A 72089-nucleotide genomic window follows, 5' to 3' on the forward strand; every position below is an offset into this window, starting at 1 on the left:
CTCAATATGCATCACATCAAGTTTATGACGCAGCTTAAGGTTTTGTGAATACGGAAAATTGAAAAAAAAATGCTTCTTTTAGTCCAATTGTGCTGACTAATTATCATTTTTCGTTTGTTATCAGGTCTTACAGGATTCTTACTGAGCATAGAAAAATTATTGAATTCAATTGATTTATAATATCTTGTCCAGATAATATATTCGGAGTTGCTCGCATTTCTTATTTTCCATCATGTTGCTTATTTTTACGCCATGTATGTGTTAAAGATAGATACCGACGATGTCACATATAACAAATTTTGCTCTTTAGTCCCATTGAGCTTGTATCAACATTGCAAATTGGACATGCTTTATAACATTTTGTCCTCTAACTAGATAAATCACCATAAGTTGGAAAATCATTGATTGTCCACAATAGTGTAGCATGAAGTTGGAAGAAATAAGCATTGACTATCATATGTTCAAACACCATTAACCCACAACTCATTAACTTATCTACCAGTGGTTGTAGGTAAATATCAATTTCTTTACCAGGAGACATTGGACCAGGGATGAGTAGAGATAAAAACATAAATGGTGCTTTCATACACTTCCAATGGGGCACATTGTATGGAATGAGCATAACTGGCCACTGAAAGAACCCCTGTGAAGGAGACCGCAGTAGAGGCGGATTATCCCAATTCCCAAATGTTTTTGAAAAAGGAAAATAATTTTTACAGCATATGCATTTAGAAAAAATAAATCATACAACAAGCCTCGGAAATTATAAATAAAAAAAGTTTAGGAAAACTTACCCTTGAAGATGTTCTTCAATCGAATCCCTCGTACACTACCACGAAGGTGTCCTCAGTAATCTCTGGTGAGAATTAGGAGGTGTGTGTCGTGGTTGATACCTTAAATCTCGTAGGGTCCTATAGTTTGTAAACCTTATATGATAAAAAATATATGTGATTAATAATATTTGATATTTTATTCACTTTGTCTATGAAATATATGATATTTTAGTTGCATTAACCACAAACCAATAAATTAACATCCAAGGTTATCGTTGTAACTTAAATATGTATGTGGAGACATACATGTGGATCATGTTTAATTGATAACCTAAATAGTCTATAGTATATGGATAACGCTGGGTACCTTATCCTGGTGATATTACGAGTATGACCCTCTTTTTAGATGTTACAAATGTTGTAAAATGCTACAAATGTTCTGATCCTGATCATTCATGTATTAGATATGCAAGCAGAGATATTCTATACAAAGGAGTTTGTACAAGACAGGACCACGAAATGCTTAGTTTCACTATATAACGTCGTTCATAATAGAGACTTTCATTTCACTAGGATGACCATAGGTAATATTACCTTAATCCTGAGTGAGTTTTGAACTACTACCTATGAGGACGGTTCTTTGATTTATATGGGTGAGAGTGGCCAGATCGCTGACTTAACAAGCCTACCATTTTGGGGATTCGTCTGATTGAGGAACTGGGTACTCAGCTACACAAGATGGAATTCATTCATTCCCTGAAGTAGGGGTAAGTAGATAAATTGCTCTATTAAGGGTTAATTCTGGTTTTTGAACAATATGGCGCCACACTCTCTCGTAGCCTGAGAGAGGTTTAGTCATAGTAAGACTATGATCTATTGTTCGTTAGAGGAATTAGTGGTACTTAAGGAGTTAGATGTAACTACAAGGGCAAAACGATAATTTGACCCAACTGTACTTACGAGCAATTTGTGAAGGATCATCGTATTGTTGATTGATTATATCCAATAGATACAGAAATATATCTATAGTGCGAAGAGTGCAGTTGCCGGTCTTTAGTGGAGTGCTCGACAGTTAACAGATGGTGGATAATGTAATTAAAGAGTTTAATTAATTATTCACGTACCGTTGAAGCTTAAAGCTATAGGTCTATAAGATCCCATTGGTAGCACAAAAAAATTTAGTTGAGAATCAGTTTTTGGTTTAGTTTGAATTGTTCAAATTAATAAGAGAGAATTTAAGTATATATGATATAATTAAATAGATTCAATTATAGATGATATAATTGACATAATGTATTTGATACATTATAGTTTAATTGGAGGAATAAATATTTGAATGTGATTTAAATATATTTTCTATGAATGGGATTCATAGTTGTTAAATTTAATATAAATATGATTTATATTAAATGCCATAAAATAGAGAAAAAGAACTATAGTTTATATTATATATGATGCAATATTAAAACTATATGTTATAAATATAATATGATAAGTTGGTTATCATATTTATTTATATTATTAATTATTTAGATAATTATTCCATTTTTCTCTCTAACCATCTTAGTGGGAAGTTAAGTGGTTTTGTGGCAGATTGGGATAAGTAAAATAAGATTTTATTTTTCCATTGAGAGATTCATGACAAACAAAAAATTCTATACAATAGATTGTCAGAGTTTATACGATAGACTTGGTTCCTCTACACGATTAAAGAATTTCCTTTGCGATAGAGAGTTTCTTCCTCGATCGTCTTCCTCCTCTGAACTTCTAAACTCCCTCCTAACCAAAATAGGCAGAGTCCACCACTCTTGGGTTCTCACCCCGAGAATACCAAGGTCACCAAGTGGTAGTATCCTTCACTTTTGGTTTGAGTGTTTTGGTTGCTATTTGTTCGAGGAGAGTTCATTGTTGTTCAAGGAGTTCGAGTTAATTCGAGGAATTTACATGAAGAAGAGTTCTTCAAAGGCATAATGTAAACCCCGTACTCCATTTTTCCTACATAAGTGAGTAACAAGCATGTTAAGTAAAATTATGAAAGGAGGTAAAGAAGGTAGGCTGATGGAGGAAGAAAATTCTAAGTGTTAGAAATACTTAGTCAAGGGTGAGTTTTAGATAATATAACAAGTGAAAATTTGCTAAGTATGGAAGCAAAGTGTTGACATGCGTTGATGGAGAATTATGGATGCATGGAGTTGCGTGTGTAGCAACCAAGGCTTGTAGAGGTTAAGTGTTGAAGGCAAGGATAAACATATGTGTTGGTACTAAGGATGAACGCTGGGTTCAAAGTGATGTGTTGATAAGGCTTACGGCAACCTCAAGAATGTGCGAGCAAAGGCGCTGGACGATCGTGTAGCAGATGAGCGACATTATATGATTAGGTAAGCGATCGTCTAGTAAGTGAACGACACTACACGATGAGGTAGGCGATTGTGTAGGCGGGGGCTGCGCGATCGTGTAGTAATCACGCGGAACGGAACGATGCGCTAGACGATACGAAGGATCTCGTTAAACGATAGTGCTATACTTTGGACGATAGCGCTAAGCGATGGGGCATTGGCACTGCATGATCGGCAACAATGCTAGACGATGAGTAGCACGACAAGCGCTAGACGATAGATGTTAGACACTAGAAGATAGACGTTGGGCACTAGACGATGGATGTTGTGTGCTAGACGATAGACGTTGGGCGTTAGACGATAGATGCTGGGTGCTAGACGATAGGTGCTGGGCGTTAGATGATGGACTATACGATGCACGCTAAATTTATATTATGAGGCGAAGGTCTAACGTGGGTTATGAAGGAAGGGAAGGAAAAATAAATAAATTGAAGAAACTCACTAATGGGAATTGGCCGGAAGCACTAAATGCTGGATGAGGTGGCTATTTGACCCTTAAACCGGGGAGGTAGAAGGAATTATAAAAGGAAGAGGAACTTCAGAAGCTCGATTTTGGAAAATGACTTAAACAAATTAAGTGAGATCGATGCCGTTCGAAAGCTGGGAGAATCTAGTTTTTGAGGTTGCTTTGTCGGTGAAAGATCTCACACGGAGAATAGCAAAAAGTGAAGAATATGCAGAAGGGGTAGATTCTCGGATTAATCAGAGCCCGGAATGAAGATGGGAAGCTCTAGAACGTACAAGGAATTTTCGGCTGATATTTTGAAGGTAAGAAAGTTCACTCAATTCTAAAAATGTTTGTAGAAGGAAGTTTCTTAAAAAGAGTCATGGATTTTGAGTTATGAATTTTTGAAGTTGGAACAGGGAATCGGTGTGTAAGCAGGCAGCTGCTTGGGAAGATTATGCAGGCGGCTCACCACAGTGAACGAGAGCAAGCGAGAGATAAGAAAATGAGTGAGAGTGAGAGTGAGTTGGAAGAGGAGGATCTTGCTAAGGATGAAGATCTCGCTGGAAAAGTTACAAATCTCGCTAGAAAGTTACAAATCTTGCTGGAAAGTCATAAATCTCGCTAGAAGTGGTAAATCTCGCTCATGAGGGTGATCTCGCCCATAATGATCATCTTACTAGTAATGTTGTTTTGTTGATGAAAGTTTCATTAGTAAGTGAGCTACCTGAAGCTTTTTGTTGAGAATTCTAAGGAATCTAACCGGGGATTATGTTCTTTCAGGCCAAGAAGAGCTAGGAGAGGCATATAAATTGTTTAAGAGCCCGACGAGCTGTGAGTGACTATAAATGATTTATAAATGGGTTATAAATATTTCAATAATCCATGCTTTATTAACAATGCTTTTTATGTTGGTTATTTTACAAGAAGTTCCAAGCAATGCATTTCTCTAAAGTTTATAAACGCATGCTAGTTACAAAGTTTATGAAATATGCTTTGGTACAATGGTTGAATCATGGTAGTCTTCAAAAGGAGGTTCTATGACATATTTGTATTACAAGTATTTGTATTATGTTTTAAAGCATATGTGCTCTTAATATTGTTGAGCATGCGTTAGGGTTAAAGCTAAGGTTAAATGAAGCTTGATGTACTGTGTTTTAAGTACCTAAGGTTATCAAAGTATATGTGTTGGTATTCCTAAACATAATGAAAAAAGATACTGAAGGTAGGGAAGGTATCCTAAAGAGATTTCTATGCTATATTTGAAAACTATTCTTTTTAATGCTCTTCGAGAACTTGATAACTTAAGTGAGCTGGATATTGAAGGTAAGGAAGGTATCTGAATAAATGTACCTAAGGTATTGATGGTACTTAGAAAATTCCATGTGCACGTAGGTATTTCAATAAGGAGATCGACGTAGGGATCTCTCTTAGCCATAGTTCAGTATGAAGAGATCGAAGTAGGAGTCTCTTCTGGACATATTTTAGTTCCAGTATTATGTTTTCGAGCTTTCAGTTTAAGCATGAGATTTATGTTTTTATTAAGTCACTCACTGGGCGAGTAGCTCATTCTTTCAAATGTTTTTCTTTTCCCAAGTAGTGGTCATCTCCCTAGAGGTTAGCTGTCATCTTGCTCTGCCACTCAAGGACTCCAGTTAAAAGTCCAAAGTCTAGAGAGAAGTTTTAGGTGTTTATTCCGTAAATGTCTACATATGTATTGCTCATATTAGGGTCTAGTAAAGTATATTGGGACCGTTGAACTCTATATGTATTAATATGATGTAATTATGTTGTTGTTGATCCCTAGTATTATTAGGTTATTTTTTTAAAAGTTTCCTTAGTTTGGTGAATGTTATATATGTATTCCAGGGACCTAAGCAGGTCAAGGATTTTAGTTAGACAGTAAGTGCCACAAAAGGGTTGGTAACTACTATCGTCACATTCACTCCCGGATTAAGAAGGGTAATCTGGTTGGAGGTGTGACACATAATCACTTGAACTAATTTTTCTAGTTTCAATAGCATGCTGTAATTTTAGTTAAGATGCATAATCTGAATGTTTTACTATAAACGTTTGTTTTCAATTGTAATGGAATTTGGACGATCCACTTCCGCTCATAGGTTCTCTGTAAAACAAGATCCTTCAGTGTGGGCTCTAGAGTATTTTGGGATTGAGGGAGAAGGAAGAATTTTGAGAGATCAACCTTGGGAAAGCTCAAAAAAACTTTTACATAGAGTAACGCTCTTTCTGTGTTCTATGGTTTTTTTTTTTTTCTTTTTATAGGTATATCAAAGAGAGACCTCTACCACTTCTTACGTGAGTGGTGGAGAGAAAAAGACTCCCTCCCCTTAATTTCTTTAAAATCAAATAATTAGAAAACTGTTTAATAATAAAATAATTAATAAATAATTTTAATTCACAATTAAAATCATAACAAAAATATATAATAACCAACTCGTTATATATTATGCAATCATATGTTATATCATATATAAGATATAACATATTGTTTAAAATTGTATCATATACAATATATAACCTATAGTTTGTTTTTTCTCTCTTTGGTATTTAATATAGGTCATATTTACATTAAAATTTAATTATATGAATCTAATTCATATAATTAACATTTGAATCATATTCAACTATTTAATTCCTCTCATAAATTCTTTATATTATAATGTATCAAATACATTATACTAATTATATCATATATAATTACATAAACTTAATTATATCATATATAATTAATTTCCTCAATTAATTTGAACAATTCAAATTAATCCAAAACTTGATTCTCATAAAATCCGATGAGCAACGGAGGGGACCTCATGGACTTGTAGCTTGAAGCTCCAATGGTTCGTGAATAATTAATTAAACTCTTTAATTAAATTATTCACCATCCGTTAACTTTCGGGCACTCCATTAAAGATCGACAACTGCACTTTTCGCACTACAGATATATTTTTATGTCCATTGGACATAATCAATCCATAGTACGATGACCCTTCACAAATTGCTCGTAAGTACAACTAGGTCAAATTACCGTTTTCCCCTGTAGTTTACATCTAATTCCTTAAGTAAGATTGATTTCTTTAATGAACAATAAATTATAGTCCTACTATGATTATTCTGATGAAATGGAAGTCTCTATTAAGAACGGTGTTATATAATGAGACTACTCATTTCATGGTCCAGTATTATATAAACTACTTTATATAAAATATCCTCGCTCACATGTCTCCATGGGAATGATCAGGATCAGATCACTTGTAGCATTTTACAACAATTATAAGATCTACAAAGTGGGCCATACTCGTAGTGTCAACAGGATAAGGTATGCAACCTTATCAATCTATTACAGACCATTTAGGTTATCACTTAAAACATGATCTATCCGTATGTCTCTGCATACATGTTTAAGTTACGAGATAACCATGGAACTTAATTTATTGGTTTGTGATTAATGCAACAAAAAATGGAATAAATATTATATATTTATTAGATAAACATTGCGTTTGTACATAATATTTACAAACTATAGAACCTTACAAGATTTAGGACATCAAACTCAACAGCCACATGCTATATGATGTGCTCATGTTTCCAAATGGGTTAAAATCATTAGAAGAAAGAGCTAATCTAACATTACAAGTGTCTGCAGCAAAACAAGGATATTGGCTATCAAAATGCTTCCAACCCTCAACAGTATGTTTTGAAAGAAATAATCTTTGCAACCTTGTCTTTAGTGGGAAAATATCTTAACACTTTATGTGGATTTTTTCCCTTTCTATCATTCAATATGTATCTTGACTCTCCGCAATGTGGACAGTTATCAAGCAATGCATACTCTTTCCAAAATAAAGCACAATCAAACTTGTACATGCGAATTGATTCGTATCCCATCCCTAGGTCACATAGTCTTTTCTTAGCCTCATAGTATGAGGTAGGTAGCTTTACACCATCCGAAAAGGCTTCATTTAACAATTCAAGCAACATATCAAATGATTTATCGCTCCAACGATTAAACACCTTAATGTGCATAAGTTTCACTAAGAAATTAAACGAAGTAAACTTTAGACACCATGGATATAACTTCTCTTCTACTTCATGAAAAATTCCACTTGTTCCATCTTCCTCACTAGATTCTCTTCTAGTTTCTTCGAAATTTGGACCATACAAATCATGAATCATTTCTAGCATATCATCTTCCACATTATCTCTATGATCTCTATTGTTTGCTATAAGATTTTCATTGTCTTCTATACTTTCAATTGAATCTAAAAATGTTGCACCTATAAACCTTGAATTAGTCCTTAAAAATGGAGGATGATCGACTGTATCTCCATGGAATATCCATCGGCTATAAGTCAGAGACATGCCATATTTATATAAATGACGTTCTATGTCATCTAAGTTATTCCAATTTGTATTCACACAGTTTGAATAATGACATCTTATTCTTCCTGCTTCATCTAAACAATTCTTCGCGACTTCAATAAAATTATCAATACTGTCAGAATATTGACTAGACCTTCGATCTCTTAAATTTATCCAACTACGATCCATAACAAGTACAAAGTGAAGTACCTAAATTAGAAATCAAACTATTAGAATCTAAGTCTTAGGAAAAATGCAATTAGGCAATTAAATCACTAATCAAAGTTAGGTCGATCTTATTAGTGTCAATGCCATATTAAGTGGAAAAGCAACACGTATGATTGAAAACACCCTTAATCTTTCAACGTTTTAATGAGGGTAAAATTCTTCTCAAAGTTCTTAACTCCAACAAATAAACATCATCATCATCTCATAATCTTCTTCCTTTAACCAATGTCTATTGAGAAGTAATAAGAGTAAAGTAAATATAGAGAGATTGGGTAAGATTCATAACTTTAAAGACTTGGCCACCTAATAGTGAAATAGGCATTTGAATGGAAACAACGTCGATTGATTTCTTAAGAGAGGCACACTACAAGAAAAATAGCTTGGTTGTGAAATAGGAGTGATTCTTGCACAAAACACACTAGTTTGAAGATATATGAAGGGCAAGGTAACGAGATTGACATTTATAAATGGTATTATGAGGCCTTTATGAATAAGAGTCCAAATGAAGAATTTATACTATTTTGAAAGAAAGTTCTCTCTGTTTTTTTTTTTTTTTTTTAGTTTCTCAGATTGGAGTACATTTTTTAAAAAAAAATTCAAGAAACAAAAATGATTATCAAACAAATATGTTTCTTAAAAAAAAAAAAAAAAAAAGGTAAAAAGTAGGGGAAAAAAAAGAGGGGACTGATGGGGAGTTAAAAGGGGAACACAGAGGGGGAATATAGAGGGGGAGAGAAAACTCACCTAAAAATTTGGAGGTGATGCCGGGAGAGATACTGGAGGTTCGATTTCGGGAGAGGGAACGAAAAGGGGAAGGAGGTTGAAGAAATAAAAAATAGGTTTTAGGGAAATCAAAGATAGAAAAAAAGAGAGAAAGGAGGGAAAAATGAAAAGAATGGATTTTTTTAATTATATTTTTTGAATAACCTTTTAGAGACAATGTAATATATTGCTAAAGAATTTTAATATTTAATGGTGTTGGTTCGTCATAGATTGTTTCAGTGACACCGATATAAATTTTGTCACTAAAAATGATATTCTGCAACATGTTTTCCATTGTGTCGCTATAAATTACCATTTAGCAACAAAATTTTCTTACGACGCTAAAAATTTGTCACTGAATATGAATTTTCTTGTAGTGAAGCCAGTCACTTACTGCCTTTGAGTTACTTCTCAAAGAGTTGTAAGCCTCCCCTATTTGCGTTTGTCCTGTGAAAATAGTAAAAGCCTTTGGTTAATGCCTTTAGGTCCCTATTGAGCTTAACTTCATCATTCAACTTTAACATATACTAAATCCAAATCTAGTTCAACGTTCATCACATTCCTTTTTACTCAATGCATTACCATCCTTAACTAGTTTTTACCTTGCGATTGGTTAAGTGGGTAGCAATCCACACACAGGTGCTCAATGTCATTAGGATCCGCCTACCTCGCCCATGCGATGGGCGTTTGTGGCCGCAACCCTCAACGCGCCTATTCCGTTGAATGCAGCTCTCGCGCATTTTACGTGCACACTTCGGCCAGCGCTTGCTTACTCTATCACACACCTTTACCTATGCATATGCTTGCCTGCACTTAGCCTCAGACGGTCAGCTGCTTGCTTATGCTTGGGTGACAGTTGCCTACTTGTTCATCCAACAAAAAATTCCGAATTAAATTTTCCAACTTAAATAACTTAAATTTCAGACTTAATCTTAGGAAACTTCCTTCTAAGAACTTATTCCCAGACATTTCAACTAACTTACCTTAAAATTTCAGCCTCTGATTCCTCTCCACAAGCTTGAAATTCGTCAATCTTTACAACCTATCTGAGTAACCTAAGAATCTTGAGCACTTGACAAATTCTTCAACTTTCAGCTCCAATTCGTGGGAATTTCTTCTTGGCAGCCTAAAACCGCCCTCAACATTGATCAACCTTAAGTTTGGCAGCAACTCCTCTCAAATAGCCCGAGTGAAAATGGCCAAACCGAGCTCTTCTTCTTAAAATTCTTTTTATACTAGTATATGCATGATTAGAGGGCTTAATAAAGTGACACTTAGGCCACTAACTCTAGCTTAAGGCTCTAAACATGCCACATGGCCCCCTAACCAGGTGATTATCCTAAGCATTTCAGCCTCACCCAATGCATAGGTTGGACACCATTGCATAGGGTGATGTTGAACGCTTAGACCCCTCCTTCTCGGCCATCGCCTTACCAATCATTGTCTCCTACGCCTTATCTTAGGCACTTGCGTTGAGACTTGTGGCTCATCAAAGCCTTAGCTAACCTCCATGGCATACCTTGCGCCTTGCGACCCGCCTATCTCTTGCTTTAGCATCCCTCAAGCGCTCTCTCAGGCAAGTTTGACTGCACGCACACCACATGCCTAGGCCTTCACTAACCTCTGGTGAAGCCAACACATCCTCAATACCCATTCCCTCGGTAGGCTCTACTAACCTCTTCATGGCCCTCAATGCAAGACTCATACTTGGTCATTTTTTTTTCTCTTTGAAACCTTCACATGACATGAAAAAACCCCTCAAGCTCTTTTATTTCTTTTAAGTATCATTTCCACTTATTTCACCTCAGAGCCTCCCTTTCTATACTGAGGAAATTTATTTTTCTACCATTTTCCAACTTTGCCACACGCCTAACTTTCCATTGCTTTAAGCTCTCAAGTTTCCTAAGCGTCGTCTGCCCTTTACAACCCGATAGCACACCTTCCTAACATGTAGGAAATTTTCCTCTTTTAAACATTATACACAATCATAACACACTTTACATAACATTTAACTATATAAACACCATTAACTCATAATCATAGAAACTTAAACACAAATAATTAGTAAAATAGGTTTAGAGTTTACATTTACTACAAATTTTTTTAAGGTAAATGATTTATGAGACACACAATTGAAAGTTCATCCATATCTATATTATATTAATAAGGTACGATCTTTGAAAATTCTTTTAGACAATTTAATCCTTCATTTTTAAGTGAATTACGAAAATGCCAATCATTTCTTCAAAACCGTGTAATTCTTTGTATTTTGGATTAATTACGAGTATACCAATTTTATTTAATCATTTCCTTACTTTTCTTCTAAACAATTAATTATCTCTATCTAGAATACTTTAAATTTAAACAAAAAAATTGCACGTTACTCTCTTTCTCTCTATTTTTGGTGGGTGTAAGTTACTTTTATCTATTTAATTAATGATTAATCATGACATTTCTTTTTTATTTTATAATAACTCTAATGATTTTACGTTTAATTCAAATTAATAATATGATTGGAAAGGTTTTAAACCCCAAAATGCTTGTAACTTATCATCTCTTAGAATATATATAAAGTCTCATCTTCCACTTTTTTCTCGGCAACGGATTTGCTTTCTCTTTTTAATTATTGTTTTTTCAACTTTAGATGATTGCATGATATATTTGTGTAACACTAAATTGTAGAAATTGTAAGTATGGTTTATTATTAGATACCGTTATAATTTAAAGGATAGTTTGATCTTAAACACTTAAAGGCGGACACATTTACATCTTATTCTATGAAGCAAAAATATCAATATCTTATATATTTCTTTATATAACATTTTTATTGTTTTTCTCGTTTATGTAAGATTTTTTTAAAATTATATTTCCTAAATTTATCTAATTAATTAAATGTCTTTTTTTCCCCAACTTCAAAGCATATAAAATAAATATGATTTTTTTTTGTTATATAGTTTTTAATTAACATTTTAAAGTAGTATCTCCAGATTCATACAATTTTACTAGTTTACCAGAATGAACCGGAAACATCAATTGAAGTTGATTTATAATCTATAAAGTAATACAGCTACATGATACAAATATGATCGATACGACGATTCGTCAATTTCTAAAAAAATTAAGATATAGATATGGATGCATCATTTTTTTACATATTTTTTAATATATATATATTTCTAAAAAATGAGGATATTGATACTTTGAAGATATATATTTTTTTTCTTTAAAAAAATCTAGGATATAGATAAATTTAGCATACAAGTTAATAACAATAGCACAAAATAGAATACAAACACTGAAATATAATACAAAAAAAGCAACATCTAAGATGTTGAAATACAATAGTTAATAAAATGCAATAGATCAAAAGTGACTCATATTGCAAATAAGAAGAAGATTAGAGAGAAAAGTATGAAAATAAACGAATAACTTCTCCATTGAATTGTTGAAAATATCTAAATAGTTTATATTTTTGTGGATTTTGTGGGGACTCAAATGTGAAGATGAAGATTAGATGATTCTAGTCTTGGATTTGGTCCGTTATTTATTTTTTTCTCCTTTTAATTTTGGATTGGAGTAGTAAGCTTTTTAAATAAGTTGCCTAGTTTTAGATTGAGAAATATTAGATGAGTTGCTTATATTTTTTCTTTAAGAAAAAGTACGCGTAGAAATAGATACGTCAAATTATGTGTCAGATACATATTTGAAAAGTATCAATATTCGATACATGTTTGATACGAATTATTTGCCTTATATTAAATATCTGTGCTTCATAGTTTATAATGAAACTAATAAGAAAAGCAATAAGATGTTGAAGATGTTGAACTTGACAACCATTATATATATGTGTGACTTTTATTTTGAAGGTGTGAATTTTATTGGAAATTAGATTAAACTTCATTAGTTCTTTGTCTCTTTATTATATGTAAGGATATGAAGAGTCAATTAGAGTTGTATTGGAAGCGACCATTTATTTTTAGTATAATGTTAGTAGCAAACATATTTTGAATACAAGTATAAAAACTAGAAGCAACAATATTAAATTCATATAAGTACAATATACGAAAACCCATTTTTACTAAAAAAAAAACATTCAACCAATTTAAAAAACTGTCTAAGTAACCCGAATTAAAAAAAAAAAAAAAATAGAAATATAAATTATTGTAATTAATATCACTTCACTTCATGTTAGTAACAAACCCATTTGGGATTGATCTCCAAGTGTAATTTTTACTATTTTAAAATTTGTGGGTTTAATTTCTACCACCACCATATTTCAAGAGTGGTATTTACTTTCAGTTGCAACGATCATAATCCTAATCCTAGTATTAGTAGTCCAACACAGATATATTGAGCTCGTACAATGTGATTTGGATCTTTTTCTTTTTTATAAATGAAACTTTAGACATAAATATTATATATACATGCATCAAATTTCGTGGGGTGTGTTAAAAGAATTTGATAACCCGAAAAAATCAATCAATCCACAATTTATGTTGGGTTATAACTTATTTGGATTGGATTGAATTCAAATAAAGTTGATTCATGGGTTCACCTAATATAACCCAAGTCAAGTCGAATTTTTTATTAACTTTAAAATATATCATTTTACTAATTATAACACAATTATTTATACATATATTATTTTTAATTTTATTTAATTTCAATATTTCTGTTTTCATTAAATTTTTTTTTTAGAATGTATAAGTAAAGAAACAACCACCACTATTTTCATGCGTGAATTGAGTAAGGTAACGGTTTCTCCCATAATTCGCAACAACCAGGGTCCTTTACCCTTTACCTTCTTAATTTTAAGTTTATTTATTTATTTAATTATTATTATTATTTTTAATATTTAGCCATATTACATTTAAAATTCAATCACAACCCTTCAGGTCCAAAAGCTGAATAGCCGTAGGATAGAGAAAGAAATCCAACGGCCAAAATTAAGCTACTAGAAGCTTCTAATTCTTCAACAGTTGCTCTTAAATCTTTCTGCTCTCTCTCAGTCTCTTCATTCCGTCACTGTTGTCGTGCCATCCTTAAGACAAATTTATCTCTACGTTTCATTTCGTGCTTTCAAGGTTGCCATTGACGACCATTTATATCTTCTTTCTTTTGTTTTCGTCTTTCAGATCTGTGAATTGATTTCTTTTTCCTTTTGTAGAGATCAGACTCGGCCATGGGAAAAAGCTATCCCACTGTCAGCGACGAATACCAGAAGGCTGTAGCGAAGGCGAGGAGGAAGATTAGAGCTCTTGTTGCTGAGAAGCACTGCTCTCCTATTATGCTTCGTCTTGCGTTTGTTTCTCTGTCCCGATAATGATTATTATATTGATAATGGATTTTTTTTAATTACATCAATGGTGATGATTTACTGTGGACTTGTAATTTCAGATGGCACTCTGCCGGAACGTTTGACGTTAAGACTAAAACGGGAGGTCCATTCGGCACAATGAAGAACGCAGCAGAACTCGCTCACGGGGCTAACAAAGGTCTTGACATCGCTGTTAATCTTTTGGAACCGATTAAGGAACAGGTGCCGATCCTTTCATACGGTGACTTCTACCAGGTACGGCACGATCGTTATTTTCGCACATTTCGTAAATGGTGATTGTGAAAATTTGAAATCGACTAACGTATTGAATGAATCGTGAGAGAATGATTTGTGTAATGTTTCTTTCTTCTTTTAATTTGTATTTTTGCTGTACGGTAGCTTGCCGGAGTTGTTGCTGTTGAAGTTACTGGTGGACCTGAGATCCCGTTCCATCCTGGCAGAGAGGTAGTTTAAACGAAGTCTCTTTCTACCTTTGATCCATATGGAAGTTTATTTTATAACTGTGGATTCTCGATTCGCTACTATTATTTCGATCGTGAATTAGCGTTTGAAACTCTTTTCTGATGATACGCTTATACGTTTTTTGATACTTGTCAGTTAATCAATTGCTTGCGTACGCGTATCACCTATCGATTTTCTGTTCGCGAGATTAAACTCAATGATTCAGTAAATCACTCGATAAATTGTGATTGGCTTGAACAACGACTTTGCTTTGTTTTCTTTATGGAAATTCTGAGTACCAAGTCTATACACCAATTTTTCAACAATTCATACGGTTGGCCTGTTGATTATTTTAATATTTATGTTTATATTTTAATTATTTGTTTTGTACATTCTTTGAGCTCTTTCGCTACAGTTATTTACACTCCATAACTAGTTTATAGTTTATGTTATTACTATTTATAATTATATTGATGACTAATTTAACGATTACATCGTAAATACCCAATAACGATGTGAATACCAACTTATCATGTATATGTTAATCATTTGTTATATATGACTTGCTTGTGTTATTTGATTTTCTCCCAAAGAATTTATTCATGTAGCACCTTTATTTTTGTAATTCTCATCTCAATGCTGACTGTATTCTCGGCGTTTCACGGCGTCAGGACAAGCCTGAGCCACCGCCTGAAGGCCGCCTTCCCGATGCCGTTAAAGGTGAGTACACATTAGAAATAATTTAAGACAATTTCTCTTACGGTGATAATAATGAATTTGTGTTGTACTCATACTCTTATCGATGATCATTACAGCAACATTTAATAATGACATAGGGTCTTCATAAAATAACATAGTCTATCAATCAATTATTTTTTTGAGTGTGATATGAAAGATTATGCACCATGGAGTGTTACAATTAAATTATATGTTAGATGATATAATATTAAATTTTATAAATAAATTCTTATCAATTGCATTTATTTATTATATATGTTTCTCTTATATATATATATATGCAACTATTGCTTCGTAGAAGTATTATCTTCTTCTGCCACATTTTCGTTTCTTCTTGCAGAATGTAATGAACACTATGCACCACTAAAGTATCATTATAATTAAAGTATTAAGCATGAGATGAGAGATTATGCACCATTGTAAATGCTATAATTAAATTATATTATAGTGTTAAATGATATAATATTAAATTTTTAGTACAACAATAGTGGGGAGAGGGAGACTACATGTCAATATCACTAAGCTAAGATACAATGTTGATATTATAATTAAAGTATTAAGTGTGAGATGAGAGATTATACACCAATGGAGTCTAGTTAAATGATATAGTATTAAATTTACTTACATTGCGTCCTTAAATAATAATTATTTCCAGTTGTTAGCTTTTTAACTTATGGTCGGTGATTTCACATATAGTAGTAATGAATGACTAGCACCTAAATCTACCATCATTTTGTTTTGTAGGATGTGATCATTTAAGGGATGTTTTCTACACAATGGGTCTAAGTGACCAGGACATCGTTGCTCTTTCTGGTGCCCATACTCTGGTTTGTTTCATTTGCGAACCTTTTCTATTGCATCTTTCAATCATTCACCTTAATTAAAGTTTTAATCAACTTTTTCCATCTGGGTTCTGACTATTTTTTAATTTTATACAGGGAAAAGCCCACAAAGATCGATCTGGATTTGAAGGTCCTTGGACAACCAATCATCTTGTCTTCGACAACTCTTACTTCAAGTGAGTCTTTGCTTCGTAATAGAAATCAATCTCCATAAAATAGATTCCATTATTCTGAGTATATGAGGTAATTTTCTTAAACGTTTTATTAGGGAGCTCTTATCCCCAAACACACCAGGGCTTCTTAAGCTGCCATCTGATGAGGCGCTTCTGTCTGATCCCGTCTTCCGTCCACTTGTTGAGAAATATGCTGCGGTATACGTTTCTCATACTTGCTTTGTTTCATGGCCACCGAAGTAATCAAAATATCAAATTTCTTCATTGCCATTTTCATTTTTACATGTTGAATTTCAACCTTTCATGAAAAATATATATCCTAAAGATCCAATCTAATTCCATATAGCAAATTTTGGTTAAGTCGACCATACCAATACAAAAGCCTCAGTTTGATAGGACTATGGTTTAGGGTTTTAGTATTTATCAATCAACCCTAAGCTTATAAGTAGGTAAATTTAAGGTTAAAAACACTTCTAGTCCCTTAATATTCTTTAATAGTTTAGTCATTGTACTTTTAAATTTATAAGTAATAATATATGAGAGATTAAATTATTACTTATCATAGGTCAAGTAGTCAATTGATACTTTCATACCTGTTCTAAAGACCGAAAATATTATATATTTATTTTTTGGGAAACCATCTAAATTTAATTATATGAATGAATACTTCAATACTATTTTAAAGTTAAATTACTTGGATGCATTGTAATTTGCCACATGACATACTACTGTCGAAGGGTTTTGAAGTTTAGCAATAATTTATTGGGTGATGGTTTCCCTTCACAGGATGAAGATGCCTTTTTAGCTGACTATGCCGAAGCTCATTTGAAGCTCTCAGAGTTGGGGTAAGTTTAACCAAAGTTTTATTATCATAATTTTTTAAGTAACAAATTATGACTCTCCATTATCATGTTGAATTGAAAGTGGGCGACTGAATTTGGTGTATTGTATTCGTTTGCAGATTTGCGGATGCTTAAGTTTCCGAGAAGTTCAAACGCCGAAGCCGCTCTCTCTCGTGTGCTTTAATTTTCATTGAAATCGTAGGCCCTTCATAAAGATTTTGTGTGTTGGCTTTCTTGAACTAATTGCTTTTCATCGGCATTACAATGAATGCTTATACACACATTTACATCCCTCGTGAAAAATAATATTTTTCACCCACCATTTGTTACTCTTCTGTTGCCTTCTGCTTCTCTTTTTTACTTTAAAATACAGCAAGAAATCTCGACCTGACAGTTACAATCGCTGTTGTAATAATAATCGGGTTGCTTCCGTGGTAGTGCTTTTAAAGTTGTTAAAATGATTTTAACCTTCAGAATCATTTGAAAAATACTTTTAATCACTTTAAATTAATTTAATATTTAATTTTACATTTTTAAATATAATTTTTATATCATCAAAATTGATTTAAATAATTAAAAATATATCTTAGAGTAATTTTGAAAATGACAAAAGTATTTTTAATTATTTGAAAATTACTTTCAAACATGTTTCAATTATATCAATTTATTTAATTTTTTTAATACAATAATTATAGAAATGAGGATCGAACATTCAACTTCTAGAGAATTAACATTGAGTTTTATTAACCTGGATTGGACATTATATCGGTAGAATGTTGTTATATTTTGGTAAAAGAAAAAGAACAAACATTTCCTCGAAGATGTATGGGTTCGGTGTGCGAGATGACCAAAAAATTTGGAATAAAAGATGAAATGTCTTGGTTTTTGGAAAAAATGTCAAAATGATCGTATGGAAAAGACCCATTTTTCTTTTCCTTCTCCTCTCCTCGAAGTTGGGAGAAAACAAGAAAGTAGGGACAATATTGTAATTTCATGTGATCATGACATCATCAAAAGATCTTTTGACATTTCTTTTAAAATTTGGGTCATATGATATTTTAGACCTTTAAAATGGGTGAATTGAGCAATTATCTCTCCAAAATGTTAAAAAAAAAAACTACAATTTAAATCTAATCCACGGATAAACACTGGTTGAGGGAATCCTCTTTAAGAACGAGGTTGAATATTCCTGAAATGATGATTTCAAAACCTTTTCTCGCAATTTTTACAAGAAGCTATTTTATAGTCTTACCAGATGCACAATTTGTATATGGTATTTCGGTTCACCGTGTTTTTATTAAATTAAAATATGTAATATGTAAATATATATTATATTTAAATTATATGATATTACAGATTAATAATTAAACATGTTTAAATTAAATTAACGATAGTTCATAAACTTTTATATTTGCATTTTTTAAGACTCATTTGGTAAGTATTTGATTTTTGGTCTATGAAAATTAATTCTATAAACACTAATCTACATTTACCAATATTTTAAAGAACCAAACAAAACCACTACAACAATTTTAATTTTTACCAATGCAAAAACACGTTGAAAAAAGTCTGTAAAATTGTTGGAAAAAATTATGCCAACGCATTTTCTATAAGGCAATGTTTTTCTCCTGACGAACAAATGTTTTTCTCTGTAGAAGTATACTTCTACTAAGGCAATAATATGTTGCGGCATATACTTTATCCCGACGAAATATATTTGCATTGACAAAAACATACTTCTAAAAATGAAAATTTTCAAATAGATTTATGTTTTATTTCTATATTTACATTTTTATACGTAATTTGTAATAATTAAATAACCAAAATTTTATTTTCTTATTACCTAATTTTGCACAAACAAAATCTAATCTTCAAACAAATATAACAAAAATAAGCTTATATATTAAAAATACCTTTAATGTTCAACACCTGGTAAAATTCTAAGAAATAAAAATATTATATATAAAATTAAGTTGGAGCATTGCTAGCTTCTTACAAATTCCTCATACAAAAAAGTTTAATATTCTCTAAGCCAAAATAAGTGAGATGCTAAACCAAAATAACTTCTTATAGATCTTCTATATAAAAAAAAGTTTTAACATTCCCTAAGCCAAAATAAGTGACATGCTAAACCAAAATTCTTTTTACAAATCCCCTATACAAAAAAAAAAAAAAAAATTAACATTCTTTAAGCCAAAATAAGTGTGATGCTAAAATAAAATAAGTAATTATCTCAAAATCTCCCCGCAATCTCAAAAAAAAAAAAAAAAAAAAAAAAAAAAATTGAGAATTCACACGTACAACCTCAAATAGGCAAAGTAAATATTATGAAAGTTTTCTTAAAATATGTAAAGAAAAATGCACAAAAGAGCTTAACAATCATACGAAGACATTGTTATTTTTTTTTTAATGGTTACAAGGCATGACTCTCCTCCCAAGCTATGAACACGCCATCAATGGTTATAACTAAAACATGAACACTACAAACAACCATTTTACTACCTACAAAGTAATTAAAATGGCTATAATTAAGACGTGAATCTCTATACCATGCTATGTACGAGCGTGTCATAAATCTACTTAAACGTCTTTTGAGGCTAAATAAGTAATTCAATAGTCTTAAAAGCATACCACTCATCTCTCGGAGCCTATAAATAAGTCAAAAGAAAGCACCTATAAAAAGTGCACAAGTAAATCTTCCACTTTCAAAACAATCTAAATAACGGTTAGAATGCATGAATTCCTTCCCCTCAGCCCCATGCTACGAGTGTGTGATATATCCACTTAAAAATCTTTTGAAGCTAAATAAGTGATTCAATAGTCCTAAAAACATATAACTCATCTCTTAGAACCCATAAATAAGTCAAAAGAAAGTTTCTTCAAAAAGTGCACAAGTAACCTTTTGACTTTCAAAACAATCTAAATAACAGTTAGAATGCATGAATTTCTCTTCCCCCCTACGTGCGTGTTGTAAATCTACTTAAACATCTTTCCATCTCTCAAAACCTATAAATAAGTCAAAAGAAAAGTTCCTATAAAAAGTGCACAAGTAACTCTGACTTTCTAAACAATTTAAATAACGGTTAGAATGCGTGAATTCTCTCCTCTGCCCCCAACATATAAAGTAATATAGTTTTCTAAAAGGTGTACAAACAACCATTTTACTATATAAAGGAAACCTAAAAAGTTATTCAAATGGTTATAATTAGAACACATGAACCCCCTCTCCCCAAGCTATGAGTGTGTCCTACCTAAAAATTTATCTTAAACACACCTAAAAGATAGAAAGTGTTGAAGTAAAAGTATCTATAGAGGCTACCATAACTGCAAGATAACCACACACAACAACCAAATTAAGTTCCTAAATCCACTAAACACATATATTTGAAGTGACTTCCATAATTGTAGGATAGTCACACACAACAACTAAATTAAATTCCTAAATCCACTAAAACACACATATTTAGAGTGGCTACCATAATTGCTGGATAGCCACACAACAATTTAAAACATAGAAACCCCTTATGAGGTGTTTGGATTGAGGGAATAGGGATGGGAATAAGGGTGAGAATGGGTAAGGGATATACACCTCCTTATTTGGTACAAGTTTTGAAGCTTTGGGTATGGGAATAAGCTATCCCCATGTCCTTCTTATACCCATGAATGATACACATCCAAAAGTGTGTATTTTCTTGATGCTCACTTTCTCTCATCTTTTAATACATGGATTTATTCTTTTATTTTATATTATTAAAATTAATTAATATATGAATATTAAATTTATAATTTAAAAAATTATATTACCAAACAGACAAGAACTAAGGCAAACTTTGTAATTTAACTTGTATTATTCTAATATTATATAATAAACCGTAAAGAATCGATGCATTAATACTATTAATTCATTAATAAATTATATATGTAATTAATTAATGATCATTATGATTAATATTTTATGAGATTATTTTTAAATAATTATAATTAGTTTATTATTGCTTAATTATAATTCATTATTTTTTAATCACAAAAGGTTATCTTTATTTTTTCAAAACTGATTTGGATGGTTTTATTAATTAATACATCATATTTATATAAATTCATCAAATCGATACATCAAATTATGTAATCAAATAACTTTAATTATAAATTACTCATTTTACAAATATTTGTAATTAATAATTTAATTAATATTATTATTTGATAGTTAAATAATTAATTTTACTCAAAACTTTAAATTGAATTTATTGTTTATTAGTTAATCTATCAAAATTTTATAGAGTTATCCGTGATTAATTTTATAAATAAAATACATAGCTAATTTGTTACCATAGAATTTTGATAACATTCTCATGTCCAACCAAAGACATTCATTCTTGATTCTTAGCAATCTTATTTCCAGACTTTTTTATTTTCAGACATATTTAATTTTAAGGTATCTTTAAAATCTTAAACCAAACGATTTCTAAAGGACAAGCCGGAACAATTGATTGCTATTGGGTCCAATAGGCTTACAAAATGTCCATGATGCATTTGTAGCAGACCCTAAACTTAACAAGGCTCCTTATTCTCTTTGACACAATAGAATATGGCACCTACATGATCAAGCCTTGAAATCTTTATATGAACAAAAGTTAATTGATGTCTCTAGCTGGACTGAGCTAGAAACATTTGTGTGGCTTGCCAAATGGGAAAAAGTTGCAGGCTTTCATTTCTATCTAACAATTATATGAGTGAATTTCAACTCAACATCTAATAATTGTAGATTTATTGCAGAAACATCTTATTCTTGGCCATTATTTTTCAAAGAAAACATATCTAACCTATTAAAATAAAGAAGTTATTTGGATCTTAAGCACTCTAACTACATTAATTTTGAGAATCAAACATACATGTTCGTATCAAGAAATTAGAGTTTGAGATACAACCTTTGTAGAAACTCAAAATTGGTGCAATCCTTTACTTGAATTTGATCACGAACGCTTCGTGGACTACCGCTAGAGTCTTTTCCGCTATTTCTCGACCTTAGAACGGATCGTGGAATCCTATTTATGATGAAATTGAAGGAAATTGTGAGGAATGAGATTCTTGGTTTATGAAAATAGGAAGAACAATTCTTCTTCAAAAACACAACTTGCATGAAGAATTTTTCAGCCAACTTTTCTTCTATCTATAAAAGAAATACATGCAATCAAATTGCATGTAAACTTGACACCAATAAACCACTAATTAGTGGGAATTGTGGTGGTTAAGGAAGTGGAAAAAGTGGGATTTTTCCACTAATCCTACGGTCATTTGCAATTTTAAATTTCATAAATTTAAATTAAGATGGATTTTAATATAATTTTAAATTTGAATTTTAAATAAAATTAATTCAAATGTTAATTTTAAATAAAATCAATTTCTTTCAAACAATTTTAAATAAAATTAATTCTAACAACTAATTTTAAATCATTAATTAAATAATTTAATTAATCAAATTAATTTAATATCAAATATTAAATTAATAAAACATCCATCTCGAACGTGAATCCCCTTTCATGTGTACAATATTTAAATCGAATTTAAATATTTATAACTTTCCAATTTCATTTAATTCAACAATTAAACTATATCAATACGTTAATTATATCGTATATAATTAATTATAATTCCTTATTCCAATTTTGAATGATTCAAATTCTCATCACACCGTTCTAAGGTTTAATCCGATATGAGCTAGTAGAGGGACCTAATGGATCTACAGGTCATGAGCTCCAATCTGAGATTAATTGGATAAACTCTTTAACATAATTAACCAACATTCGCTAACTACCGGGACACTACACTAAATCCCAGTAGCTGCACTCTCCTCACTGTATATATATTTACGTCCACTTGATTTAACCATGATTAGTAAGTCGATCCTTCACAGGTTGTTCGAAATTGCACCTGTGTCAAAATTACTGTTTTACCCCTGTAATTACTGTTAGAGTTGACATTCAACATGCGGAAGCAATTAAGGATTTAAGTACTCTAACTACATCAACTTTAGTAAAAAACATGCATGTTCATGGTATTCAGAATATTAGAGTTTCAAGTGAATACCTTTGATGATTCCTTCGAATTGCTTGAATTCACTATGAATTTCTTCTTCAATCTATACAGTAGACCACCACAAGAGTCTTATCTATTAATTGCAAGTCTTAGATTGAGTGGTGGAACTCAAATTGATAGGGAACTTGGTGTGGTTTTTTTTAGAGTTGAAGAAGAGAGGAAAAAACGTTTTTTTTTTTTTTTTTTTTTTTTTTTTTTTTTTTTTTTGTAATCTCTGAATTATGATTACATCATCCACCCATCTGATCTTTAAATCTCAATATATAGACGATAAACATGCATATCAGATTCAACATGAGAAAGCCACTTCACATTAAATTAGTGGCATGAGGTGTGTGGAAAATGTGGGATTACCCCACTTTCCATCTAATCTAATTTTAAATTATGAAATTGGAAAATTTTGATAAATAAAAATTCATTTAAAACTTTTAATTATACAAATTTTATAATTTTGAGTTTCATAAATTCAAAATTTAATAAACCAATTTTGTAATTTTGAATTTAAAAAATTCAAAATTTAATAAATTAATTTGGATAATTAATTAAACCAATTTAATTAATTTAATTTAATATTAAATATTAAATTAATATAATACCTCATTAAATATTTAAATCATATTTAAATATTATCAACTTTCTAAAACTGTATCGTTTAATTCGACAATTAAACATCAATTATATGAATATAATAATCTAAACCCTAAACTGAGTTTGAATATTCCAAATTCTCTCAACACGTGATTCTAAGGTTTAATCCTTTTACGAGCTAGTAGAGGGACGTAATGGTCCTACAGATGAAGAGCTCCAATGATTTGAGATTAATTGGCTTAACTCTTTAAATTGAATTAATCAATATTCGTTAACTACCGAGACATACCACTATAGCTCAGTAGTTGCACTCTCCTCACTGTATATATATTTCTGTCCACTTGATTTAACCATAATCAGTAAGTCGATCCCCTGTAATGCATCTTGCTCCTTAAGTCTCTATTGATTCTCTAATGAACAATTGGTTTATGGTTCTATCAATAAACTGAATCCCTCTCAACCACAAGAGGATGGAGCCCTTTTGTCCATGACTAGGAGTCAATACTTAAGGAAACAACCTATCTACTAACCCTAAGACGGGTAGGAGTGATTTTCGTCTTGTAGGACTATGTCCCCAGCTCTCTATCCAGTCTTACCCTTAAAATGGGAGGCTTATTGAGCAGCGATGTCACTCTCATCCATGCAGATTAGAGGATAATCCCGAATAAACAAGAATTCATAGTTAGCTAAAGACTAAGATCGAGTTACCTTAGGTCATCAAATTGAAATAGTCAGTTTTAACAATAAACGATCGTTATAAGAAAAAGTAACTATTTTGTGGTCCGGACTTATGCAAACATCTTTTGCATAAGATGTCACCACTTGTATGTCTCCACATGAACGATTTTAGGATCACATTGTTTGTGTCAATATACTGAGTGGGCCGCATTCATAGTGTCCCTAGGATAAGGTACCAAATCCTATCCATATACTTATAGACCTTTTTGGAAATATACTAAAATTTGATCCACTTTTATGTATTAAAACCTCAAAATATGTGTATATTTGAGAATAATATACACATATTAAACATATTTGAGAATAATTAAAATATCCGGACTTATGCAAACCTCAGAATATGTTTAATGTTTACAAACCACGAGTTTTAGGATATAAAAAAAGTCTCAAGAAGCTAATCTCGCTAATTAACTAATATTTGTAGCATTAATTTATAAGTCGTTTGTAGACACAAAAGGCATGCACCGGCTATAAACCGAGTAGCCACAATTGAATGAGGATTCTTCAGTAGAGTCTTCTTAATGTAGAACTATTTGAAGCAAAGCATTTGGATAAATCGTAGGTTTTCAACTTTTCAACTCAATCAAATGCAGAGTGCGACCGGTACAATTTAAAAGGATCCTCAATACTAAAGGATCTAATCACTGCAATATAAAAATAAATAAATAAATAAAACCCCATTAAACGATGCTGTAAAAAATTGGTTAAAAATCACCCTCCCACATTCTATAGACTCCTCTACTCTCCAGAGACAAAAAAAAAGGAAAATAATTAATAGAAAAAATAAGAGTTAGAGTCAACATGAGCGTAGTTTAATTAACATAATATTTGTATTATCGATCTCGAGGTTAGAGATTCGATTTTTCCACGTAAGAAAAAATAATAATAAGAGTTCAGAGTTTTTTTCTAAAAGAGAGTGCGGCCATTGCTTTTAAAATTTGAGAAACGACACAAAATCTAAATCTTATACTTTAACCTAAAATTTATTAATTTTCATTTTTAAACAAAATTTAAATCCATAAATTAGTATTTCGAAGAAAAATACTTTTTAAAATCCGTTACTGTGGGCCCGAATCAAGGCGTATATATACTTGAAGCTTTTGGCGTACGCTATCCAAAAGGGCGCTAAAGTGCAGATTTCAGAGGTCATTTTTCATGCAATTCTTCTCCAAAAAACAAAATATTCATCTCCATGATCTTTTGGTATTACAAGCAGGCGCATCTTCTAGGGTTTGATCGGTAAGAAAATTTCAAATTCCTTTGGCATTCCAAGTTTTCATCTATCTTCTTCTCTTTATATTGATCACAGCCTTTTATTCTCATTCTTTGAGGTGCTCAAAAATCAAAGAAAAGAGAGTTGGAGAAAGGGAATCGAACTGATGATGCAGAATTCGAGACCATTGGATGCTGATTCCTTGACTTTCTTGCGATTCGAATACTTTATTGCGTGATCGACATGGAAGATGAATAATCCCAATTTTCACCTTCCGATCTAGGCCGGTGATACTTCCTGTTGCGTAATTTTCTCTTATGCTTGAATCGTTTCACTTAAGCGTTTTTCTGGCTGTCTGTCATGATTAGTGCGTTTGATCTTGAATTCAATAGTCGATCAATTTGTTTGGTTTGATTTTTGACTTTGTGTGATTTGATTCTTTCGTTGCGTTTCTGATTAGAAGACCGCTATTGTAGTAAAAAAATCTGACGGATTTCCATTGAGATCAATGGTTACCTGCAATTTTCTGATGATGAATTATGTGAGTTCTGAATCTCTTGCTAAACTAAACTAGTACATGTTTCTGTTCATCCTCTGTTTTTCCCCCTCAATTTCAACAATATGTGCCAAAATGTAACTCTTTATTCCCTCTCGGTGAAATTTACTTTCTCGTTCTTTATGATTTCATTTATCCATATCCGAGCTCAAATTTCTTTCTCGTGTGCATTCATTCTTCTATTTCTTATGAATTTTCTGGCGGAGTGAATCTTTTCTTCCCACCGTATCAAGCAGTCACGATTGGTTTGTACGAATTGTTCCTTCATATTTTTGTGTCCGGAGTTTTATCGAATGCTTTGTCCTCTCCATTTCTTTTTCTACTCTCCTTTCTATTGCGTTGCACGAAGATAATGTGAAATACTAGGATGATACGCTTCTCTTGTTCTATTATTTTCCGAGGTTAATGTGGATTGAAACTTGGGAACAATCTGTGAAGGAAAAATCTCGATTAGAAGATAAAGCTCCACAAATTAATTAAATATCCTTTATACACAGTAATATTCTTTTCAAAAAATCTCAATTAGAAGATAAAACTCCACAAATTAATTAAATACCCTCCATACACGGTAATATTCTTTTCATTGGTGAATAATGTTTGTAAGACCCACCTATTTTGTCCATCGTGCCGTCTAGGGTTCCCTTTCCCTTTTAGTATAAATATACCCTTATAGCTATAGTGATTGTATTGAATGAAATACTGAAAAAGGGCTTTCTCCCTTTCTTGATTCTGGTATCATCTTTATTGCACTCTTTTGTCTTACTGTGAAAAATTAATTCCTCTCTTGGTATCAGAGCTCAATGGCTAACGCCTCTGCTAATGCCTTTGGGTCCTTCAGTAGTCCCATCTATAGCAGGTCACCATTAAACCAGCTTTTAAATCAGCTTACCAACATCAAGCTGGTCAGGAGTAATTTTTTTTACTATGGGAGAACCTTGCCCTCCCTATTTTGAGGGGTTATTGCATTGAGGGGCATCTCACTGGTGAAAATGTTTGCCCACCTATTTCACCAAATCTCTAGCCGCTGCAACTTCACCCATAACTCCGGTAGCTCTAACCTTCGCAACTTTCATCGCCATTGGGCTAGGCACCACGTCTGTACAAACCGGCGCAGGAGCTTTAAGTTCCTAAACAACATCTTCTCCCACCGTGAGTCCTCTGTATGAATCGTGGATAGATATATATCAACTCATTTTAGGATGGCTTTACAACTTGATGATAGCTGAAGTTTCAACTCATGTAATGGGTCACGAAACTGCCAAGAGCCTTTGGGATGCGATTCAAGAGCTTTTTGGCATCAAATTATGTGCTAAAGAAGACTATCTTTGTCAGGTATTTCAATCTACTATTAAGGGATCTATGAAAATGAATGACTATTATTTACGTGTTATGAAGAATCATGTTGATAACTTGGAGTTAGCTGTTAGTCCTGTCCCAACTCGACCTTTAATTTCACAAGTCCTTATTGGATTTGATGAGGAGTATAATCCAGTGGTCGCAATAATCCAAAGAAGGGTGAACATTAAGTGGTCCGATATGCAATCGAAGTTGTTGAGTTTTGAAAAACGTCTTGATCTGCAAAACACTCATAAAACAACATCATTTGGTAGCACATCCTCAGTGAATCTCACCACAAAGTGGTGGAAACAAACAACAACAGTTCTTCACAAGCAGCAGACCTCCCCAACAGAACAACGGATCAAGAGGGAACAATCGAGGAACAGGACGCAGTCGTGGAAACTATCGTCCTACTTGTCAAGTGTGCTTTAAACAAGGTCATATTGCTTTGACTTGCTTTAAAATAATTGGTTATCGCTTTCCCTCCAATTAGAACAAAAATAAAATCTCTCGGGGACAACCATTTTCAGGGAATGTTCAACAAAATAGACCCAACACTCAAACACAACAGTCTAATCAAGCATTTCTGGTTGCTCAAAATAACAATCGATTCATTGTCACACCTGAATTGGTCATTGATCCTGGATGGTATATGGATAACAAGGCTTCAAATCATGTGACCTCAGACTCTGCTGGCATGACACATTCATCTGAATATGAAGGTAATGAGAAAGTAACAATTGGTAATGGTAGTGCCTTATCTATTTCTCATATCGGTTCATGCTCTTTAGCCACTGTTGATGGGATGTTGAATCTGAAAAATGTCTTGTGTGTTCCTGAAATTGATAAAAACCTCATTAGTGTGTCTAAATTGGCTCAAGATAATAAGGTGTTTATTGAATTGCATGATGGTTATTGTCTTGTCAAGGATATTCATACGAGCAGAATGGTGTTGAAGGGAGAAACTAAAGATGGGCTTTACAAGGTTGGAACAACAAGAGCCACTGGAAGTGCTTCAGGTTTGGTTGATTCTTGCTTGAAGTTGGAAGATAAGATAAAGGGTTGTTCTACAGTTGTGCAGAATAGTTGTGTCAATATTGTTATGTCAAAAACTGTTTTACAGAGTAGACTTGGACATCCATCCTTAAAAGTTTTACATGATGTCATTAAAAAATATAATCTACTAGTGAAAGCCAATGAAAATTTTAATTTCTGTGAAGCTTATAAGTTTGACAAATCTCATGCTCTTCCTTTCTCATACTTTTCATCTCATGTCCTTACTCCATTTGATTTAGTTCATTCAGATTTGTGGGATCCTGCCCCTGTCATGTCTACTGACGGTTACAAATACTATGTACATTTCATTGATGATTTTAGTAGGTTTTTCTGGATATATCCCTTAAAGTTAAAAAGTGATGCAGTGGTTACCTTTAATTACTTTTTAAAAATGGTGAAAAGTCAATTTAGAAAATATATTAAAACCTTTCAATCTGACAATGGAGGTGAATACTAAAAGGTACATCAAATATGTGTTAACCAGGGGATTAAATCTAGATTCTCTTGTCCTTATACATCATCTCATAATGGAAGAGCTGAAAGGAAGCATCAACACATAGTTGAAATTGGACTAACTTTACTAGCCCAAGCTTCAATGCCCTTAAAGTTCTAGTGAGAGGCCTTCATGACAACCACGTTAATCATTAATGGGCTTCCATCTACGGTGTTAAGGGGACAGTCTCCCATGGAAAATTAATACAAAGACAGCTGATCTTATAACTTTTGGTTGTGCCTGCTACCCATGCCTCAAACCGTACAACTCTCAAAAGTTTCAATACAAATCAGAAAAGTGTATTTACTTGGGCCCTAGTCAGTCCATAAAGGACATAAATGCCTCAACTCGTTAGGTAAAATTTACATTTCAAGACATGTTGAGTTTGATGAAAATTCATTTCCTTATGAAACAGATTTTGGGTTGTCAGGTGAATCGTTGAACTCCTTCAGTCCAGGTACCACAGGCTATATTCCGAGTGCTCCATGGGGCCTTCAGTCCACCGAATGGTCCAGTCCATTATCAATAGCACATTCTAGCCCAACATCTTCTCAACCTATGCCCAACACAAATGATCGGCCCAAACCCTCAACACTTCCTATAGAAGTATTTCAGCATGCAGCGGAAACAACAAGGATCAATAAGCATTCTAATTGATTAATTTTGGCTATAAATAAAGCATGTTCATCCAATAATAAGAGGGTTTCAACTCATATTTTTGTAGAATTTTTTGAATCTCGAATTTAGTTGCAAATATTCTTCAAATCTTATTGTGAACCACCTTAAGATCTTTCCTACTATTCTCTTGAAGCTTTAGATTGAGTTGTGGAACTCAAATTATGCTTGAATGAAGGGAATTTGGAGAAGTGGCACACTGTTGTAACTTGAAGAACTTCTTCAACCTCTCAAGTTTTTCAGCAAAGACTGAAGAATTGCATTAGTTTGCGTTATCGGTTTCCACTTCAATCTTCTCTATTTATTGTAGGACAATCATGCAATGAAGGAGGTTGCATGAGGTGCAACTCATGCTTGGAAAATTGAAGCAAGAATCAACTGGATTTTGAGTGAGCTCCTTAGTTGAAGATAATGGAGTTTTCCAACTTTTTCATTTGTTTCCAATATTTCTAATTTCAAAATGATTTCCAAAATCAATTTGATTTAAAAAATTTGAAAACATTATTAGTTTTATAAATTAATTTTTAATTAAAAATTAATAATAAATAAATAATTAAACAATTTAATTAATTCTAATTAATTTAATATTAAATTTTAAATAATTTTACACAAATTTCACCATCATGAATTCCTATTCATGAATTTAATATTTAAATCATATTTAAATATTAATTAAATTATCCAATTTAGTTTAATTCTAAAATTAAACATGTTCTTATATAATTACTAATTCACTTAATTCTAATTTGAACGTTTCGAATTAACCTTTCACGCTACTCTAAAGCTAATCCATTACAAGCTAGTAGGGGGACCTCGTGGACCTACAGATCATGGGCTCCAACGATCCGAGATTAATTGGCTAGACTTTTTACACCAAATTAACCTCAATTCGTTAACTAATGGGTCACTCCACTAAAGCTCACAGTTGCACTCCCCTCAAGGTAGATATATTATGTCCACTCGATATAACCATGATTAGTAAGTTAACCCTTCACAGATTGTTCGTAATAACGGCTGGGTCAAATATCTGTTTTACCCTCGAGATTACCTCACGTTCAGTTTGTGATCTGATCAATAAACCGAGTCCCTCTTGGGCCAATGAGAGGGTGGGACACCTTGTTCAAGACCCAGATTCAGCACTCAAGGCAACCTCTCTACTATCCTTGAAAACGGGTAGGAGTGAATTTCTTCTTGCACCCTATGTCCCCAACCATCTACCCGGTCTTACCCCTGAAATGGAGGTTTATTGAGCCGGCGCTGTTGAGTCGACCCTAACCTATGCAAATCTAAGGATAATCTCGAATAAATAGGAGTTTATAGTTAGCTCAGGATTAAGGTTAAGTTACCTAGGTCGTCGCTTTGAAATAGTCAATCTTAAACGGTAAACAATGTTATAAAGTAAAAGTGACTAATTTCGTGGTCCGATCTTGTACAAACCCATTGCACAGGAATCCCTCACTCCTCATGTCATAACATGTACGGATTAGGATCACATCTTCTGTAGCACTTTACAACTCTTTTTAACAACTACAGAGTGGGCCACATCCAATAGTGTTATCAAAATAAGGCACCTAGCCTCATTCATATACTATAGATCATTTTGATAATTTACTTGAACCTGATCTACTTTTATGTGTCCACATAAAGTTCATGTACTCATGTAATAATCACGGATCTTTTAGTTTATTGGATTTCTAAAACGAAATAAGCAATTCATATATTCAATAACTTATTGAATTTTCAGAATAAGTTTTATTGTTTACAAACCACGAGTTTTAGGATATAACACCAAATAAACTCCTACTTGGACTAAAACTTCAGTGGTAACTTATATATTTGAATATATAAAACTAAGTATCTGAGTTTTACAGAGAAATACAATAAACTAGGGCATCACATATACATGGTTTACCATACGGTATCTCATACCCGATTTTTCTCCCACTTGCCCTAGGTTATTCACCTGGTATTCCTAGTCTTATTAGGTGATTCTCAAACTCTTTAGCCGAGAGAATCGATATAAACATGTTAGTGTACAATAGACTTCTTATTAAACTATATGGGGAATGCATCTTATTCTCACAACACTTGTTTCTCTATAATGACTAAAAAGTCCTACATTCCTCCCACTACACTGAGGTACTCTCAACTCTTTGAGTAAGGCGCATCTGACCTGTCTAAACAACTCTTGTTTACAGTGTTAATTCAATGCAAGCTTTTATAAAAACAAATACTACAAGGTGATCTTGAACAATATAACAATAATTGGAATGATGTTGGGAAAACAATCTAAGGCAACTAGAAAGTTTGTCACTGGATTTCATGTTCTATCAAATAGACCTAGAAATCATAAACTTTCTATACTTTGATCCAACCGAAGTATTTCGGTTTTACCTAACAAGTTTTGTACACTCTGAACTTTTCAAGTGTTCTAAACTTATCACTTAGGTTAAATAACTACTTGCCTTAATTGATTTCTAGCCGTTTTAAATATTTGAATATTGCAAATGGTTTTTAACTAGGTTGGTTCTTAACAGAAGTTGCTATGCAATAGAATAAACATAAATTTCACTATTTCATTTACAAAAATACAATTTGTTCTTTACAATAAGATAATAACAAAAATTGATAAGATTATCTTCAGGCAGCAACATCTCCCACTGGTCATGTTGAGGACAACAAGCAATCTTCAAGAACTAGTTTGCCTGTTTTGCTTTCTCTGCTCTCTTCTTAGCAAGGTACTGAGTTTAGTTTCTTTTCCAGTGTTCTTCCTCGTTGCAGTGGAAACACTTTCCTTTGTCTGCAGCGTTAGTCTTGCCTTTTTTTCTAGCAGTTTTTTTCTTCTCTTTCCCTTTGCTCTTCTTAACAGGAATACTCTTACTCTGTGAAGAGGAAGCAACATCAGGCTTTTTGGAGGACGTTCCTCTCTTCTCAGCGGTAGTAACGTGTACTTTCGGTTCCAGACCTTTAGCTCTCATCATTTTCATGTAAGCCTATAGCTCATTCAGAATAGTAGTCAAGTTGTATTATATTTTATTCATAAGTGCGTTCGTGTAGAACTGCAGAAAACTCTTCGAAAGAGATTCTAGAATAAAACCAACTTGACTTCTCTCGTCAACGACAACCCCATATACTTCTGCCACATTGAAATGGACCATCATATCCAAGGCATGTTCTCTGACAGAGACCCCCTCTTTCATACGACAGTTGTAAACGTACTTAATAGCATCATGCCTTAAGGACAAGGACGGTTGTCCGAACATCCCTCGTAGAGATTCCATAATCTCTTTGGCAGTACATATAGTCTCATGTTTCTTCGCCAAGACATCAAATATGCTGGCAGGGATATAGGCATGGGCTTAGTCATTTGTTTGATCTATCTATCAAACGCATCCCGAATAGTTTGATTTGCATTAGAGCCAGGAATAGGAGGACAATCCTCTGTTAAAATGAACCGTAGATCGTCTATCACTAGTATTGTATTCAAGTTTGATTTCCAAGTTGCATAATTATTCTCAATCAGTTTATCAGACGCCAACAATTGTACTAGTACACTTGTCATTCTGAAAGATATAAACAAATTATAAGTAAATTGCTTTTAAACCCAATTGAGTTTTAGCAAAGTAATAATATACCCAAGATTATTTTTGCAACGATACTATAGCAAGACATTCTTGACTAAACACTATCTCCAGAATAATTCATATTTCGATAGTCATTTTAGCTATCGTTTTTTGTCAGAAAGTACTAACTCTTTAGTAATTTTGTAAGTGTAATCCTCTGTTTTTAGACTTCAGAAGTCAGATCCCAACGATGCTCCCGAAGTTGGAAAGTCAAAGTTGAAACCGACTTTAGAAATCCTATCCATTTCTAGAGTTTGAGTTGTTCTGAATCCTATGTTAAAACCCTTTGAGGGGATAACCGTCATTAAATGACTAGCGAGGCCGACTTAAAGACGATAAGCAGACGCAATATAGGAATCTCACAGTTCAAACCAACAGAAGAGACCGAAGGATATGTTGATACGTATCCTTCACCCACTTACTATGAACTACTTTCCCCATTCACTTTGGTCTTCATCTGTGACGAACACTTTCTGAATGGAGATCACTCCCAGGGTGACACGAAGTGCTGCATAGATCTCATGGTGAAAATTATCTAGGGACATTAGAATTGAAATCAATATATCGTATATCTGGTTTTCCATTGAACCGCTTCCCCTTATTCACCATGATCAATTCACACAAACACTTTTCGACAAGGCTTTAAGTCCTTTACTACTGATGTTAGAGAGATATTTCTGCCACAAGTCTCCTTCAGTTAATTTACTGCTTGTAGCTCTAAAGGTTGAAGCAGACATCTGAACATCTTTTATTAGATAGAGACCATTGGTTTCTTCTCCAACAAGGACTGTTGTAACTTGAAGAACTTCTTTAACCTTCGAGCCTTTCTCAAAATATGTCAGCCAACCATGGTGCTTCAAGTTCAATGGGTCTGTCTCCAATGGTGGTCTAGCAACAATTAGCTAACCTTCAACAATAGATTGCTACTCGTGGGGCAGCCCTTGGGACTACCACAAACCTTCAATCGAACCTTGTAAATTCATATTTATCTTCCGGTCTACCGATGTATTCAGAGAATCTGGTAACCGCCTTCCCTATGTTACCTACAATAAATTTATTGTCTGAATTTATGGGAAACTCTACAAGTTTCATTACAGGGGAGAAGTTGAATGACCAAAATTATTTCTCTTGGTCTCAGTTCATCATGATGGCCTTCGAGGGGCGTCACAAGTTTGGGTATCTAACTGGTGAGATATCAAGACTTAGACCCGTAGATCCTCAAGTGCACATTTAGAAAGGAGAAGACTCCTTACTTCGCTCTTTGTTGATTAATAGTATGGAACCACATATAGGAAAACCCTTCTTGTATGTTGTAGTTGCTTGGGATATTTGGGACGTAGTACAGAAATTGTACTCTAAGAGGCAGAACCCATCATGATTGTACACTTTGCGTAAACAGGTTCATGAGTGCAAACATGGAACAATGAGCTGTTACTTCCTATTTCAATAAGTTGTCTCTAATTTGGAAGGAGATGGATCTATGTCGTGAAATTTTCTTGGATTGCCCGTGTAGTGGAGTTCAATATTCAAAAATTGAGAAAATTGAACATGTTTATGACTTTCTTGCTTGTCTGAATTCCAAATTTGATACAGTGCGCAGTCGAATACTAAGACAGAGACCGATATCTTCTCTCATGGAAGTCTGCTGTGAGGTTCATTTAGAGGAAGATAGATCGAGTGCTATGAATAATCCTATTGTCTCTACCACTGATTCTGCTGCATTTAGTGTAAAATCATCTAGGTTTGATTGTGACAAGCAGAATGGTAAACCACCTCCAGTGTGTGAACATTGTAAAAAAACTTGGCATACTAAGGATCAGTGTTGGAAGTTACATGGCGAACCTCCGAATGGCAGACGATGTCCTCCAAACGATAAGTCAAACCCTAGCTAAGCACTTTTGAGTGATTCTATGAATGGTGTTTCATAGTCTCAATCTCAGGTGAATAACCGAATGACCTTGGTACTGTTGGGGTCGGTGTTATTGCCCAATCAAGTACTTCTCAGTCCTTCAGTCTCCTTAGTATTAACAGTAAGAAACCATGGATACTAGACTCAGGGGCTACAGATCATTTAACTGGTTTATCTGATCAATTTCTCTCATATTTTCCAAGCACTAGTAGTGAGAAAATTCGTATTGCAGATGGGTCATTTTCTCCTATTGCAGGAAAGGGTCATCTCTCTCCTTTTAAGGGTTTAACTTTATAGAATGTGTTGCATGTCCCAAAAATATAAAACAATTTACTATCTATCAATAAGATAACTAGAGATTTGGACTGTCAAGTTGTTTTCACATCTGATACTATTTTCTTTTAGGACTTGAGCTCGGGGATGACGATTGGCACTGTCGGACATGATAGGGGACTCTATTTCCTTAATGATGATGCTTCCTCTAAGAATTGTTATAGGACTAATTTGTTATCTTCTTATTTTTCAACTTCTGAAAAAGATTATATCTTATGGCACTTTTGTCTTGGTCACCAAAATTTGCAATATATGAAGTTTTATTTCATCATTTATCGTAATGTTGATATCTCTTCTTTGTCTTGTGATGTGTGTATTTATGCAAAAGAACATCTGGTCACCTTTCCATCACAACCCTACAAACCTTCCCAACCATTTACTCTTATCCATAGTGTAGGATTGTATCAGCAACAGCGGAAGAAACAAAGATCATTAAGCACTATAATTCATTAATTTTAGCAGAATATAAAGCGTGCTCTTGTAAAAACAAGTGGGTTTCAAGACATACCTTTGTAGAACTTCTTCAAAGCTCAATTTCCAGCGGCAAACTTCTCTAAATCTTGTTGTAGACCATCTCAAGATTTTTTCCACTATTCTCTTGGTGCTCTAGATTGAGTCATGGAACTCCAAACAAGCTTGAGTGAAGGGAATAACACCTTCTTCACCACGAATTTTTCAGCAAAAAATCTATCAATTGCATGCTCCAAATTCACTTCAATCTTCTAAATATATTGTAGACTATCATGCAATGAAGATGACTGCATGAGATGCAGCTCATGCTTGGAGTAATTGAAGCCTAAAGAGATGGATTTTGTGTGAGCAACTTCAAAGGTGATAATGGAATAAAACAAAATTCCATTTATATGTTTTTCCATCTTTTTCAATTTTTCCAAATTGATTTCAAAAATCAATTACATTTATAAAATTGAAAAAAGTATTAATTTTACAAAATTAATTTTTCTAATAAAATTAATAAATAATTATTTAAATAATTTAAATAATTCTAATTAATTTAATATCAAATATTAAATTAATTTTTACACTAATCCACCTTCATATATTTAAATCATATTTAAATATTAATTTTTCTATTCCGTTTAATTCTTAAAATTAAACATGTAATTATATCTCATATAATTACAAATTCCCTTAATTCTAATTTGAACGTTTCAAATTAACTTATCACGCTATTCTAAAGCTAATCAATTTACGAGCTAGTAAGGGGACCTCGCGGACCTACAGATCATGGGCTCCAACGATCCGAGATTAATTGACTAAACTCATTACACCAAATTAACCTCAATTCGTTAACTATTGGTCACTCCACTAAAGCACATAGTTGCACTCCCCTCACTGTGGATATATTATGTTCACATGATTTAACCATAATTAGTAAGTCAACCCTTTATAGGTTGTTCGTAATAACGACTGGGTCAAATATCTGTTTTACCCCGAGATTACTTCTTGTTCCTCAAGTTCCTACTGATCCTCTAATAAATAACTAGTTTGTGATCTAGTCACTAAACCAAAACTCTCTCAGCCCAGTGAGAGGGTGGAGCCCCATGTTCAAGACCTAGATTTAGTACTTGAGAGAACAACCCTTCTCTTATCCCTAAATCGGATAGGCGTTAACTCCGTCTTGCACCCTATGTCCCCAGCTATCTATTCGATCTTACCCCTGAAATGGGAGGCATATTGAGTCGGTACTGTTGAATCAACCCCCACCTATGTAAATCTAAGGATAATCCCAGTTCAGTTAGCTCGGGATTAAGATCAAGTTACCCAGGCCATCTAAGTGAAATAGTCAGTCTTATACAGTAAACAACGTTATAAAGTAAGGGTGACTTATTTCTTGGTCTGATCTTATGCAAACTCATTGCATAGGACGTCCCCACTCCTTATGTCATAACATGTACGAATTAGGATCACTTCGTTTGTAGCACTTTACAACTCTTTGTAACAACTACAGAGTAGGCCGCATCCCATAGTGTTACCAAAATAAGACACTCAATCTTATTCATATACTATAGATCATTTTGACTATATACTCGAACCTGATCCACTTTTATGTCTCCACATAAAGTTCAAGTACTCAGGTAATAGTCATGGGTCTTAGTTTATTGGATTTAGACTTTTATGTATACAATTAATAAAATAAGTAATAAGTTTATTGATTATAGAAAATGTTTATCATTTTACAAACTGCGAGTTTTAGGACATAAAAACCAACCATACTCCCACTTGGACTAAAACTCCAGTGGATCAATATATACAAATATATACAATGTTGAGTTTACACGGAGAGAACAAAACGTACAAATACAATAAACTAGGGCATTTCAATACCCATAAATTCTCCCACTTGCCCAAGTGATGAAAAACTCATAGACCTAGTCCTACTAGGTGACCCTCGAACACTTTAACCGAGAAGACCTTTGTAAATGATCGACTAATTTGTCTTGTGAAGCAATCTAGGTAACAATCATGTCTCCTCTATGTACAATCTTCCTAATGAGATGGTACCCCTTCAAGTTGATCTACAAGATCCCAGACAGAATTGAAATATATAGATTCCATTTCAAGGTCCATGGTTTTAATCCATTGGTCTTTATCCACATCACTCATTGCTTGGTTAAAAGACAATGGATCCTCTAAACCATCATCTGGTATGATGACTTGAGTTTCAGTCAAACCCATGTACCGGTTAGGCTGTTGCACAACCCTCCCACTACGACGAGGCATTCTCAACTCTTGAGAAGGATGTGAAGTACCAGTTTCATTAACAACTTTTGTTGATGGACCTGTTCTATCAACAACTCTTGTTGATACATTTGTCGTTTTTCTGGACATTTCTTTTATTACTAGTTTATTGCGAGGTTGATGATTCTTCATATGGTCTTCCTCTAGGAAGGTTGCATTTGTCGATACAAATACATTGTCTTCCTGAGCGTCGTAAAAAAACCATCTTTCGTTTCTTTTGGATAGCCTACAAATAGGCATACTTTTGAATGGCGTTCCAACTTTTTAGGATTTTGCACCAACACATGTGTTGGGCAACCCCAAATTCTGAAGTGACGTAAATTTTCTTTACGTCCTCTCCAAAGCTCGTAAGGCGTTTCAGAAACATTTTTTTAGGGAATTAAGTTCAAAATATACACTGCAATTTCAAGTGCATGTCCCCAGAAAGAGTTTGGTAACTGAGCCTAACTCATCATGGAACAAACCATGTCCAACAAGGTTCTGTTTCTTCTTTCTGCCACACCGTTTTGCTGAGGTGTGTCAGGGGCTGTGAGTTGACACTGGATACCAGGTGCTATCAAATAGTTTTGGAATTCTAAGTCCATATACTCACCACCTCGATCTGATCGAAGCGTTTTAATCTTTCTACCTAATTGGTTTTCAACCTCAACCTTATACTCTTTGAACTTTTCAAAAGTTTCAGACTTTTAGTGCATTAGGTAAATATGCCCATACCTGGAATAATCATCTATAAAGCTGATGAAATATTCAGGTCACAAAGGTCTGAGTGTATCAGTGCTAAGGGTCTTTTGGCTCTAAGACCTTTTCCAGAAAAAGATTTTTTGTCATTTTACCCTCAAGACAGAATTCACAAGATGGTAATGAACTGTCTTATAACTTATTTAGATGACCGTTCTTAACTAGTCTCTCAATCCTGTTGAGATTTATGTGACCCAGTCTCAAGTATCAAAGATAGGAATTTGGAGAAATTTTCCTTTTCTTATGAGTCTTAGCAGTTGTAAACATCTCTATGTTTAATATGGCTTTAACCTCAATCGATTTTAACATACACAAGTTTTTTTTTTCTAATTTTGCAGAAAAAATTTGTTTACTTCTTGTATTGATGAACATTTCATCATTTTCTAAATAAACTTTATAATTTTGTTCGAGCAAACAAAAGATAGATATTAGATTCCTTTTCATAGAAGGAATGTAATACACACTTTTCAAATAAATGTACTTATCTTCTATAAATAACTTCATATCTCCCACTGTTTTAGCTGAAACAACCTCCCAAGTCCCTACCTTAAAGATTGTTTCACCTTTTGCCAACTATCTCCAAGAACTTGTTTCCTGTGAAATAGTATAAACATGATTAGCGGCACCTGAATCGATTATCAAGATTTTATCATTTTCCACTAAACACGCTTCGATAACAAGTAAATCATATTTATCTTGTTGTTTGAATTTTGCATTCTCATCTATATTATTCAAAATTTTAGATGAGTTCGGAGATAAAGGACAATCCTCTATTAAAATTCTTTTGGTGTTATCAACTGCTAGTAATTTGTTTGTTGATTTGATTTTACTGTTATTTAATTCGGAAGTGAGTATTCTAGAAGAATTCGATATGCTGATAAAATTTAAACAAATTCTAATTAGCAAATTGTAACTAAATCCAAAATCAAGTTTTAGCAAAATTAGTAAATAATGTACCCATAACCATTATTTATTTGTAACGATACTATAGTGAGTTAGAATACGTGCTACCGAGGGTCAGTCAGATCACTAAAGCAAACAATTTTGACCAAACACTTTCTCCGGAATAACCCTTATTCCTATAGTCGTTTAGTTACCGTTTTCGGTCAGAAATTACTAACACTCTTAATAATTCTGTAAGTGTAACCCTCTGTTTTCAGACGTCAAAGGTTGGCCTAACTATGCTACCGAAATGGAGAGTCAAGGTTAGGAATGAACCTAAGAAATCCTATCCATTTCTGGAGTTTGAGTTATTCCGAATCCTATGTTACAACCCTCCGAGGGGATAGTCGTCATTAAATGACTAGCAAGGGTCACTTAAAGCAAACCAGTAGGCGCAACATAGGAATCTCACTGTCCAAACTAACGGAAGAGACCACATGATATATTGACACATATCTTTCACCCACTTACTATAAACAACTTCCTCTATTTACCTTGTTATTGACTCATACAAACACTTTCCGTATAGAGATTACTCCCAGGGTGACACGAAACGTCATATGAATCTCACGGCGTAAACTATGTGGAGACGTGACAGTTGAAATCTATATATCAAATAATTGATTTACGTTTGAACAACTTCCCCTTATTCACCAAAATCTAGATTTATGTTAAAAAAATACTTTCCGTATGGAGGTCACTCCCAGGGTGACACGAAGTACCGCTTAAATCTCGATTGTGTACTCTTAAGGACGTGAGAACTAAAAATAACGTATCGTATATGTTATTAATCTCTAACTGAAGTGTTCTAATAACTTTATCATATAGAAGTTATTAAACTCCTACTGAAGTGTTCTATTAATTGGGTAAATTTATACTTAGGTTCATTTCGGCTAAACAAACTACCCTAAATCTATGTGGCTTATCCAAGTACAACACTTATAATTGGATTTTAACTTACGATGTCTAGGTGATAAACCATTTTATTACCTCACATCGCTCACGTATACTTATAAAACCGATTAACAATGCTCAATAATTCGCCCATAATCCCCAGGTAGGAGGTGTTCCATAGACTGTCAACTTAAGTACCCCCAACCTTAGACATGATTATATACCGGTTGAGTTTGTAACTCGAGTTTTACAAGTTTTAACTATTAAAACAAGTGGTTAACCTACATGAGCATGCCGTGGTTCTTTGTTATGGATTTTAAACGTCTAACCCAATTTTATAACAACTTACAAAATTTTAGACATACTAAACATCCACAACATACATCAAAGGTATTCAATATTTAATATAACAATTATATTAAATAAAAGAAACCCTAACATGCATACTATATATTATAACATTTTATAACATACTTTCAATGTATGTAACATGCTTCTTACGGTGGGATTTTAAATCTACATGGTATACTGTATGCACATACAAGATTTATTTAATTATAACATACATCAAATGCATAAATAATTAGACAGCATACTGATATGATTTAGTTTTGGCATAAACAAGCAAACAAAGGCCTAATTATTACAAAATAGCTTCAAAACCACTTCTTAACCGCTTGAACCGCTCCCACCAAAACCCAAACTGCTTGAACCAGACCAACCAAAAAAAATTTTGAGGTTGAACCAGACCGGACCTCAGAGAACCGGTCGAACCGGCTGCTCTCGCTTCATACATAATATCTTGCTAAGGCTCATTGTTTAGCATTGACGACCATCGTCTTGGGCGATCATGTAGCACCATTGTATAGCCCCCGAACAATGCTACACGATCGTTAGTGTCAAACACTATCGTGCAGCACCATCGTCTAGCGCGGACAAATACTACATGATCACTAAGCGCCATACTTGATCGTTTAGCGTAGGGACAAAGGTACCGCATAGCATCTCAACGCATCGCTTAGCTGCCGCACAAAGCTACACGATCGTGTAGTGTCATCGCATAGCACTTCAACGCATCATTTAGCTCTCACGCAAAGCTACATGATCGTGTAGTGCTATCGCATAGCACTTCAACGCATCCTTTAGCTCCCATAGGTATACGATCGTCTAGCACGTAATACTTCAACGCTCAACGCCCGTAGCTACACGATCGTCTAGCTTTTCTTCACATCGTCTAGCGCCCGAAGCTAAACGATCTTTTAGCACTGAACCTTAACGACGATATTTGAGCAGATGTTAGAAAAACTGGAATCTGCAACTCGGCCTTCTTCACTTGTTTCTTTTCAACTCTAATGACTCACAATAAATTACAGACTCTTGAGAACACATATAAGCTCATCAAACAAGAGTCAATTACAAATTTAATCGAGAAATCGAAGAGAAATTAAATGCCAAAACTCAAAAAACCATATCAGTGCAGTTTTCATATAACTCATGAAATAAACACCCACCACACAAAAATTAAACTGAATTGAATGCTTATATGATGCTCTGATACCAATTGTAGGATTGTATCAGCAGCAGCAGAAGCAACAAAGAACATTAAGCACTCTAATTTATTAATTTTGGCATAATATAAAGCATGCTCTTGCAAAAACAAGTGGGTTTCAAGACATTCCTTTGTAGAACTTCTTCAAAGCTCGATTTTCAGCTGCAAACTTCTTCAAATCTTATTGTAGACCACCTCAAGATCTTTTCCGCTATTCTTTTAGTGCTCTAGATTGAGTTGTGAGACTCAAAATAGGCTTGAATGAAGAGAATTTTGAGAAGAGCTCACAGCAGCAATCCAATTGAATAACACCTTCTTCACCACGAATTTTTCAACAAAAATTCTATCGATTGCATGCTCCAAATTCACTCCAATCTTCTCAATATATTGCAAACTATCATGCAATGAAGATGGCTGCATGAGATGCAGCTCATGCTTGGAGTAATTGAAGCCTAAAGAGATAAAGTGATAATGGAATAAACCAAAATTCCATTTATATTTTTTTTCCATCTTTTCCAACTTTTCCAAATTGATTTCAAAAATTAATTTCATTTATAAAATTGGAAAAATTATTAATTTTACAAAATTAATTTCATAAATTAATTTTCTAATAAAATTAATAAATAATTATTTAAACAATTTAAATCATTCTAATTAATTTAATATCAAATATTAAATTAATTTTTATACTAATCCACCTTCATATATTTAAATCATATTTAAATATTAATTCTCCTATTCCGTTTAATTCTTAAAATTAAATATATAATTATATCTCATATAATTACTAATTTCCTTAATTCTAATTTGAACGTTTCAAATTAACTTATCACGTTATTCTAAAGCTAATCCATTTACGAACTAGTAGGGACCTCGCGGACCTACAGATCATGGGCTCCAACGATCCGAGATTAATTAGCTAAACTTATTACACCAAATTAACCTTCATTCGTTAACTAATGGGTCACTCCACTAAAGCTCATAGTTGCACTCCCCTCACTATGGATATATTATGTCCACATGATTTAACCATAGTTAGTAAGTTGACCCTTCACAGGTTGTTCGTAATAACGACTGGGTCAAATATCTGTTTTACCCTCGAGATTACTTTTTGTTCCTCAAGTTCCTACTGATCCTCTAATGAACAACTGGTTTGTGAACCAGTCACTAAACCAAAACTCTCTCAGCCCAGTGAAAGGGTGGGGCCTGGATTCAGTATTTGAGAGAACAACCTTTCTCTCATCCCTAAATCGAGTAGGTGTGAACTCTATCTTGCACCCAATGTCCCCAGCTATCTATTCGGTCTTACCCTTGAAATGGGAGGCATATCGAGCCAACGCTGTTGAGTCAACTCTCACATATACAAATCTAAGGATAATACCGAATAAACAGGAGTTTATAGTTAGCTCAGGATTAAAATGAAGTTACTGAGGTCATCTAAGTGAAATAGTTAGTCTTATACAGTAAATAACACTATAAAGTAAGAGTGACTTATTTCTTGGTCCGATCTTATGCAAACTCATTGCATAGGACGCCCCCACTCCTCATGTCATAACATGTACGAATTAGGATCACTTCGTTTGTAGCACTTTACAACTCTTTATAACAACTACAGAGTAGGCCGCATCCCATAGTGTTACCAGAATAAGGCACCCAACCTTATTCATATACTATAAATTCTTTTGACTATTTACTCGAACCTGATCCACTTTTATGTCTCTACATGAAGTTCAAGTAATCATGTAATAATCATGGGTCTTAGTTTATTGGATTTAGACTTTCATGTATACAATTTATAAAATCAATAGTAAGTTTATTGACTATAGAAAATGTTTATCATTTTACAAAATGCGAGTTTTAGGACATAAAACCTAACACATAGTGATGTTTGGAGTCCCTCAAACATCACTACCTCTTCTGAAAAACGTTGGTTTGTGACATTTATTGATGATCACACTCATCTTACATGGGTGTTTCTTCTCACTGATAAATCAGAGGTACCATCGATATTCCAACAATTTTAGACTATAGTGGAGACTTAGTTTAACACCAAAACTGTCATCCTTCGTAGTGATAATGGCCGTTAGTTCTTTAATAACACCTTTTATGAGTTTTTGGCTTCTAAAAGCGTTGTCCATCAAAGCTTCTATGCTTATACCCCTCAACAGAATATAGTGGCTGAATGGAAAATTTGTCACCTTATCGAGGTTGCACGCTCCTTCATCCTATCTACTTCTCTTTCCTCTTACTTATGGGGAGATGTTGTTGTGACTGCAGCCCACCTTATCAATCGGATGTCTTCCCGTGTTCTTCAATTCCACCTTATAAATACTAGTGAAGAGACTAATTGGTCCACATCTTCAATTCCTACAGACTTTCTTCCTGGGCCTATCTTAGGTACAAGTGATACTGTCCTTCCTACTAAACAAGTTCCATGCATAACATACTAGAGGAAGAATCTCAGAAAGGAAATAATGTCACATGTTGCTCCACCGGCTATGGTCCATGAATCAGAACCAACACCAGTTCAAGGTACTTCTATTTCTGATAATGTTTTTGTTGAGGGTGATATGTGTGATGTGGTTGAGAGTGACAAAATTGATATAATAGTTCCAGAGAATAACAAAGTTGCAGGGAGTGATAAGCCATTAGGAGAAATATAGGAGGATGAGACTTTGTCGCAGGTAACTAAGTGTGACCATCGTCCTCTTACTGATGAGGGGTCAGGCAAAATAGGGAGTTATGATGCCTCTTTTGATATACCCATTGCTTTGAGAAAGGGCACCAGGTAATGCACTAAGTATCTTATGCATAACTTTCTATCTTACTGTAATTTGTCTTTTGAGTTCAGGGCTTTTATTACTAACCTGGATACAGTAACAATACCAAACAATATACATATGGCCATGGAAGTTCCTGATTGGAAGGCTGTGGTCATGGAAGAGATGAGAGCTCTTGAAAAGAATAATACGTGGGATCGTGTGACTCTTTCTAAAGGACATAAAATAGTTGGGTACAAGTGGGTGTTCACTATAAAGTATAAGTCTGATGGAACTCTTGACAGGTACAAGGTTGGATTCATCGCTAAAAGGTTTACTCAAACCTATGGAATAGACTACTCATAAACTTTTTCTCCTATAGCGAAGCTAAATACAGTTCGAGTCCTTCTTTCAGTGGTAGTTAACAAAGACTGACCTCTCCACTAACTTGATGTGAAAAGCGCTTTTCTAAATGGTGAATTAGAGGAAGAGGTGTATATGAGTCCTCCTCTTGGTTTTGAAGCTCAATTTGACCATGAGGTTTGTAAACTCATGAAGTCTTTGTATGGTTTGAAACAGTCTCCAAGAGCTTGGTTTGACAGGTTCACTACCTTTGTTAACTCCCAAGGTTTTACTCAGGGACACTCTGATCATACCTTGTTGACAAAAATGTCAATATCAAGAAAATTTGTTATTCTTATTGTGTACATAGATGATATTATTTTGTCAGGAGATGATGTTGCTGAGATTATCAAGCTTAAAAAGAAAATGGCTGATGAATTTGAGATTAAGGACCTTGAAAGTCTAAGGTATTTCCTTGGATTGAAGGTGGCAAGATCAAGAGAGAGGATTTCTGTTTCTCAACGGAAATACATAAAGGGATGTTTGGTCCAAATAATGAAAGAGACAAGTATGAATGGATGTAGACCTGTTGATACCCCTGTAGAATTTAATGTTAAGCTGGGAGATTCTATTGACAAAGTTCCTGTTGATAAAGAGAGATATCGGCGTTTAATGGAAAAATTGATTTACTTATCTCATACTAGACCATATATCCTACGCTATCAGTGTAGTTAGTCAGATTATGCAAGCACCTTACGAGGAACATATGGAAGTTGTGATCGGATTCTGAGATATTTGAAAACTACTCCAGGTAAAGGTCTGATGTTCAGGAAAACTGACAGAAGGTGCATTGAGATTTACACTGACTCTGATTAGGTAGGTTGTACTGTACGTTTGTGTGGGGTAATCTAGTTACTTGGAGAAGTAAGAAGCAAGGTGTAGTTGCTAGAAGCAGTGATGAAATAGAATACAGAGCTATGAGTCTAGAAATATGTGAGAAAATTTGATTGAAGAAAGTTTTGTCTAATCTTCATCGAGACAATGATCTTCCTATGAAGCTCTATTGTGATAAAAAAGAAGCTAGAAGCATAGCCAACAATCTTATGCAACATGATAGAACAAAACATGTGGAGATCGATAGACACTTCATTAAAGAAAAATTGGACATTCCTTGCATTCTTTCTAGTCAACAAGTTGCTGATATTCTCACCAAAGGATTACTCAGGAAAAGTTTTGATTCTTGTGTTAGCAAGTTGGGTCTAATTGACATTTATGCCCTAACTTGAGGGGGAGTGTTGGAAATAAGGGGTTGTTATGTATTAACCCTAAGGGCATTGTAGTATTATTACTTTGTCCTATTTTTCCCTTTCTGTATTAGGGTTTTCTGCAGCCTATATGTATCTTGGTCCTTTCTTGTATGAGTATAAGTTGAACAATAATAGAAAAAAAGTATCTTTCTGTCGTGGTTTTTTCTCCCTGTTTTAGGGTTTTTCACGTAAATCTTGTGTTTTCTTATTCTCCCTTTCAATACCTTTCTTGAATGTTTCCTTGCTCAGATACCAATTTGTAGAGAAGAACACGTATTTTACTTTACAAATTGCACTTGGCTACCACGTGATACCTTTACTCGATTTTTGCATCCATGCAGGGCTTTCGATTGATCATTCAACAAAGATGAAAATAGAGAAGATGAAACTGATTAAAAGAGATCAAATTGAAGATAACGGCATGAAAGATGCAGAGAAGATATGAAGAAGAAGAAACTGAGTGAATAGAGAGCTCGAAGAGAAGAACAAGAAGAAGAAGATAGGTATTTAAGTGGTTCGGTCAATAATAAACCTACATCCACTGTGCAAATGGGAGTTGATCAGATTTTATTAATCAAGGGAAAGATTTACAGAGTATTCTCATATTAGTGAATTCTTTCTCTTAGAAACTGCCTTTTATAGAAAAGTTTGGTAACTCATTTTTACAATTGACTTTTAACAGAATTTTAGGTTCGACTAAGAGTTGATTTATACACTTCAATCTAAACTAAAATATCTTAATTATCTAATAATTCATCTCATCATTGCTCTTATTTTTTAGCTATGATATTTTTATTGATTATTTGTATTGCTTTCAATAGACAAGTAGATCTCATTATAATATCTTATATTTATCCGTTGAACTAAAGTCATATTTGGCCAATTAGTAGTAGAGTAGTATTTGAATGCACTCATCTTTCTATATCTCATCCTAATCATACACGTATAAAAAAAATCCAAATATTTTAAGAAGAAGTAAATTATGATTGGACAATCGATGGACACATGTGAAGATGAGTGTAGACTATGATGCACATAAAGGGATGTTTGATCCAAAGATTTGGAGTTCGAGGGAGTGGAAATGTTAAAGGTAGGGTTTGCTCAAAGAGTTTCGTGGGCCCCATGTATAAAAAAACATCAATTTCATTATTTCTTTGTTGGCAATTATCAATTTACATCCTTGAAGTTTGTAGGTTGTATCAATTTAAACCCTAAACTAATAATTTGTATCAATTTTAACCTTGAACTTTAAAGTGTATCAATATAAATTTTAAACTAATAATTATATCAATTTAAACCTTGAACTTTCATAAATTTATCAATTTAATCCTTAAAGTTTTATAAGTGTATCAATTTAAACCCTTTATTATATTTTATTTGGATACGTTTATGAAAGTTTAAGGTTTAAATTGATATACTTATGAAAGTTTATGGTTTAAATTGATACGATTATTAGTTTGAGGTTTACTACCCAAATTTTAAGGTTTAAATTGCAAAGTTCATGGATGTATATTGATATTTGCCCTATTTTTGTGAATACAATTTGATAAGGTAAATTAATAGTGCATGATGTGCAATATTTGGCTCTTATTTTCCCGAGTTAAATAACATGTAAGATTGGAAAATTCAAGTCTCTCACTCCTACGTTGAGAGAACATACTTAAATAATTTCTATGTTCAGGTTGACTCAATATTTAGATTGGTCAATTTTAAATAAACTGTATGTAGAAATTAAAAATGGTTGACCCTCTTTCAGTGATGGTTGACCCCTCTTTCAGTGAGGTGCTGAGATTTCATGTTTTTCTTGATTTCGATTACGAAACTTTTTTATGATTACTATCTAGGTAACATTGTTCTTAACTGGACACACTTTCTCTAGTGGGTTGTTTGTTTGTATTCTTTCAATTTTTTTTTTTTTTCCTCAATGAAATTAGTTTTCCAAACTTTAATACCAGATGCAGTATGTTTCAAAGAAGTTGTAACGAATATGCAATTGGAGTCTAAACAAAGAATTTTGTTGTTAAATGTTATCATGAGTTCAACATGAAAGGAAAGAACAGATAATTTTTTTGACCGCCCAAGCTACCCATCTCGGGATTGTATACATTTTTGTGATAAAAGAAGAAGAAGTCAGACCGTTAGTGGAAAAGAAGAGAAGGAAGGGCATCTGGCTGACGGGACTTATGGAGTTCGGCCCGCTTTGGTGCATTTTGTACAGTCGAACGGTCCGATCCCTTGATTATTTTTCCGTTTCACCTTTGTCGATTAACAGAAAATTAGTATTAGACAAAAGCCACTTCACCCAAACATATATAACTATATTTAATACAAATATATTATAATGTGTTTTCAGTTGTATTTTTCTTCTGAGTTTTTTATTTCGATTTTCCTTTTTATTTCCGATCTTTTTGCGTTTTTGCTTTTTTTTTTATTTGTACGGAGTTTTTTCATATATAGCAAAATGGCAAAAACTTATTTACAAATAATTTATTTTTCTTTTTCTGTTTTTCTTTTTCTTTTTCTTTTTTAATTTAATTTACCTACTTAGACTTTATATATTTACTATTTTTAAATTTAATTTACTTTTTATTTTTATTTAATTTTCAATTATTTATTTATTTATTTAACTCGCCCCATCCTATTCCTCGCCAATTGGGTGGAGTTTTCCGTGGGGACAGAGATGGAGAATATCCCTGGCCTCACATCGTTGCCAATCCTTACCTCCACTGTGAGAGGTAAAATATTTGAAATACAGTATAAAAATTGAAAAACAAGAAAAAAGAAAGTCAGCCTTGCAAAATAAAATTAAAAGAAAGAAAAATCAACATTCTACGGCATTTAAATAATTACTTTCTTTTTATTAGAAAAATTGTATTAAACTGTTTCACAATTCACATACACTGTTTTTATGAATAACTTGTTTGTTTTAAAAGCAGCAATTGAAATCACTTATCTTGTGAAACTATGAATTTTAAACCCCCATTGAAAAGTTTACTTTTACCCGTTACCCAAAAGATGTACTTAAAAAAAGATTTTCCGAATAAATAAAAATACATCATTTTCTTTTCCGTAAACATTAGCCAAATTGTTCTTTTAATAAACAAAGCATTCGAAAACAGAACAAAATAATTTCATTTCTATATTTTTAGCCTTCATTCATAAATATGATTTACAAAGTTCAATTTTAACTCTATAGAAAAACACGGAAAATATATCTAGAAAAAAATAAAGTTAGTAAATTTTAATGGGTTAAATTGTAAATTTAATCCTTTAAATTTTAAGTTTCAATCTATTTGATCCATAAACTTTAGAAATAGTCTTTTAACAAATCTTTAAATTTTCAATCTTGAATCCAATAAATTCCAAATGTTTCACTTTTGTCTCTAATAAGTTTTTTCCTAATTAACATACTCTACGAAAAAGTTCAAAGATCACTTTTTGAACTTCAGTTATTTTAGAATAAATCTAAAAGTTGATGGACTAACTTTATAATTTAACCAAAGAAGGGTGAAAGAGCATACCGGAGACCATGGGCCTGGTTCAGGTTGAGACTTGTCGGGAGGTGAATTTTGTACAGCTCCGGTTTTTATGGTCAGAATTTCCTGCATTTTCAAATGAATACAGGAGATTATCCTCAATCAATCTCCCAGACATCTATAAACGAGTACTCGACCCTTCAAAAAACAAACAAAAATAAAAGAATTTCCTGTTCTATAAAAGAGTACTCAACTATTCAAAATATAATGTGAAAAAATGAAGTCTGATAATTTCTTTGTAGAAGAAAATAGTGAAAAATTAAAAGTGGTAGCTACCAAGAAGAATAAAGAAAACTAAAAATATTTCTACTGTACTTGAACCTAGAAATTGACATCAAGTATTTCGTGCTATATAATACTATAATTCACATTTGGCTTCCAATGATTTATTTTCAAGTTATACCTTTTAAACATGCCAATGCCACCGACGTTGATTGTTAGGTTACTCATCCGTTTCAACTTTTATAATAGGCACAAAATATAGATATAGCACAAAGGCAAGACAACATTAAACTTAGGGCATCTTTGGAAGTGATTTCAAAATGGTTAAAATCTCTTCTTTTTTTTTTTTAAATCACTCCGAACATATTTTTAATAGTTCAAAATCAATTTTGATGATATGAAAATTGTTTTAAGAACTATAAAATTAAACAATAAATTGATTTTGCATGATTAAAGGAGAGTTTCTGAGTGATTTTAAATATCACAAAAGTGATTTTAACAATTTCAAAATCAGTCTCAAACACACCGCTTATGAACATAGAAGGTTAAAAAAGATTATTAGAAATTTAAGGAAATATCTCACCTCTCCTGCAGCTTCAAGTGCAGCCAACCATTCTTCAGAAAACGGAACGGCATTTGTTGAAGTTATAATTCCCAGAGCATTTTGCTTCCCGACATCCTCAGACTTCCTTCTGCCAATAGCATTTAGAGTTTCATTCAAACATCTTTAAACAGAGAAAAGGCAAGGATTCAAAAAGTTCATCCACAAACCAAAGTACTTACAGCTCCAGTGATAGTGAATTGCCGTCGTATGCACTGCACGTTTCAGTATCAAGAAGTCGATCCATTTCACCGTTGAGCTCATTTTCATTTTGAAACAGTATGTTTCCATTCATCTCTGGAGACTTATGATTTTCCAGTTCTTTAGCTTCCATACACTGTTCAATATTTTCCCTTGACAATATGTCATCATTGGGTATTGATGAACCCAAATCTTTAGTCGGTGAACAAAATGGTGAATCGTTGCAAGTTGTTCCTACTTCTGATCGTGCATTGTCGTTGTATATATTGCACATTTCAATGTCAAGTAGGTGATCCAATTCATTGTTGAGCTCACTTTCGTTTTGAAATAGTGTGTTTCCATTCATCTCTTGATTCTTCAATTCTTTAGCTTCCATATGTCGTTCACTATTTTCCCTTGACAATATGTCATCATTGGGTATTGATGAACCCAAATCTTTAGTCGGTGAACAAAATGATGAATCGTTGCAAGTTGTTCCTGCTTCTGATCGTGCATTGTCATTGTATATACTGCACATTTCAATGTCAAGTAGGTGATCCAATTTACTGTTGAGCTCACTTTCGTTTTGAAATAGTGTGTTTCCATTCATCTCTTGATTCTTCAATTTTTTAGCTTCCATATGTCGTTCACTATTTTCCCTTGACAATATGTCATCATTGGATATTGATGAACCCAAATCTTTAGTCGGTGAACAAAATGATGGATCGTTGCAAGTTGTTCTTGCTTCTGATCGTGCATTGTTGTTGTATATACTGCACATTTTAATGTCGAGTAGGTGATCCATTTCACTGTTGAACTCACTTTCGTTTTGAAATAGTGTGTTTCCATTCATCTCTTGATTCTCCAGTTCTTTAGCTTCCATATATTGTTCGCTATTTTTCCTTGACAATATGTCAACATTGGGTATTGATGAACCCAAATCTTTAGTCGATGAACAAAATGATGAACTGTTGCAAGTTGTTCTTGCTTCTGATTGTGCATTGTCGTTGTATATACTGCACATTTCAATGTCAAGTAGGTGATCCATTTCACTGTTGAGCTCACTTTCATTTTGAAATAGTGTGTTTCCATTCATCTTTTGATTCTCTAGTTCTTTAGCTTCCATATACTGTTCTCTATTTTCCCTTGACAACATGTCATCATTGGGTATTGATGAACCCAAATCTTTAGTCGATGAACAAAATGATGAATCGTTGCAAGTTGTTCTTGCTTCTGATCGTGCATTATCATTGTGTGTACTGCACATTTTAGTGTCAAGTAACTGATCCATTTCACTATTGAGCTCACTTTTGTTTTTAGAGGGTGTGTTTCCATTCATCTCTAGAGACTTATGATTGTCTAGTTTATTGGGTATTGACAAACCCAAATCTTTAGTTGGAGAACAAAATGACAGATCATTGCAGGTCGTTCTTGCATCAGACATAATTTCTCTACTCATTGTCTCAAATGTAACTTCACCACTTATTTTGTCAAAGTCGGATGATTTAGCAGTTGAACAACTTGACCTTCTTAATGATGCTTCAATCTCCAAGGACATTAAAATGTTGTCATCTGTCCTTGTTTCACATATCTGATGTATACTGCTATTATCCTTGGGTGATGCCATCGGATTACAATCACTAAGACATTCTGGCGGGCATACATCAGAACTATCAATGATAATTTCTTCGTTGTTCTCTTCAGAATTGCTTCTATGCAGCAAGTCATCAATTGAGCAGTTCCCTTGGTTGATGCAACAATTTTGAAGTTCAGAAAATCCAGGTAGTTGATTAAAACCATTAACTAGAACCGGAGAATTTTGTTCGTCTTCAGTCTGTACATGCTCAGATCCAATGTGTACATGGACTTCTTCATACAGCTGATTTTCTGTATCACTCAAACGTATGTCTTGGCTTATTGGTAGAGTTTCAGAACCTTGATCATTCTGATTCCTTTCTTTTCCTGAGGAAGTGTTATTCTGATGCATATCAGATCCGATGTCTACCATCTCATCTGTATGATTGTTGCAATTCCTATCAACTGGGCTGCTATCTACACAAGCATCTGCTTTTGAATGTGGAATTGAAGAACAATCATTCTCCCTGTACAATTTATTTTCAAGGACTTCATTGCTTTCTCTTGTCAAACCCTCATTCTCACAGGAAGTAGAATCATTCTGAGACACTAGAGAACATCCTTGCAATGGTTTACTATTCAACATTGGAGCAGTTGGTTTTTCATCATCTACATGCATTGAGTCTGCAGTAGTGGCCTGCATAGCGTTGTTGCATTCATTTGAAATGCATTGATCTATGTCAGATGCTTCTGCTTTCCTTGTCCGTAATATTCTCATTTTATGAGGATCTAAGGCTTCATCCTGATCAAATGAACAGCTATCTTGACCATTAGAATTGTTACTAACATCTTCAAATCTACCACGATCAAATTCTATTGAACTTCTACTTCTCTTTAGTGAATTACAAGTTCCAATTCCTAACCTCTCGTGATCAGGAGAAGTTCGTTCATTCTTGCAATTGGAAGAGTTTGTAAGCTCAACTTGCTCGGAAGATTGTTCATTGCAATCATGTGCACCACTTAACTGATTGTTGAGAGCCTTTTGGATATCTTGTGAGCACAAATCTTTCGTTTCATCAAGATGTGATTTGGTAGAATCACCAAAGTTGTTAAATGACACATGATGGGGTTGGCACTCCTCTAATTGGTCGTGATCAGGAGAAATTCGTTCATTCTTGCAATTGGAAGAGTTTGTAAACTCAACTTGCTCGGAAGATTGTTCATTGCAATCTTGTGCACCACTTAACTGATTGTCGAGAGCCTTTCGGATACCTTGTGAGCACAAATCGATTGTTTCATCAAGATGTGATTTGGTAGGGTCACCAAAGTTGTTAAATGACACATGATGGGGTTGGCACTCCTCTAATTGGTCGTGAATCTCATCTTGTATTCTAGCAACATCTCCAAGATGTTCCAGCACGGGATTAGAAAGGGACCGAACATCAGGCTTCTCCAGTCCATGGGCGCTCAAAACCTTGTTCATTGTTGAAGCGCCAACAATGTTAGCTACTTTCAAGGCGGACTTCGCTCTATCATGGGAAAAAGGTTCTAGTGAACTACCCGAACTTAAGCATGAAACTACATTAGTTTCTCCATAAGCCTCACCATGGTTTGCTTTCAAAGTGTTCCTAGGTACAAGTGTTGCCAACTGACAAATAGGATTCGAAGGACCAGCTATTCGCACATTGGGAATGTTCGATTTAGACAGATCGTGCAATTCTGGAGTATCTGGGAGCACGCTTTGGAAAGAAGAAAACTTTTTCTGGGATAGAGAAAATTCACACATGAACAGAAAATTATAAATACAAAAATTTGAAGAAAAAAGTATTTATCTAAACTGTATGTAACAGCACTCAATGAAGCCTGGCGAATGGTGATTATACATACCTGACCAAAAAATCCCATAGACGGTGATGGCATTCGCAAACCAGATGGCTTTGGCATTTGGATTTGATTAAGGATTTTGCGACCATCAGGGGGAGCGTTTTGAGTAATGGAAGCAGAAACTTTCTTGGCGTCGTCATCATTTGAAGGAAGAGGTTTTGAAATTAATGAATTTTTGGCCGCCTTTAACCCCTCATTTGAATCGGTAGATTCGTGTTGTGAACGAGAGGAATCCACTTTTAATACTGGGTTGGCCTGTAAAATAGAAGTGAACACTACAATGTATGAGCTTTCCGAATTAGTGGGAAATTTCATGTCCACTAAAACTTTCTGACCATCTTCTCGTCTGCCAATTTAAGTACACAGATGATAAAGACCCCGACTTCTAAACTTTTTAGTTCTCACCAATTTTCTTCTCGGTTGTTCAATTGTGGTTTTAGCCTTCAAAGATTTGCTTGCATTGACATCCTTGTTTAATGCCCTTTTTGCATTGACCGACGAACCCTTTAACGTAGTCATTTTTGGATTATTTCCAGCTGTAACGAAAAATTCAACACATCACACAATGGAATCAACAGCATCGAAAAAGAGGAAATTTTGAATGTGATATGACTAAAAGAAAACAGAATTATCGTGCGATTCTACAACGATTACCTCTTTGAGCAACCTGATTAACTCTTTGAGCAACCTGATTACTCTTTGCATCATTTGGACGTACAGTAGCAGCATTCCTTGGAGCCCTAGAGAGAACAGCAGGATCCCGTTTTGGAACTGGAATTTTGGAAATTCTCTCTTCTTTGTTCACAGTTTTTGTTGTAGTTGAGATTGTAGGCCTTTTGACAGTATAGAAAGGGTCAAGGACAACTAACTTAATCCATAATTATAAGTGAGTTTATGATGGACTGGCTAAGAAAACTTTTGATAACACTGCAAAATTCAAACAAAAGTTAAGAAACAACTTAAAGGATATGACGACGAGGCCACCGGTCGCGGACAGCTTCCACGTTTTGATGCACTCCGATTGACATCTTTGGCTGATAGCTCCTTCAACTTGACCTGAGATATCGTTTAGAAACAAAAACACAAGTTTGTAACATGTCCGCCTACAAACATATATGGTTAGAATCTTTTAATCTTTCTATATCCAAAGCTACGTAGAACCACAAAGATAAAATTTCCAATTAAACTTGGAAATGTACTGACTGCAGAAGCTGGGATACATTATCTTTAGTTGATGAACCACGCTTTGGCAACAAGCAACGGCCATTCTTTCTACCACCACTAGGAGTACTAGTTGAAGTATCCTTGAATAATTTATCTTTCAACGACAAATCATTGTAACAGCCACCACTAGACACAGCTGGTATTTCTATTTCTTCGTCAATTGCTCCTAATGCTTCACCACAAGATGTACTAAGACTACCAGTGATCATCGATAGCTCCACGGAATCCAAGACTCCTGATGAAAGTACATATATTATAATCAATGTTTTACCGTTTGATTTGCAGAAAACAAAAAAGAAAAGAAAAGGAAATAAAACAAATCCATTATGTAACAACATATAGAAACCTTCATCGGTGAAGAAAGCTTTGTTCCATGCTAAGCTTTTCCGTAAATTATATCCTCCTGCTTTCTTCTTCTTCTTCATCTGTTGCGGCATAATACTAAGCTTAGGACCTTCTATATTGTTTGCATTAATATTTTCTTTATCGGTATAATCTGTACAGAAAAAAGAACCGACAATTTAACCAACATGATCTTGCACTTATCCACGAATGCTAAGTGTAAGCTATTGAACAATAGTAGAACATATTTAAAACTTAAGAAATCCTAATTTATCCGAATGAAAATACTAATAACCTAATTAACTATATTCTTAGAAAGAGAGATAGCAACCGCCTAAAATGCAGGTTTATCTAATCAGAGAGAGTAAGACCCTCGATAGATTCAGCAACGTAACTTCTCCGATAAATTACAGCTTTCAGCATCAATCTAATTATGAATAATCAAACAACTTCGGAGCTAATTTCTGAAGTACCGGTAACTCACTCAAATTTAACAAGTACTAACGCCTAGAAACGATATCTGAAACTCGGATAAACGTGCAGTACCTTAGGGCAAAGATTCTAAACAAGAGGAAATGTATATAATAAAACTAACCAGTAGAAGAAGCAGTAGAAGAACCAGCAATGGTGCCGTTGGATCTGTCAGTTAAGAGAGGCGAACACAAGAAGAAGCCGCTGTTTCCAGCTGTAATCCCCTCTGTGTTCCGTTCGAGGTTTAGAAGATCATCTTCTGGAATCTGTTGCAGTAGAGAATCGTCTTCTCCGGCGACTTCAATGAGAGAAATATCGGTTTCCATAACGCCGGCGACGCCAATTGGAATGACCGGAAGAAATTGGGAAGTAGAAATGAGGGTGAGTGAGTGAATTGTGAGATGGAGGAAGGAAGGAAGTTTCTTACGGCTGCCTTTGATTCTTGGATTTGGATTTGAAAGGATATGCGAGCGGGAAGTGCTTGATCAGTTAGAAAAGAGACCACGTGATCGGATCCTAAGCGGACCTTCATTTCATCAACATTTTGAATCTGAATCTAGTGGTCCAGTCGGTGGGCCGCAATATACAGGCCCATCGGGTGACGTCTGAGCGGTTTCCTATACAAAAATTCAGTTTTTTTTTTTTTTACCCCGAGTCTTTTTTTAGTAATCATTTCAGTCTCGTCCGATAATTATTTTATTTTTTATTTTTAGATATCAAGTTTATTTTCTATTCGTTTATTATCATGGTTTGCATATTTCTTGAATACAATGTTTGAATTTATAATCAAATTCTGAAAACAAATTTATAAAAGTTATTTTTTTAGTTTTTAAAATTTTGATTGTTTTTTAAATCATTGGTAAAAAATATATAAAAAAAAATAATAAATTTGAAGGTGGAAATAGTACCTATATACATATAAATACAAAAAACTAAATGGTTACCAAACAGAGTCTTAGATTTTCAAGTTTCAAATTTATCGAATTGCACTGGTAAGTTTTGTAATCATAGGGTATGATTGGTTTGTGTTTAATTTTGGAAAAAAGAAATTAAAAAGTGTTCACAACCACTTACTCAAGAAAGCTTTTGATAAATTTTGTTTATTTCAGTTTATGAAATAAGTTGGTTTAAGAGAAAAAATTGATATCGAGTTTTAGAAAATTGATTTTTTAGTATTGAATGCACGCATCCTAATTTATATAATATATAAATTTATCAAAATATCTCCACTAGTTCTCTACTTCGCTTCCAAAATACCCTCCATCACCCACCTCCAACAACTACTCCATTCAAACTTTTGACGACCACCATTAACTCCAATTGCCACTTTCGACAATCGACTCCAACAAGCTCTTGCAACAACCAGCTTTAGCAAGCAACTATACTTATCTCCAACAACTAACTTTAGTTACCAAATAGATTGATTACATGCTAATAAATTAAGCAAACAAAACCAGCTAATAAAATTATTTTTAAATTATAAATTCGTAGTGTTTAATAGTCGTCTTTTTTAGTAATTTGACACAATATAAATACTTTTAATATATAGCAAACCAAACAAACTTGTATATAAAATATTTTTTAGAAAGTTTAGCCAAACACATTAGTGTTTATATTTTAAGCAATTTTTGTGTAAACAAAATATTTAAATGAAAATGGATTTTTGAAAAAAATAAATTTCTCTAGTCAATCCAAAGAGACTCTTAGTCTTAAATTGTAAATAATGTTGCAATTTTAAGATTGAGTTTGATGTTTGGTTTTTATTTAGTTCCACGTTTCAATATTTTACATTTTTATCCTTTAAATTTCATTAATATTCACTTTAATTTTGATGTTAACTTTCAATTAATTATTTTAAAATAATTATGATGTGAGTTTTTTTAATTAATTGAATAGTGATAGAGAAATTAGCAAAAACTACTTTAGTTCGATTTAGGGGGGAAAACAAAGCGAATTTAATTCTTTTAAACTAATTAACTTACATTAACAACATCACTAAAGGTGAGTGTTTGGTTAAAAACCAATGTTAAAAATGTAAAGCTTGAAACGTAAGGACCAAATAGATAATATAATTAAAAAACTAAGGTTAAAAATGGAATATTTTGAAGTTTAGAAGGTAGTTATAAATTAAGCTCAAGACTCCAGGGTAATAGTATAACATTTTGAAACGACCAAATAAAAGTTAAACACAAAACCAAAATTTAAGGCCCAAAATAATATATTTTCCAAAAATATCCATATACACTAATAACCAAATAAATAACTTACTTTAGAATTTTTTTTAAAAAAAAAAATTAAAACTAAATTATCAATCTAAATAATTTTTATAAAAATTTTAAATTACAAAAATATTCATCCATATCGACATATATATTTAATAAAATTGAAATGTCAATATCGATACTTTAATATCAATGTTCAGAATGTTGATGGGATGAAAATATTGAGACCCCGATTTTATGGACATATGGATGTATGTAAATTTTGGAAAACTTTATGAAAAATGGATGAAAATTGATAGAAATTGTTATAATTAGTTAATGAAACTTGGGTTGTAGCTTAATTAAACTATAGTTTATCATTTTTAATTATCGTTTCTATAAAGTAAGTTGATATTTAGATCTATATTGTAAATGTTTTGTAAATGTCGATGCGATAATATAAATTTTTGATATTTAAAAAATGAAAATGATTTTTTTTTTTTTTTTAAGAAAAAGAGGTTTGAAATTTAGATGTGAAGAGAGTGAAAATGGATGGATAGATATTTGTAGGTGGTAGAAAATAATAAAAAATAGAAAATGTGAAATAGAAAAAGTAATTTAATTATTTTTTATAAGATATTTGGGAAATTTATGGAAAATTTATGGTTTTTTTAAGACGAAAAATCATGTTTGTTGATGTGAAAGTTGAAAAATAAAATAAATGAAGTGTATAAAAAATATATATAACTCTTTGTCAAAAAATATATAGATATATAACTAAATTGTATTGTATTGTTAAATTATTATTAAATAAAATATGGCGAGGGGACTCATCTAAAATATCGAAATCTTGAAATCCATCATCTTTTTTGATCTTCTCAACCTTTCATTGGACATTTAAATATTTTCAAAATTTCATTCGACATTCACGAAATTTCGAAGTTTCAATCAAAATGTAAGAAGAATAAATTATTCATAACAAAATTTCTAGCCGTTGGATATCTAAAAAAACTTTATGAATTAATTACTTAAAAAAATTAATCTCATTTTTTTTTCAAAGGTATTATAATTAAAGTTAAGGGTGTACATCGTTCGATCGGTGTCAGTTTTAAGAGAAAATCGATCAAAAAAAGAGTGTAAAATTTATCCGTACATCGGTCGAGTCGGTTTGGTCTTTTTTTCTTTTTCTTTTTTGTAAGAAGAGTCAAGGTAAATGAAAAAGGAAATATGAATTGATAATGTGTTATCGTTAGGTTAATAAAATTAACAACTTCTTTAATTTTAAATCAATCATTTTTTTTATGAAAGAATTTAAATAAATCATGTAATGATTTAAAAATTAGGCAACATAATAATAATAATAAATCAATACTAAAATAGTAAGTTTGGGTTTGTATGGGTGATAATAGGTTTATTTTTATTTTTATTTTTTTAATATTGTGAGTAGGAAAACAATTAAGGGAAATATAGTGGTTCTGAAACTATTTGGAAATCTATGGTTGTTTTGGAGTTTTCGAGGCGGGGATTTTGTTTAAAATATTTTGTCGAGGGTTCAACCCTTGACCTGTCGAAAATGAAAGAAGAGATCGAGGGTTTAACCCTTGACCTAAAGGAAATTGAGAAGAGGACGAGGGTTCAACCCTCGACCTGTCGAAAATTAAAGAAGAGGTCGAGGGTTAACCCTCGACCTAAAGAAAATTTGAAGAAGAGGTTGAAGGTTCAACCCTCAACATCTGGAAAATTAAAGAAGAAACCCTCGACCTAAAGGAAATTAAAGAATCATTGAGTAATTATACACGATCGCACACAATCGTTTAGTAAAATTACTATGCGATCGTTTTGTAATTCTTTATTAACGTAACAATAGATGCAAACTTCCGGAAAGAACAAGTGAACGATGTACTTCTTTATTAGACAATAGGAATCAAACAAGATTAATCGGTCGCTTACGAGACGCTAAACGATCGTTTACAATCTCTTCACGATCACTCAGTATGATTAAACGATTGTTTACTAAATCCTCTGCAATCGGCCACAAACTCCTACACGATCGCTTAACTATTACTATTACACGATCACCTTCTCAAAACCTATACGATCGCATACATTTTACTATACGATCGTATACCAAGTGTTACACAATCGCTGAGCTTTACTACACGATTGCTTAGTGGAAGTAGACGATGAACGGCATGCTGCGATGGCCTATCCGCTACAGCGTCTTCTGAACTCCCACTCTCAAGAGCTTTCTTTCCTCACTATACGATCGCCCACAAACTCCTACACAATCGCTTAGCTATTACAATTAGGCGATCGCCTACCTTTTACTATACGATCGTCTACCATGTGTTACACGATCGCTAAGTTTTACTACACGATCGCCTAGTGAAAGTACACGATGAGTGGCACGCTGTGATGGCCTTTCGAGAGCTATCTTTCCTCACTACATGATCGCCCACAAACTCCTGTAACATCCCAAGTTTTTCATTATTCAAAATCTGTATTTTCGTAAGATTCAAGGACAATTTTGTTAATTTCCAGGTTCCGTTTTGTTTAAAGGGGAGATTTGGATTTATGTCACATTAATTTAATTTTAAGTTAATATTGAGGATTTCAATTTATATTGGGAAAATTAATTTGATTTTGATTTTAGAATTTGAAGAGAAAAGGGGAATAGTTTTAAGTATATATATATATATAGATATATTTGTATAATGAGGGAAAGGTAAAAATAAAAGTGAAATAGAATATAATGGATTTATGTCACATTAATTTAATTTTATTTCTTTTATTAAAATATTTTTTTTAAAAAAAAAGGAAAAAAATGTTTCTCTCCCTCCCTCTTCTTCCTCCCAACGACCCTCTCTGTGTGCCTTAGCAGCCGCCGACCATCTCCTCTCCAGCCGGCACCGTGCGTCCGATCGAGCCGCCACCAGTTCGTCGGGTCGTTCGTGGGCCGTCGTTCGCGCAGTCGAACCCTCACCAGCAAGCTGCGTTCGCTCGTGACCCAGGCCGCCGTCCCTCCTCGCGTCTCAGCCGCATCGCCCAGCGTTCCACTCGCCGAACAGCCCAGCCGCACAATCTCTGTTCCGCCCCTTTTCGCTGACGCTGGAAGTCGCCGCCCCAGCCCGACCAGCCGTTCGCTCGCCCAGCCAATCTCCCAGATGCGAAGCCGCGCCACGCTGCCGCTCGTCCAGATCCTCCGTCGCAGATCTCCTCTGCCACAGGCCTTCTGCACACCGACCTCACCAGATCAGTCGCCGTCATCCGCGTTCGTCCGACGCCACCCCGCCCCTGTCGTCGTCTTGGTGCCGTCAGATCTGTTTGGATAAGTTTGGGCTATTTTTTTTTAATTGAATTTCTTGGTCGGTGGTGTTTCGCTTCGATATTTGTTTGGGCTTTAAAATCGAGTTTTGGAGAAGCTATGCTGTCAAGAGGATTTGGAAGTGGTTTCAACAAGCTTTTGGGTAAGTTTTGGGTCTTCGGTGATCATTTTTGGATACCTACTAAGTAATGACTTATTTATTGTTTCAGTTGTGATATAAAAGGTTGGAATTGAAGGTTCAAAGCGGCTGTCCATTGAGAGTAAAGGTTGGATTTGTGACTAGAGTAGTTGGGTTGTATTGATTTTGTAGCATGAGGTGATGTTCGGATCAATAGGGTAAGATTATTGGGAATTATTTGGTTAATTTGGTTATTGGAACTAAGCTCTTTTTATTAATTGTAAATTCGGTTTATGTTTAGGCCTGATTCAAGATTCATCTAAGCTAGGAGGAAGATTATTTTGCTTGTCACTTAGACGTAATTTTGAGTAAGTAATCTTATTACTGGAATCGCCTTTGTGTCGGACGATAAATTTATGATTTATTTTGAGGATTTTAAGACTACTTATAAGGATAATTTTGACTGTTCTGAGATTAATGGACTCTTTAAAAAAGATATATGAGTATATGAGAATATGTCTGAAGCATTTTAATGTATGGGCATGGTTTAGAATTTTATGAGTTATATTAAAAGGATGATTGAGCATGACCCTTAAATATAAATTAAGTGGCACTCCTACTAGAATGTCTTAAAGTTAGATGAGGATTCGACATTTGTTGATTCATACAGTTATGTGATTTATTATGATAATGTGTAGACCGTACTATATATTATGAAATCTCGAATACTTGATTGTTTACATAGTTTAGTGCATGAAAGTGATGTACTATAGTAGATCCATTAACTCTAGATTAATTACGTATGTTGAGGTTAATTAACATGACCTTGATGAGAAGATTTTAGAGGACTCATGATTATGTGAATGTTACATGTAATATGAAGTTAGATGCAATCTCTTTTCCTTTCCAGACTATGCGACTGCATGAAAGTGATGCACGTCCAAGAGCGCTAGTACATGAAAAAGATGTACTAGGGCTGGTGTGTATGAAAGTGATACATACCTAGAGGGTACTGGGGTGTACGTAAGAAGTGCACGCACAATGGGTTATGTGTATACGAAAGAGATGTATACATAACCTTATGTACGAAAGAGGTATGCATCCCTACATTTATAGAGAGGATCTGGGGTGTATGAAAGCGGTACACACTCAGTGGGTTATGTGTATACGAAAGAGGTGTATACATAACGAGGTGTACGAAAGAGGTACATACTCAGTGGGTTAGGTGTATACGAAAGAGGTGTATACTTAACCAGGTGTACGAAAGAGGTACACATTCAGTGAGTTACGTGTATACGAAAGAGGTGTATACATAACTAGGTGTACGAAAGACGTACATACTCAGTGGATTAGATGTATACGAAAGATGTGTATACGAAAGAGGTGTATACGTAACCATGTGTACGAAAGAGGTACACATTAAGTGGGTTATGTGTATACAAAAAAGGTGTATGCATAACCATGCATACGTAAGAGATTGTGTTTCCTTCGGGATCTACCAGAGATTGTGTTTCCTTCGGGATTCACCAGAGATTGTGTTTCCTTCGGGATTCACCAGAGGTTGTGGGTCCTACGGGATTCACCAGAGGTAGTGGGCATACTTAATTATAGTTGGATAGAAATCAGCTTTTCATGTATGTATGTGTCCCATGAGGACTAGAGTAGTTTATATGTTTCACCAAAGGTAGGCATTTAGAGGATATAAATGTCTAGCCTGACCTCAGTAGTGGGGTTACTTATTAAGTATTTTATACTCACCCTTTCTCATGTTTATGTTTCAAGTAAGGGCAAGGATGTACTGTCAAATGACAAGAGGAAGAGCCACTGGGGACCAGTTTTATGCTTCCGCTCATAAGATTTAGATTTCTTTTCATGTTTTTCTTAACTTCCAGTTTTGATGTTTGAAACTTACTATTAAGAATTGTTTTCAGACCTATTCATTATCATTTATGATTTATAGGTACCCAATTATTTGTTTTTAATATTTGAATTTAATGAAGAACTTTTGAATTTACCTTATTTATTTAATATTTATTTTACCATAAAAGGGTGTCGTTTTAAGTTCAATGCATGCATGTATTTAGTAACGGCCTAACTTAAATCCTAGGAGGTCGGGTCGTTACATACACGATCGCTTAGCTATTACAATTAGACAATCGCCTTCTCAAAACCTATACGATCGCCTATCTTTTACTATAAGATCGTCTACCAAATGCTACACGACCGCTGAGCTTTACTACACGATCGCCTAGTGGAAGTACACGATGAGAGACATACTGCAATGCTCACAAACTCTTAAGCGATCGCTTAGTTAAGAATTCGAATCTCTGCAGCACGTGTCAAAGTGATTTGAACCGTCGACCTCCTTTAAAACAAATCCGAATCTCTGCAGTGCTGTCTCTTATACACATCTAGATGTGTATAAGAGACAGTATATATATATTATAGTTTTTGTTTCTATTTGGGAAACAAAGAACAAAAAAGATAAAGTTAAATTTGTGAGTTTACTATTTTTTTATTACTATTTTTATTATATTTAGTAGATCTATCATGTTAAATTCAATAATATTTACATATTGATATTAGTAGTTCTTTCTCTATTAGTGTTAATTTTAGTAGTTGTTATTAGTGTTAATCTTGTAGTTGGGATGTTATACCAACATGTTAATCTTATTTATATTTTGTTTGTTTTTAAGTATAGTTTATTGTTATGTTTAAAAAGTTATGTTTATGTTTTAATATTTTATTATGATTTTTTGAAATATATTTCTTACGATATTTGATTTTTTTATTATTAACTTTGAAAATATAGTTTAAAATAGTTTTAAAAAGTTTAATTTGTTGTTATGTTTAAAAATGGTTATAAAAAATTTAATTTATTGTTATGTTTAAAAAGTTGATGTTCATAAACCTTACAAAGTTTATGTTTATAAATTAAAAAATTTAATATTTTTAGTTTAATACAAAGTTATTGTGATTTTTTTAAATATACTTCATACAATATTTTATTATTATTATTATTATTTTGGATTAAATTTGAAAAAATAGTTTAAAAAAGTTTACCGACGATTTGGACAATTTGGTGTAAGAAGTGGAAGGAAGGTTGCAAGTGGAGACTTCGTGCAATAAAGAAAAAACCGCATGGCTTGTTCGAGATCACTAAGTATGATGAGCAGAGCTTTGGCTATAATACAGAATTGGATCACACACCTTGATATGCCCGTCATGTGCAATTGGATTCGTCAATGATTGCACACATATCACAGAGCTTTGACTATAATACAGAATTGGATCACGCACCTAATATGCCCTTCATGTGCAATTGGATTCGTCAATGATTGCACACATCAGAGAGTTTTGACTATAATACAAAACTGGATCTAGTAATCTATAAAGTTGTACATTATTCTTTTAATCGAGAAATAAATATTTTTTAAAGTTGTACATTATTCTTTTAATCGAGAAATAAATATTTTTTTTATCATGTATATTTAATTAAGTGTAGATACTTTTATTGTATATTCAATTTTTTTTATCATTATTCTTTTAATTGATAAATAAATATTTCTTTTATCATGTATATTTAATTAAGTGTAGATACTTTTATTGTATATTCAATTTTTTTTTATTATAATTTATAAAGTTGTACATTATTCTTTTAATTAAGTTATACATTATTCTTTTAATTAAGTTGTACATTATTTAATTGAGAAGTAAATAATCTTTTTATCATGTATGTTTAATTAAGTGTACATACTTTTATTGTATATTCAATTTTTTTTTTTTTTATAATTTATAAAGTTGTACATTCTTCTTTCAATTAAGTTGTACATTATTTAATTTAGTTAATTAACTTGTATATTATTCTTCTAATTGAGAAATATTTTTTTTTTGTTTTCTTTCAGATCATGGCTTTAAACTCAGGATCAGTTGATCCAGTTTTGTACGACCAGTCCATTCATCGATCATTTGTTGGTGAGATCGTACTATCAGAGAAATATCTTGCAAGGGACGAGAGGCATTTTTTTTTTTTTTTTTTTTTTTTTTTTTTTTCTCTTTTTTTTTTTTTTTTTCTTTTTTTTTGTTTCTCCAGCGCACTATCCCACTCCACCCTTGAATACTACCACTACAACCTAAATTTATGGGTTGCTAGTTGCGGTTACCTATTGACGGTGAGCCGGTCATCGGAGTGATGTACGATGACTGGTCACAAGTTTGTCAACTTACCTCGGTGTGACCCCACCTGCATACAAAATTAAAGTCATTTTGTTTATTTGATATTCCTGCCACTATTAACTAACTTTTATGATGCGGGGCAGTATTCGTGGGGTGGAGCATGTTTAGCATGGTTGTATAGACAACTATACAAAACAACAAGACATGAAGTTCGTGAGATAGTTGGGTCTCTCATACTTTTGCAACTATGGGCTTGGGAGCGATTTCCAACAATGGTTCCACAGCTACAACATGTTAATAACGCTTAGTTAGCTGGACGAGTCTACGGTTCTCGATATGTTATTTTAATTCAATTTAATTTTTATATCACTGATATAGTTAATTTATAATCTAAATTATCAATTTAAAAATTTAGGTGGAGAGACAAATTTTGTGTGACTAAGACAACCACACATGTAGTATAAATACATGTTTGATCTGCTTCAACCTGATCATGTATATTACACTGAATTTAATTGATTATTTCATACACATTTTTATTGTATTTGTCTTTAATGTTCACCAATATAATATTTTGTGTTTCAGGTTACTTGGGAGGCGTACAAAATTATTATGCATACTTTGCCCAATTTTCTGTATGAATGGTCAAAACATATGGCGGACGATGAGTCATCTCATATGTTTTCACATTGGTGAGTGGCATGAACCCTGCTGCATGATATCGACTCTATAAATTGGTCCGAAAAAGTTGTACATTTGGTAGTGTGATGGCATTATCGTGCAAGATTTATTGCAGTAGGAGTTTCCATTGAACAATTTGACAGGAATGTCACTCAAGACTACATTCATTGGTATAATAATATCACAAGGCACTACGTCACTCGTCCGGGAGCAGCTAGCTATGGGTCATGTGGTAAATGAATGAATATTATCTAATTATTTTTAATTTAAATTTATTTTAAATATTATCTAATTATTTTATAATTCACAAAGATCAAATAACAGCAGACTCCGTGATGTTACGAATGATCAAAATCAAGTTCTTGCTATATGTAATGACAACCAAAGCTATATAGAGGAGATACATTATATGTACGATATACCTATTGTTCCTCTACCAGCTCCTAAACGTAGGGGACATGTTCGGGAAGAGGATGAGTTTGATGAGGTTGCCCATAACGTGGAAGAGTTGCCTCTGTGATGCAGACGCAGAGTCAAATTGATTATGTTAGTCCGAAGATGATGATGTCAGCATTTGGTTCAGGACATTATGATTCGGAGGCTGGTCCTTCGTCTTCATACGTGCATGGACATAATTGAGGTCGTGGAGAGCATAATGAATATTTATATCATGAAGCGCATGCAGAAGTATCAGAGCAACATCAAGAAGAATTAGAGCAACCTCAAGTTCGAAGTCGACGACGACAACCAGCTCGAAATCGACGACGTCCACCTGTGGGACACATTGATTTTTGTAATTATTTTTATATAAATGAGATATTTTAATTTACACTTTTTTATTTTTATGAGATATTATTTTTTTTATTTGTTCTTTTTAGAGTTAAGTTAAATAAAATAATAAAATATTTTTAAAAATTGTTTTTATAAAATGGATTTTTTTTAAAAAAAAACAAAGGTCGAATGTTAAAAATTCGACTTAGGTATCGAATTTTCAACATTAATTCGACCTAGGTTGGTCGAATTTTCAACACCCGACCTATTAAAAAAAATAGCAATATTTTTGTAAATAATTTCAAAATTACAGTATTTTTATAATTTGTTTTAAAAATTATTATATTATTTTAATTTTCTCGATAATGGATTTATTTTTATACTTACTTTAAAAAAAACAAATATATAAGTTCGAGATCGATAATTAGTCTTTTTCCTGTCAATTATTTATACGGTATTTTGTGAACGGCGAGCGTGTGAGTTACACGCACGTGACAGCGTTCTCGGCGTCAATGGCGTACCAGACCAGACAGGAAGCGTTTCCCTCCAGAAAAGGACAAAGATCTGTTGCAAATCCAGCACAACCAGCCACAAAATAGTTGGACTAATCAACCCACGCCACGTAAGCCCATAGAACTCTATTTTCATATTACACACTAATCCTGACGTGTACTTCCATTGCATTAGGAAACCAATTTTTTTCATTAAAAAAATTCCTCACAGTGACGTGGCACACAATCACACTTCCACGTATGCTACCATCTCTGTAGATATATTTCTCGTTTTCACGCGTCTAGGAATTATTGGATTAACCCTATAAAAAAAAGATCAAAATATATAAATTCACAATAACTAATTATTTATTTTGTTGTTTTGGGTTAATTATAGCCAACTCCTCAGATAATTTTATGCCCAAGTTGACAACTCTTCTCTTCTCTCTCTGTTTCATTGGCTTCAAATTTTGGCCTGGGAAAATGGGTTGCTTCAGCCATATCAAAAAACAGAGGAAAAGATTATTAGGGAGCAATTTACAAAACATTCAACCAGCTTCTTCAGGTAATTTTCATCTAATTTTCAAATTATTTAAGGTATTCACCGTTTATTCAAGGGGTTCATTTGATTTGAAGATCGATGCGTTGTCGTTTTGGTATTCTTCCCCACATGGGTCCAGATAATCGTTCAATGCAACAAATTTTATGATTGATTTTGGTTATTTTATTTTTATTTCTTCACTACTTTGTGTGTTTTGGAATGAACAATTTCTATTAAAGTAAAAAGAAAATCTCACATAAATTTTACTGTTTTCTCTGTTTGTTTGGAAAATAAAATATTCCCTTATTTGTAAAATTTTGCCTGTCTCGTGTCTTTCAAATTCTGGAAATGATGGGATTTTTGCCTTTTTTTTGTTTTTGTTTTTGTTTTTGTTTTGTGAATCAATCAAGGAAGGTTTTGGTTCATAATTAATTCCTTTTCTGGAGATCTATTCTCCAAAATGCAGCTAATCTCTCGATGTAAATATTGTAATTTATAAAATCAAGATTACAACAGAAGAATTGGATCTCCAAAGTTTAATTTGTATGGTTTGAATTTATGGATAATTCATACTCTAAGAATTTAAGTAAAATTTGAAGGTGTCAACATGAGTATAACTTAACTGAAATAAAATTTGTACTATCGATCTCAAAATTATAAGTTCGATTATCCTATATATATAATAGTATGTGTTTGAGGTGTAAACTATTTTAATTTTAGAAGAAATAGTAAATTTATAGCAAATAATAGTAAATACTTGAGTAAATTGGGGTTTTGAAATACTGTAGTTCATTGGAGAATAGAATATAGTATTTACTATAACAAATAGTTACTTTTGCTAATTTTTCTTTTTACCTCGGGTGTTACTACTAATACAGTAAAAGTAAAAGCGGATTTGAAGGTAAAAACAAGGGAACAAGTAAAAGAAGAGGTTCATGAAAATGAGCAGCTGGCGTCAAATATAAACAAAGAGGTTTCCAGTGAAGCAAAAATAGACAGAGAGATAGAAACATTTACATTCCAGGAACTTGTAGCAGCAACAAGAAATTTCAAGTCGGATTGCTTTCTGGGTGAAGGAGGATTTGGTAAAGTTTACAAGGGCCATTTGAGAAGAATCAACAAGGTAAAATTTTTACCAGTTTTGAAATTAATTATTTTCAAAATTTATAATAAAAATGTTACAGAGAATAATTTTTTTTAACGAATAATAAACTAATTTTGAAAACTAAATTTAATATTTATTGAAAATATAGAGACCAAAATTGAATAAAGTTCAAATATGGAGACCAAAATAGTATTTTAACCTATAATTTAGTGAGTAAATATTGAAAGACCATTTATGATATTTAAATAAATTTTGATCACCAAGTTTTATTATTGAGTTTTTGCTTTATTGTTTCTATGGAGTCCTTAAACTTTTAAAGTTATCAATTCTTTCTCTTGATAACATGTGTGGTAGGGATCGAATTTCTAATTTCGAGATTGATATTATTACAAATTTATGATAGTTGTATTATACTCAAGTTGATTTAGTTTTTATACTTTGAAAAGATTTATATTAAGTTTTTGAATTTTGGTTAAAATATCATTTTAATCAATGTACTTTGAGGTTTACTCAATTTTAGTTTTTTACTTTCAAATATTCAATTTTAATCTTTATATTTTCACGAAGTCTTTAATTCAATTCCTCAAAGTTAGTTTTTTTTTTCTTTCTTTTTTCTTTTTAGAATAGGTACCCAAAGAAATTTTCTTTTAACACACTCTTTGCCAAATTCTCAATTAGTTAAATAATAATGATAATTTTTGTGCAAGAAAATATAATATGAGAATGAATATATATATATATAATATATATATATATATATATATATATATATATATATATATATATATATATATAATATATATAATATATATATATATATAAAAAAATTATAGTAAAACTGTTAATATATCTTTTTTCCTTGAAAAAATCAATAATAAACTAGCAATAATCAATGGAGACTATATTTTAGATGTATAGAAAATATATGAACTAAAAATTCAACCAGGGATAAAAACGATATTATGACCTTAAATTTTCAATCATGTGGCTATCGATATTTTAATATTCAATAAATAAAATTTGTAATATAGACCTATTAGATACAAAATTAAAAATTTAGATTTTTGTTAGAATGTTTTGAATTATATAAACTAAGTGGTTGGTGTTGGTTATAACTATTTCATTTGGTATATTTTTGGAGATGGCTTGTTTTTATCACAATTTTTTTTACTAAACATTTCAACATGTTTAAAGAAATATTTAAAATCAGAGCAAAATTTCAAAAAACAAACAACTTTTATTTTTCTTTGTTTGTTTAAAATAAAATAAAAAATCGATATTACATTTAGAAAGTAAGAGAAATTGATATTGATAATTGTTGTTGGACTCTAATTTTGATATAGCTTGTAGCTATAAAGCAACTCGATCGAAGTGGGGATCA

General features: G+C 33.0%; 3 protein-coding genes and 1 long non-coding RNA gene across 8 annotated transcripts in view; 3 read left to right on the forward strand and 1 right to left on the reverse strand.

Annotated features, from left to right (window-relative positions):
- Positions 1–13968: 13968 nt before the first annotated feature.
- LOC120087817 (L-ascorbate peroxidase, cytosolic-like) lies at positions 13969–17689 on the forward strand. The gene is made up of 10 exons (XM_039044727.1): positions 13969–14068; positions 14152–14285; positions 14382–14556; positions 14701–14766; positions 15435–15483; positions 16246–16328; positions 16440–16519; positions 16612–16714; positions 17303–17361; positions 17478–17689. Exons 2-10 carry the CDS (start codon positions 14167–14169, stop codon positions 17491–17493), a joined length of 750 nt encoding a protein of 249 aa, XP_038900655.1. The 5' UTR covers positions 13969–14068; positions 14152–14166; the 3' UTR covers positions 17494–17689.
- Positions 17690–49253: 31564 nt separating this feature from the next.
- Positions 49254–57814, reverse strand: LOC120087775. 3 transcript variants are annotated; one of them, XM_039044666.1, is made up of 11 exons: positions 57424–57814; positions 56833–56982; positions 56483–56721; positions 56233–56318; positions 55917–56104; positions 55668–55798; positions 55266–55517; positions 51806–55140; positions 51606–51711; positions 50786–50866; positions 49254–49520 (listed from the first exon to the last, which is right to left on the reverse strand). In XM_039044666.1, exons 1-11 carry the CDS (start codon positions 57623–57625, stop codon positions 49446–49448), a joined length of 4845 nt encoding a protein of 1614 aa, XP_038900594.1. In that variant the 5' UTR covers positions 57626–57814; the 3' UTR covers positions 49254–49445. The 3 variants fall into 3 exon arrangements, with proteins under 3 accessions (XP_038900594.1, XP_038900593.1, XP_038900595.1); XM_039044665.1 differs by having other exon boundaries at positions 51606–51714; positions 57424–57813; XM_039044667.1 differs by having other exon boundaries at positions 51606–51714; positions 56833–56911; positions 57424–57547.
- Positions 57815–62293: 4479 nt separating this feature from the next.
- On the forward strand, positions 62294–66967 carry LOC120087571. Of its 2 annotated transcripts, none has more exons than XR_005484620.1 (3): positions 62294–63161; positions 63245–63311; positions 66849–66967. It is a non-coding gene; the product is annotated as an uncharacterized LOC120087571 (long non-coding RNA). The 2 variants fall into 2 exon arrangements; XR_005484621.1 differs by lacking the exon at positions 66849–66967 and adding an exon at positions 64726–64881.
- Positions 66968–68999: 2032 nt separating this feature from the next.
- The window catches only part of LOC120087570 (probable serine/threonine-protein kinase PBL5), a 6232-nt gene continuing 3142 nt past the window's right edge, over positions 69000–72089 (forward strand). Inside the window, exons 1-4 of one of the 2 annotated variants that reach the window (XM_039044379.1) lie at positions 69000–69193; positions 69460–69627; positions 70482–70726; positions 72052–72089. The exon at positions 72052–72089 is cut by the window's right edge and continues 152 nt beyond it. In XM_039044379.1, the coding sequence (XP_038900307.1) occupies positions 69480–69627; positions 70482–70726; positions 72052–72089 (431 nt within the window). In that variant the 5' untranslated portion in view covers positions 69000–69193; positions 69460–69479. Of the gene's footprint in view, positions 69194–69454; positions 69628–70481; positions 70727–72051 lie in introns of those variants that run through there. The other variant, XM_039044380.1, reaches the window with a different exon arrangement.

This window comes from Benincasa hispida, chromosome 10, assembly GCF_009727055.1.
Source record: "Benincasa hispida cultivar B227 chromosome 10, ASM972705v1, whole genome shotgun sequence".
Taxonomy (NCBI): Eukaryota; Viridiplantae; Streptophyta; class Magnoliopsida; order Cucurbitales; family Cucurbitaceae; genus Benincasa; species Benincasa hispida.

Coding starts and splice junctions, on each gene's coding strand:
- LOC120087817 (XM_039044727.1), top strand. CDS start 14,167: ATGGGAAAAAGCTATCCCACTGTCAGCGACGAATACCAGAAGGCTGTA. Junction 14,767..15,434: donor CGTTCCATCCTGGCAGAGAG/GTAGTTTAAACG, acceptor TCACGGCGTCAG/GACAAGCCTGAGCCACCGCC. Junction 16,329..16,439: donor TTTCTGGTGCCCATACTCTG/GTTTGTTTCATT, acceptor AATTTTATACAG/GGAAAAGCCCACAAAGATCG.
- LOC120087775 (XM_039044665.1), bottom strand. CDS start 57,625: ATGGAAACCGATATTTCTCTCATTGAAGTCGCCGGAGAAGACGATTCT. Junction 50,867..51,605: donor CACTTGAAGCTGCAGGAGAG/GTGAGATATTTC, acceptor TTGAAAATGCAG/GAAATTCTGACCATAAAAAC. Junction 49,521..50,785: donor AACCAGGCCCATGGTCTCCG/GTATGCTCTTTC, acceptor TAATCGACAAAG/GTGAAACGGAAAAATAATCA.